The 71,884-nt window shown below is 46.1% G+C and overlaps 3 protein-coding genes across 3 annotated transcripts; 2 read left to right on the plus strand and 1 right to left on the minus strand.

Moving 5' to 3' along the window:
- Positions 1 to 1,382: 1,382 nt before the first annotated feature.
- Positions 1,383 to 27,751, plus strand: LOC131281007 (protein bowel). The gene is made up of 2 exons (XM_058310260.1): positions 1,383 to 2,209; positions 26,224 to 27,751. Exons 1-2 carry the CDS (start codon positions 1,383 to 1,385, stop codon positions 27,749 to 27,751), a joined length of 2,355 nt encoding a protein of 784 aa, XP_058166243.1.
- A 26,312-nt stretch (positions 27,752 to 54,063) lies between these two features.
- On the plus strand, positions 54,064 to 56,496 carry LOC131293453 (armadillo repeat-containing protein gudu). The gene is made up of 5 exons (XM_058321531.1): positions 54,064 to 54,812; positions 54,878 to 55,226; positions 55,310 to 55,816; positions 55,893 to 56,288; positions 56,362 to 56,496. The coding sequence occupies exons 1-5, from the start codon at positions 54,064 to 54,066 to the stop codon at positions 56,494 to 56,496; spliced, it is 2,136 nt and encodes a 711-aa protein (XP_058177514.1).
- Positions 56,497 to 57,116: 620 nt separating this feature from the next.
- On the minus strand, positions 57,117 to 67,045 carry LOC131281661 (ras-related and estrogen-regulated growth inhibitor). Its single transcript, XM_058311008.1, has 5 exons — positions 66,940 to 67,045; positions 60,947 to 61,083; positions 60,723 to 60,881; positions 59,242 to 59,584; positions 57,117 to 57,352 (listed from the first exon to the last, which is right to left on the minus strand). Exons 1-5 carry the CDS (start codon positions 67,043 to 67,045, stop codon positions 57,117 to 57,119), a joined length of 981 nt encoding a protein of 326 aa, XP_058166991.1.
- Positions 67,046 to 71,884: the final 4,839 nt, after the last annotated feature.

Below are 71,884 nucleotides of genomic sequence, written 5' to 3' on the forward strand. Positions count from 1 at the left end.
AAAGTCCAACGCTGCTTGGTTCAGCCCGTTCGGGGGTTTTGTTTACTTTCCTCCTTCGCTCCGGCTGGTGGTTGGAAATACTGGAAGGCTTATCAGACGGGTGATGCTAACAGGGGAAGAAGGAGGATGAAGGGGTGGAGAAGAAAAATGTTTATGTTTGGAGAAAAAATATTCAACCACTTTTCGGCCGAACAGTGCGCACCCCCAGGGAGGAATCCGAACCATGAGGATGTCGAAAACGCAACAATCTTGCGTGTCCCAGCACATACGTAGGCACAAACACTAACACACACACTCTATGTGGGGCGAGGGTATCAAAAAACAAATGCCAATATTTGTTTCCCTACATCCCCGATGGTGCGGAGGTGCGCGCCTATGTTGGACGAACGGAATGGTGCTGACGAAAAATGCAAACGGGGAAAAAAACATCGTCCAGAGCCGACGTTGAGACCAGAACTCCAGCCAGACTTGACCTGTTCGAGAGTCTGGGAGGGTGGGAAGAAGCGAAAGGAGAAACCAGTGGGTTCCATAAATCATGGACGCAGCATATACCACGCCCAGGGGGTTCTAGCTGTGATATCTCTCTCAGATCTGGTGAAGTTCATTGAGGGAGTAGTTTTTCGGACTTGTCCAGGATGATCAACTCCAGATATGATCTTTGCGTGATAGTTATGAGATTTTTCATGAACAGACATTTCGAAGTTGTAAATCAGCAGTCCTACCAAATTTAACATGTACGACAAATGCTCATCAAGCAGTATAAAGCTCAACAACACTTTTGTTAAATGGCTTAAGTTATAGATTAAGTGCTCCCATAGTGATTCTAGTAGTAATAGTGGTTGTAGTGGAATAACATCCAAACTCTACGATTAAATAAATCCAATAGCGGTATTTGTCCTAGAATGAACTGTTCTTTGATCTTCTCTGGAGTGTACAAAAGATTAACGTTGCCACTCCTTAATAATATATCAGGTGTGCCATGATTTCCTTAAGGCTATAAATCCCTGCAAAATGCATTGGTCTGAGAGTCCACTCCATTGGTTTATAGCCAAGATAATGCATTGGCCTATGAGTAATTTTGGTGTTGTTCTTGAAATATGTGTCAAAAATAAATTACAGTCGAATTATATTTAGTCTTTTCCAAGTTGTCTACACTACCGCCACTAAAGGTACACGATAACACAACTATAGGAACTATACCACCATTATAGGATGTAAGTGTAAAATATTGTGTTCTTGACACTTATAAATTACATCATATTGTTAGTTACATGACTAAATGCCCCACTATTGGTACCTTTACCCTACTGATATTTATTAAAAATGTAATGAACCTTAGATAATGATTTAACTAATTCACTTTTCTTTCATTTCTCCAGAAAATGCCTACTGAAGGTCCAACGTTGGAAGACCGAGGTCTTGCGACCCTCTCTCGGTCGTCCCGTATCGATCAGTTTCTCGCCGGCAACGGAGGTCCTCCAACATCTCCCACAATCCGCGGTTCCTCCGGAGGCAGTGGTGGTGGAAGCGGTGGAAGTACCCGAACGCCTTCCTCCTCCAGCAGTGGCTACGAAAGCCAGCTCGCCTTCCAACATCACCTGATGGCGTCGGGAGGCGGTCCCCCTCAACATCATGGTCGCGAGAGTTCCGCCTTCGTGCCGGTGCTTCCCTCCAGGGCTCTTCGGCCAGGACTGTACCCTCCGGGTGTGCTGGATGGTCCACCAGATGGGCTATCGAAGGAGGGAGTTTCAAAGCGGGGCTCCAGCTACGAACTAATGGCCATGATGGCCGACAAACGGAAAGAGCTGGCTCTCCGAGAGGCTGCGGCTGCAGCGATGCTACTACCCCGACCTGGAGGTCCACCGGTTCAGTCCCCGTCGGGGATCTACCCACCACCCGGTGCGTACCTCGGTGGACCGGGTCCTTCACCTACTTCCGCCGGCACCTTCACGTTCCCACCAGCCGGCGTAGGTCTCTACCCACCGGGAGTACCTCCGGGGATGCACGCCGGACTGGACCGACGACTGCTGCGGGCACCAGGACGAGCATCCCGGCCGAAGAAGCAGTTCATCTGCAAGTTCTGCAACCGACAGTTCACCAAATCCTACAACCTGCTCATCCACGAGCGGACGCACACCGACGAGCGACCGTACTCCTGCGACATCTGCCTCAAAGCCTTCCGGAGACAGGATCATCTGCGCGACCACAGGTAAGAAGAGGGACAACATTATTATCCATCTTCCTCCAAATATGCTGATACCAGTAATTTAAATGCTTTTAACGATCGAATGGTTTTGCTGCCTAAAAATAGAACCCCCTTGACGAAGCGAATCTAATCCATGGGAACTCCTCAAGGCTCGCCAATTTTGCTGAACGATCTTTCATAAAACGAATCGTCACAAATTATAGCTTATCAATGCTGCCCCAAACCGGAGTACTCCCCTCAACCTTGACAAAACAGATTCGCCTTTGATCGATCTGACGGTTTGGGGGATGGCAATTATCGTCGTTCAAACTTTTCTCCCCATTCGGCCCCTTGCGGCAAATTCAGGCTCCGGCCGAACCGGCCGACGTTGGACTAATGGAAGCGATTTTACGACGATGATTTACATTTGCCTTCGCGGAATTTGAATTCCCCGCGAGGCAACGGCCTGAAGTTTGCTAGCGGTTTTGCGTTCGGCAACAATCTGCCAAGCTTGCCCGTCGAGGTCGGGCGGAAAACTTTCTCACGGAATCCGAATCCGATCGCGTGCTAGACCGAATTGATTTTAATTGCACACCGAGCCGAGAACTTGCTGCAAAACTCGCCGGGGGAGGTTTGCTCTGTAAAGCTGTCGGTGATTGCATGTTTTCCGTCGGGACGCGCGTGTTGCGTGCTCTTGTAAATGTCACTGTGATTCGCGTTTCGAGATGGCAACGTCTCCTCGTCCTCGGCTGGTTTAGCCGGATCGCGGTTAGTCGATGCGACCAACCACTTCCACTTCCGTAAGACAAATGCGATCAATTTAGCGAACGCAACCTCACCCCTTTTGTGGGGCAAACAAGGGTTGCGATGTTCTTTTGTGGTCGTAGTAGTAGTAGTAGTAGTAGCAACAGCTAGAAATTGGTGGATTTAATTGTGCAGCCGATTGCGTGCAGCTTTTGCGGTTATGCCGATGAACACGGAAACATCGTGTTTGGGCTTGAAGGTAGCTTTGACGTATTCCAACGGTCACGAAACCAAGACACACGAGATTTATTTCGAGCTATTAACTCGCTCGATGAGCAGCCACCTAGCTGTAGGATGATTTAAGAAGTTCGTTGTGAACTTGGAAGCTTGTAATAAAAACGCAAGGAACATAAATCATGCCCATTAGTATCCAGTGTGATTAATTGGTGGTTAATGAAGTTATGTTCCAGAAGTATAAAATTCGTACAAGATTAATAAAATTCTTGCCATAAAATATCAGACTTGCATATACAAATGAAAAAAATCGTTTTGATCGTTAGTTTTATTGGTTGATGATAAAAAAAGATAGAGAAAGCAAAAAACAAAAAGAAGTTTAAAGTAGAATAAACAACTGGTTGTTCTCTCTCGAAAAATTTGAGTAAAACGTAAAGAACCGAACCGTCCAACGGGTACAATTGCGAAAATGTGCTCTTGTAATTAGCGAAGCGATTATGCAAAACCATGCAATTGAAATGCAGCTTCCACAATTGCTGCAAATGGTCGTTTTTGCGAACGTGTAAAAGAATAGAAGCAAATGAAAATAAAACAAAAAAATCAATAGAATTGCATTGGTGGGAAGCGCGAATGGAAGAAATCGAACCCTCTTCAACCGAGACTCCATCGAGTGCCGTTTCGATCAGCACGACTGGTCGCTTCGGGGCAAACATCCTCGTTGGTTTTTTTCTTCAAATTTTTCTTCATCAGAACTGTCAGCCTCAAGGAAGCAAACGCACGCACACACACATAGGTAGATTGAAAGGAGAGGAAAAATTGGTGTCGCAACAGGTGGTTACGGTTGGCGTTCGCCATTTTCTTCCAGTTTCCGTTTGCGTTCCGGTTAGAACCGCGCCGAGTAATGGATGCATCGATCGGAAGCAGAGGGTGTGATTGCACCATCGAGTGTAAAACTCCAAGCCTTTAGCAATGGCGTTCTCCCACTTTTCCTTGTTACTCACGGTTGGTAACGGTGGTGCATAAGGTGTGACGATCGAACTGCAAAATTTTGCCCATTTCCTGTTCACAGAGGGAGAGTTCCTTTCTAGAATTGAAAGTAAAGAACAAAGAGAACAAAAATGTAGTTCATCGTGCGCCCTATGAAGTGTGAAAATGAAAAGAAATATTCAAAAAAACACCAATCGAGGAAATGCTGAGAGATGCTTATTAAGTTTTCCGTTTTTCAAATTTATTATAGCCATCTTTTTCTTCCTTTTTGTATGTCCAACTGCTGGAGGACGACTGTCCAAATTGGCAAGATGTTTTTAACAATTTAATAAGCTAGCCTAATAAGCAACTGTACCACGCTGAGGCTGCGTCTTTTTTTACACCAAAAATCATGTTGCATTAAGTCCAAAAGAAGCCATCCAACGGCACAGTGGGACACCTCATTTTATTGCACCGACAAAAAATTAAAACTGTCACATCTGATACGCAGTTCGTTCTTTTTCACTTTTGTTTTCGATACTCGTTTTCCACAACAAACCGTATTTTAGATGGCTGCAATTCATTAAAAGTTGCCAATTAATACCCACCGTTAAGAGTGTGTGTGTTTTTTTTTGTTTTCGATCCGTTACTTCCACAAGCTTCCGCGGGCCACTGAAATAAAAATTAAAATACAAAAATTCCCGTCCCCGTTTGAAAACCCTCGGAAGGCACTCGATGCAATCCTGTTGAGCTTCGCGTGCTGGCGGACGGTTTTTCGACTTTAACAATTTCCCTCGCTTTCGAAGCCACTTTCATCCGCGCGGGCACTTTAATTGAGTTTTGCATCGGAGTTTTGTTTTTACATCCGGCGCTCATTAATATGCAAATGTAGCGCGCGGCAGAACTGCAGAACTCCCTCTCCCTATTGCTTGTGAGACCATCGGAAGGCTGAAGTGTTGCAAAGTGCACGGTATACTCGTGTTGCAAAAATACAAAAAGAAAAAAAAGCAACTTCCAATCGATCGAGTAACTCTTATTTAGCGAAGTAGCCTCGTTCGTGTTCAATTCGAACGAGGTAAGGATGCAACGTAACTGAACGGGGCTCTCGTCGGGAGTTCTTATCGGACTTAATTTATCAATATTTAACCGCCTGGAGGAAGTGAAAGGAAGCAACGGAAATAAGAATAAAGGGAGCTTTTCCTTATCCTTTTTTGCGTTGTTAAAGCGAATAAAAGCCACTTTAAAGTAACAAAAGATACTTTTTTCTGCACAACGTATGGTTTCGGGCGGCAATTTTTGTATCTTTTGTTTGGAACAACAGTAACAAATGGTTGCGATGCTATCGTGCAGACGATCCGCACGATTAATCACAAAGACACACATTCGCGTGTTCGCTATAATTAGGCAGGTCCTTTAAATGTGATGGCTTCGAGAATTAATTTCTAGTTTCTTTTAAAGTTTGATATATTTCAAGCAAAAAAAAGAAAAAATGTAATGGTTTCAACAAATGTTTGTTTCATAAACTTGTGTTATTGGGTTGTGGGAACTGTTAGCAAGCCAATTTTCCACCCATTTTCCATGCAATATCGTCTGGCCTTATTACATACCACCCAATTCAAACACAAAACAGCGTAAACGGCTTTGAACCCGGTACCGAACGATGCCAAAAGATGCATGTGCAAGTTGTGAAGCTGGGCGTTGAAGCGGTGCAGTAGTTTTGTGTCTGTGGAGGTGAACGAAAAGTTTTGCTACTTGTTCGACAAGAAACGGGCGAAAAGTTTATCCTGCCCCATTTACAAAGTGCAACATCTTTCACCAACATCTTCCTGCGCCGCCGACGCTGGGCGAATTTGAGTAACATCGTCCGAAAATGTAAAACATACCCGGCGAAACGTTAATTTGAGTATGTAAACTATAGCAAACTCTTTCTTCTACCACCACTTTTGCACAACATGAAAGGAAGTGTTGTGGTTATGGACCTTACGGAAGGCGCTGACGATGCGGCGGGACAACTTTCAACGTATTCATGGTGTGTATTTTACCACTCGCCGACAACAAGGTGGAATATATTCTTGTCCTTTTTTCGCTGTCGATTTCAAAGAAACCTTAGTTTGGTGAGTGCAACCTAACGAAAGGTCAAAGGAAAAGATCAACTTTTGGGAAGCCTTATGTCCGATTGGAACTATAAATATTAATTCCGCTTTACGGTCGGGGGGGTGTTTTGTTCTCGGTCACAAAAACCAAAAATCAATTTCGGAGCAAAGTTTGAGATAGACTTTCCGTACATGAAAGGAAATATTTTACGGTTGATTAGCCCACCATCCATTCTCTCCGTTGAAAAGCATCTGAGGGAGTTGTTTTTAAAGTTTGTAGAATTTAATCGAACTTCAACAAATTGGCTCCCTGGTAAGCTGTTGATTCGTAAAGCAACATAAATGCTCGCTATCGAGCTGAAACCTGTTCGGATGGTTAGGGAAAAGTTTTACCTTCCGTCCCCGCTGGTCCCCTGCACTCACGCTAAACCTGCGTCCGTTTTTCCGGTTGGGTAAAAAAACTTTTGCAATTTGATTCGGGCCATCGTGCACACTGCTGCACTTTGTTGATTGTTGGTTGCAGTTTGTTTTGAGTTTTCCAGTTCCTCCCAATTTCCTGATCACTCTGGTGATGGTTCTTATATATAATTCAACCCGTTTCCTTTACCTTACCATTGTTACGAGCCGGCGACGGGGGAGCAACAAACATTAGAATTGGAAACTTTCCGGCCGCTGTCCCTTACAGCGACCGAAGAAACGGCACGGCAACCACAGCCCGAGCTTGCAGATCCGGTGAAATGGTGGAAAAAGTTTAACCCCGCCATGTAGAATCGATTCTTCTGCCGCATTTTGCGCCGAACAAAGCTGGAGCTGCCCGGACACGCAGGACACCCAACCTGAAACCCGACCCTCGGGGTCGTTTTCGTCGTGCAAAGGAAGCGAGCATGGGGAGTAAAAAGAATCTACACCACGGGGTGAAACTCTCCACCCTTCTTTTGCTGGCGTTTTTTTTTGTCTCCCATTTTCGTTCACGTTCCAAAGCCCCAGTCAGGTTTCCCTGTTTTATTTTTTTTTGTGCAAACCACTCACGTACGTGGCCATGAGTTCATGTGCCGAAGCGATACAAGTCCGGGGCAGGGTTTCAATCGCGAGGGACGTGGTTTTCTTATGTAGCGAAATAATTACATTGAATTCTTTTATAATTATACTGTACTGCTTCCTCCAAGGTCTTGCACTGGCAGCGAAAGGGTTTCACTGTGCGAGCGGGAAGGGCGGGCTGCTGGGTGACTGCCGTAAGAAACGCCACATTCTCCTCAAGGTGGAACGCACCGGGTTGGAAGAGGTTTAAATAAAAAGCAAGAAGATCTACCCCGAAGATGAAATCAACGGCGAGCAATCGATATGGACGTGATTTTTCTTGGCTTGATGACTCTGTGTGTGTGCGCGGGGGAAGGGAGTCCCACACTTTTTTTTTCGAGCCCTTTGGGGACGAACGGTCTCAAAATCGGGCCATCTTCCGGGGCCTTTTCCCGAAACGGTTCGAACGATTATTGATTCGGTGCGATAACGCCGATCGATATGAAGGAAGGTTGTTGGGAAGATGTTCGATAGAAAAGAACCTTCCATTTTCTTACCGATCCACTCTTTTTTACTCCCTCTACTCTACACCCACCTGTGGTGGAAGAAGCCGAATTGGGGGAAAAAACATCCCGAACCATCAATCCGCCGCGCTGGAAAAAGGCCGAATCACCGCAAGCTTTCGCGGTTTCCAAGTTTTGCTTCGACCGAAAAATTATAACCCACAGCATTCCTGGCGTTGTTCGCGCCAAACTCGAGCCTGCTGTTACCGGCCTTAAAGTCAACCCTCCTCCCCCCACTATCCGCCCGAAAAGTGACGGATGGAGGAATTCTTCCTTCGCACGTACATCACCAACCAACCAACACCATCTCCACTACCACCAGCGTGTTTTACCTCTCTCTTGAGCCGCTAATGGAATTCTGGCTGATTGTCATCTTTCTTTGGCAGCATCCACGAGAAACCGCGGGCCGGGCTGGGCTTTTCAGATGATGGTGTGAATTTATTCTACACTTTTGTGAGATATCAGATTCCTACCCGCTTTGCGGGATTGACGCCGTTTCATTACCGAGTTTTTGGGGCCGCTCCGAGGGTCATCTTTTACCGCAATTAATTATGCCAAAAGAAAAAAAACGTTCCTTATTCGTGCATGAAGGGGTGGAAGCGACGATAAAGGATTGTGTTGGATGTACGATAAACTTCATTGGTTGAAAATGTCTTCGTTCCTTTCTAAAATTGGCCTTCTTTTTTCTCATTGCAGGTAAGACAAGTTAAAGGAATCGTCTTTGCGGAAACAAACCTACCATTTGAGATCGCGTTTGCATCTAACGGAGCTACTAAGTGCAGGTTTTTACTTTTTCATTCCATGTGGGACGTGTTTTGCGCTTCAGGAAGTTGCTTTCAAGATGTTTTTTTTTTTCAAAAAGGAAGCTCATAGTGGAAATTGTAAGCCGGGACCGAAGGGAAATTCAAGTGCTTGAGTGGAACAAAACAATTCACCATCGTTGAAACGCATTCTGGGTTTCTTTTCCTTTCCCTTTAAAAAGCACTTGTGGATGCAAATGTTGTGCCCATTTGCTAAACGTTCTCTCCCAACGCTTCCCAGAGAAAGGATACGACGCCGGAGTTGTTCTTAAAAATCTGCTGCCAAGTGTTTGGCCCTTCAGAAAACTTATGCCTGTTGTGGGACCACTTGATGCAAAGTTTTGTTTTTCTCCATCACGCCACGGTTCGAGAACTGTTCCGAATGGAAATGGTTATGGTTGTTCGTACGTTGGCTGGAGTTGCCCTTTTTGAATGTCGTACGGCTTGTTTTGCATTAGCGGACGATTATTTCAAGTTGCAGTTTTTATTTAACGCGATCTGCCAAATAGAAATTACCCTGAACGCAAACCCGAGACACCCTTTACCGGAGTGCCCAAATTTGGACCAAACTCCGTTCCCCCACTGACTTCGTTGTGCTACATTTTCTTTTCGCACAAATACGCCGTGTATTTTTTTCTCCTCCCAAGTTTTGTTTTTCTGTTTTCACAAACGCGTCACTTTCGACACTTGGCACGGTGCTTGGGCGTTGGGAAGAAAAGGAAGCAAAAACTCCAAAAGTGCGCCAAGCGACGAGAGAGAAGTTTTGCCCATTAAAATTCAATAGATCATTAGAAAACAATAACATAAACGTTCCGCTTTGGGCCGCGCTCGATAAGCGGGTTCCCTTTGCCCCCTCCTCTTCGCCCCGTAGTGGCCACGATGCGCTAAACGTTGCGGGTTGGTGAGGGTCGATGGTGATGACAAACTTACGAGCGCTACCACCGTAACGTTTTCGAACGTCTTCGAGATCGATCTCGGCCTGAAGACTTCACCTTTTTTTCCTCTCCTTCGTTTGCTTCGAGGCTAGTTGTGTCCGTCAAGAGCTCTCCTGCCGATGGCGCTCGGGACCACGGTTGGGTCGACGGTCGGTGGGTTTTGGGCTGCGGTCGCTTTCCAGCTCATTTGATTTGCATAGGATCGGCCACGTGAAGTGTGAGCGGGGGAAACGAGCTGGCTGGTAGGAAACGAATTTTTAATAGCTTCTCATTCCGAGCGAGCTGGAGTTTTTTTTCCCCTCTCGAGTGGATCTGAAGACGAAAAGGAGCCGTTTTCTCTCGGTGTCTTGGCCACAGGTTACATCGGCAAGCAACCTTCTCGTGGCGAGACCACAGGACAAGGCTCGGCGTAGCGGTTACCATCCGCTGAAGAGCAGATGAATCGTTCGCGTTCGATTTGAATAATTTATTCATCGCTTCACTTCACCGGGAGCGCTGGAATGTCCACGCGGACGGAATGGCATGCCTGAGGAAATGTTGTGTGAAAAATACAAAATCTGACTCCGTACTTAACGCACTTCAGAGCCTCGAAGGATGCTGCCAGGGACCGCTGAACGAGGGTTTCAAAATGGCGATAAAATAATCACAAACTTCACTAACGTCGTTCCTTCCGTGAGCCAACTCGTTCCAAGAACGGCGAGTGCTAAAGTCCGACATAAACGTCATCATGGTCAACGATCAACGCTAACTTGCACCAACTTTTGACAGCTCGACTGAAGCGACCGCTCGATCCGCGATCCGTTGACTGAAACAAAAAAGAAAATGGAACGACTCCATACTTGGAGCGATCGGTTGATCAAGCTCTTCCATTTTGTTTAAAGATTTTTTTTCACCTGCAGCCTCCCTACGCAGCCTCCGAGCCGCGCGGTATGGGGCAACATTAAAGAGAAATAACATTAATTAGTGTTATGTTGCTATATTTAACACTTTCCGCCACACACACTCCACCGCCGCCACACATTCCACATGTCGGTCGACGGCTCTCTGCCCCGGCCCGAAACAGGAAACGCAAAGTGGATGGACCGATGGATGGATGGGCTTCCTGTTTCCCCCCCCCCCCCCCCCCCCACCCAACACTACCGCACAACCAGTTTCATCACACCAATCATGCGGAGTCGGCACGTTTTTAGTGACATTCTTGAATGAATTCTACAACCGGTATCTTTCCGAGCCTGAGGGATTGTTACTTAAGAAGGCTCTTATTTGGTACCCTGTGTGTGTGTGTGTTTTTTTTTCCATCTTCTATTTCATTAGACACCTCAACGTTGGATATGGAGCTGTATCGTATATGGAATTTTTTCCGTTGGTTTAACACTGTTGACGACCCATCGACGTTGGCCCGAAAAGGGAACCATTTACCTTCCTTCCGTGGACATCGTTTTTCACCGACATCACTTTTGTGTTTTGTGAACCCTTTTGTTTTCGTGAGCGGGACCATTTTAAAATACCCGAAAGTTGTATTCCGTTGACGACAAAAAATGTGTTTTTTTTCCGAGCGCTAACACAAAGCACAAGGAAGAGCACTTTATTTCCTTAGAACTTTATGACGAGCTCCGGGTGGAAGCTGCTGCAATAACGCCCCGCGATAAAGCAGCACACGAACGACCCGGAATCGGGTTTAAACGAAATGGACACGAAATCCTTCGCCCAGCCGCCTCCGGGGTGGATGCACATAAAATTCGCACTATAAAAATTGCACCGTAAAAGACGGACGAAAGGGAGAAAATAAATGAAATTGCAATACAAAAGTCTCCATTCGAATCGAGGCGTTGGTGCGATTTCGCTGGTAAAAGAATCGTACCGTTCGCAGGATGTGCGCAGTTGGAAGGAAGTTGAAACTTAATAAAAAAGTTTACAACCATCGGTGGCGGCGGACTCGAAGTCACACAAGCCACAAGAAGAACCACCTGCATTTTTGATTTACGACACCGAATCACTTGCGGCCAAGTGTAATGATAATTATTTTGTCCGTTTCTTCCTATTTTGCAGTTTGGATCTCAGTTTTTGCTTCTCTTTGAATCTTTGGGTGCAATTTTCGTTGTGTTCTTTCCATTTTTTCTCCACTACAATGTGTCACAATTAGTTGCACCATGCACTTTTTGAATCTTTCCAGGCCAACGTATCGAGGTGCCGCTAGTTTCCTTTCCTTTATCATGGCGCTCTAGATTTAAAAAAGCCCTTTTCTTTCCGTATTCTCATACTGTCATTCGGAGAACAAAAAGCCAAGGCCCATCGTTGTGCAAGATAATGATCCTGTGGTCCCTTTTGACGTTCGCCATTATCGCAACCAAAGTGTAGCTAATGATTTATTTTATTTAATAGACACCGTCTCAACCCGGTCCGAAGCTGACCCGGTTAAGAAAAGCAGACGCGAAAGCGGAAAAAAGGCCCGTAATTATCGGGAAGGACCATTTGCTGAGGGTACTTTGCGTAATGAATATTCTTCCGATCGATCGCACGGCTGATCGGCAATCAATTTCCAACGGGTCGGTGGGTTCCGATGGAGGTTTTCGATGGCCAATGCTGGGAAATGCAAAACCTGAAGCATTAAGCAGACATCCGCGCGCTGCACACGGTTACGGTTCGCTGAGCGAATGGACCCCGTTCACGAGCGTCCATTAGCGGCTGATGTCTCCGATGAAAGTTTTCTGATCATGTCATTGATTAATGCATTCGGTCCAGTGTCGGTCATTCTCATCGTCGTTGTAGGCAGTGACGCGATAAAAACGGACCATCAGAACTCGTAGCAATCTCTTACATCAAACCGGGGTTCCTCACGGTTGTAAGGCCCGCCTTCCCGACGACGCGGACTACTGTATTGCTGTACAAACGCCTGTGTTCTTTTTCTTCACAACATTGTTGCCAGGCCGCGACCTGCCCAGTTCATCAGGCTACCGTATGATTTATTCCACACGATTACCGTCCCCCCAACCAACCTCGGATTCGCAAAGGCGCGAAGCAATCACCTGCACCTGCACGAGAAAAAAAAGCACGAGCGGCGATGGACCACACCACCAAAAAGGACGCCATCGCAATGGTCACGCCAAAGGTGGCACACTCATTCCCACGCTTTTATCGTTCGACAGTGTTGACCCATTGTGGGACACAATCGCGAGGGCAGGACATGGGCAATCGCATTGATCGAAAGGTGGAAATCCAAAGGAGCAGGATCGGGGTGACGGATGCTGGGAAATGGAATCATTTATCAAACTTGCACACTGGACACACGGCGCTGGAGAAAAAGACCCGGTGACAATGACAGATGGGCGGATGACTGCGAGTGGTGGGATGGTTCATTATATCAGTTCGTTCTTTCGCCCCCTGAGAATGATTCCAAGAGCTGGCCGCCTAATAAATGACTCGTTCGGCAGCAAAAACGTCTCGGAATGTTCATTGCAACCGATGCGCTAATTGATATGCGAACAATTTCCTTTTTCTCCGAGCACGTCCAAAGATTGGATGATGATGAAATTTGCGGTACTTTTTGGTATCCTTTCGCGGGAAAGTTTCCGTCATCATTTTTTTTTTTGTCTGCTATCTGCTCTCTTGTGTTCATGCAAAAGAGTACTTTGCCCATGTTCTATCATTAGGGGTCATTAAAGCGAACAAGTTCAATATTCACTAATCGTGTAAAAACAGCGTAGAATTAAATAAACCGCTATCACCAAGTGGATGTTTACCAGCTTCCATACATGCAAGCTCTAAACCACTTCAATGGCACTTGCCTCGATGAGTGCACGTTCTGTCAGAATGATGTCCCATCGAGTCACAATCGACCCTGCTGTCGTCTCGGCCGAGTACCGTTTTTTTTTTCTTCTGTGCCTGCAAGCGAAAATCACAAACAGATGAAAAAAGGGTTAACAGATTCGCCCTGCGGTTTGATGAATGTCGGCCCATTGCATCGGCGAACGATGGAGGTGGCCGATAAAAATGGAGGGAGCAAGAAAGGGAAAAAAAAACGCCATCACGGACTTCCTCCGATGCTGAGATACGATCCGTCCACGGATGGCGATTGAACACAAGCGTACGGTAAAAAAAGAGGTCGTATTCCGAACCGAACATGCAACAATCGAACGTGTCCCCGGACGTCGGATGAATGCCTGCGATTATAGTTTTCTTCCTCTCGGAGGAGTCGACGGCAACGACGGCGAAACGTTGCAGCAACATTCAAAATTGCATAATGCCTGCGGGCGGACAGCGGTGTGTGTGTGTGTGTGTGTGTGTGTGTGTATGTACGTCATCTTCTCATCTCGCGACGCTCACGTCCATCATCGCGCTTCGCAATCGCTATCGTATCTCTCGACGGGCCCATTTGCAGGGACACGTAGACGTGTGGTTTCGGCTTGGTTTGGCCGCGATCATCAATCGTCGCTGCAACCGCACGCATCCCTGCGGATAGGGATAATTATGCGCGCCTCCCCGTGCCTTCCACTGGACACCGGTTATTATTTACGGCTGACACTGACTCGTTCGGATCGACGAAACTGGATTGAACGGGGAAATTGGTTAGTTAGACCGGGCGGCAAGAAAAAAAAAAATGGCATGCAGTTCTGGGTTTGATTTGGAAAGACGCGCGCAATAATTACACCCCCCCCCCTCCCTCCCTCTCATGACCCCTTTTGCTTATGACCCGAACGAAAGGCGCGCGCAACCCCTCAGAATAGAATTTGCGGAATGCGTCACCGGCGTCACGAAGAATAATGAATAATTTCATGCACCTAATGATTAAATGTTGCCGAAGATGGAATTCTCCTTCGAAGGCACTTTGCGCGGCAGAAGAAAAGCATAACCAAGCTTTGCTTCACGCATATTCTTCTCGCTTGAATCGGAGTTAAATCGCGTCCAGTACAAGCCTCGCCAAGCCACGCCAACTTATTAAGGGTGCGTCTGGGAGGATGATGATGCTGAGATTTTTCTCTGCCCCTTGCTTGTGGTTACCTTTGAGAGTCTTTGCTGTCGAATGGACCACCGATTGGGCGGCGGTTGGTGGTGATTAATTTGAAGATCCTCTTCCCGCGGGAGGTTGAAAACAACAACAATGGCGCTGGCTGGCCAGAGAGCCACGCAAACCTTTGCAATGCATCGGCCGAGCCACGAAGAGGGAGAAAATTAGACCACGTCAGAGTGTTGCTCTCGTGGTGCTATTCTCGAGTAGAGGAGATGAAAAAACCCACCTTCCACGTCTTCATGGCGCGTCAGACCGTAATTACAGCTCTTCTTGACCGAACCCGTACCGGCTAACCACTGGGGAGTACTTGAGAAACTCATTGTTCCACCCGGACGCCAGCGTGTTCATTTGTCTTCGTGGGGCCGGATCGATCGAGGTCAGAAAATCGACCGCAGAATCAGGTCTCAAGCATGACCACCTTCAGGCGGGCACACATGAGGCCCCGTCTTTTTTAGGAAGTCAAGGTAAAAAAAAGGCATAATATCTATCGTAGGTAGCACATCTAGTCCGCAGCCATTTTTTCGTGTGGGTTCGCCCGTTTAGAGGGCGCTTGGAACACACCTTCGCTCATTAGAAATCAATTACCGATTCTCAACAGTTCACACTTTAACCGAATCTCCTGATTGGAAGTAATTGTGATCTCGATCGCGTGGAGAATTGTTTTGCCGGACTTCAGGGCGCAAAGCAAGTGTTTCTAGGGTTGAAAGAACCTCCCAAATATCTTACCAAAAAAAGAGATGATATTAAATTTGTTGATAATGCTTCTCAATACTTTAAGCAACACATGGTTCACACTAGATCAGTAATGGTTGGTAGTTCATTTTCAGGCCAATCAAAGCGTAAACCATTTCCGATGAGTTACGGTCGCGGATCGATTTTAGGTAACTCAAAGTCATATTCTCATAAATTCCGAAGGGAACGAAAAAGAAGACCCCTTAAATCAACCTTCGATGCGCGATCGATGGACCTAAAAACCTGCACCTTTTGCTTGGTTTTGCTCGTAAACCTGCAGTAACCGTCCCTGGCTTTAGGGATTTTAACATAACTTCTCCTACCGAGGGAGCGTTTGTTTTACCAACAGCAAACGTTCATCTTGACCAATTCTTGGAGCTAACCGAACTGGGACAGACAAACCGACAAAAAAATGGCGACATAAAATCAAGCTTCGGGCGTCTCTTCGAATGGAAACGATTTCTAGTGAAGCCACTAAAACGCAATCAGGCTGGACTTTGGTTCGTCTTTGGCCCGCAAATCCCTCGATGGCTGGAAGGGTGCCACAGCGCAGCCTCCCAAACGGCTACAGGCGTTTGGGGCTTGTCATGGGGCGCATGTGTGTTTTTCTCGTTTTATGGATAGTCCCGTCGAGAACGGTCCATAATGTTTATCCTCACGTGTGCGTCCGTTCCGACCAACCACGGACGGTTTCGCAAACTGCAGTTCTGTTTGTTGCTGGGATGCATTCGACGAGGTAGAACCAAAACGAAATATAAAAACATCCTACGAGACGTCTAGGGATTTGAAGCGTAGACATAATTTCCGACCGGATCCGACCATTAAAAAGCGCTTTAATACTACCCTCGAACGCTGTCCTTCTCTCACTCGCCTGGGGGAGAACCGAGCGCGGGGTCAGGTTATTTTTCCACACCGTTAATTTGTGTCTGTGGTTTCTGTTGTGGTAAGGTATTTTGGTTCTTTTTTTTTGTGCACCTCTTAACCGGCAGTGTCCTGTTCGGTCCTTGGGCAGTTCAAACAGGATTGATCCTCTCGGGAAATAAAAAAAAAACCAACCCCGTGATCGGCTCGGACCACATCATAAACCGCATCAAGGTTCCGTCTCGGTTTCGAACTCCCATCATCGAAGCGATCCGTCAGAACACGCGGGGGAACGCGGAAAAAAAAGAGCGAACGCAAAATCCAATCATCCGCGGGATCAATCCAATCGAACTCGGTCGGCGAAATGGTTTACGATTTCGCACGAAATCTGGCACCACCACGATAATTACTGGCGAGTGAACCGAGACAAGCCTTCTTGGAATGCTTAAATCCTTTGCATAAGGCTTATGCGTACGAAAGGGTTGATTCAATCCCGGTATGTTGTTTGTACTATTGCGATGCTAAATGGGTTAACAAAAATGCAATTTTATGAGCAAATGCATCTCAAACCAAAGATTTATTTAAAGTTTATGCAGCTTTTCTCTAACGATACATTAATCTTATGATAATATTGACGATCGTTCGAGTCCAAACGATGGCCAATCAGCTGCACTTAGATTGCAAAATTCGTTCTTTGCGTATTTTACTTTGTTTGCTGCTTTTTTCCAAATTGCTCTAACTCGTCTCCAGTTCGATTTCGCATAATGGAGCAAAACGTATTTGAAAGATGAAAGAAACAAAAAAATGAAGAAACTTCAATCTCACTCCGCGAGCGAGTATCCCAAACGTTGATATAAAATATTGCCTGCCAGCGGCTCGTATCGCTTAATTATGCTAATTACCAGCCGCGAAAGATGTCGGCAGATATTGCCGGTTTTGCCGGTATCGAATGGTGTGCAAATGAGTCTCGGTGGTTCTCGTTTTCGCCTCCTTTTGGTGCGTTTTTTTATTTTATTTCAAGTTTTACCATCTAAGCTCCTATGCTGGAGCATCGGAGTGGTGGAATGGACGGGTGGGCCACCGTAGCATACATTTTTGCCAGCAGTTTTCGGCCGAAACCTCACGGGACGACCGGGACAAATTAAACTGACCGATTATTTATTTATTTTTGTCCTGACGGTGTTCCTCTTTCCCCGTCGCGCCCCATGGCATCCTCCCCCCACCCGAAGTTTTAGATTGGCAGATTAATGGGCCTTCCAGTATGGCATGATTTTTTTTTCTGCATCGCTCAGTCTCCCTTTCGCTCTCGTCTTCTTAGGAAGACGTTCGACCCATTCCTAGATTGATGCAAACAGGTACGATTTAGGTTTTATATTTTTATTCTCAAACGGACTCACATGTGACCCTTTTTAAATGAGTTATCCTTAATGGAGTGGTTTTTTGGGGAGGAAACTTTATTGCATCCAACAAAGCGAAGAATCTAATCATCTTTAATGTCGATGATTTATTAAGAAGATGATTGGGGAGTTTTCGCTCAAATTCGTGGACGTTTTTGTGTGCGAAATCTTAACCCCCTCATAAGTGTCTCGTAAAATGTTTTGAAAGCTATTTTTGAGGAGAATTACGATGTCGGACACTCGTCCTTCGCATGTTCGCGAAATCTTTCTCACTGCACAGTACGAGCTAGCGAGGCTTGAACCTTGTTTTGCATAACCGATCGCCAATGGCGAGGATGAGAAATTCCCCCCAAAGCTACAACATCACCGTTACGTACTGTTTGCCCGCTCTTCAACCGAAAGCTGACGCACTTCCCACCGGGTTTTCCGGGAAGTGCGTCTTCGAACCGCCACCTGAACGGCCGCCCAGATCTTTCCCACCTCCGGGCGGAATGTGTTTGCGTTCGGTCGGCCCGGGTGCTTTAATCTTCCACGGCAGTTGTCATCGCTAGAGCAAACACTGGACGCGTTTCTCAAGTACGTGCGCATTCAAAGTGCCACGGAGCAGGGGTCGAGAAGCATCCCCTATGAAGCCGGGGGCCTTAGGGTTGAATAGGCTTCAAGACGAACCACCAGCAGGACTAAAATATTCATGTAAGGGTTTTTGGGGTGTAAAACAATAGAGGGGTATCGGTGGAACTAAATCGTTACAAACATCTCCCTGACCGGTCAAGAACATGGCCCACACAAGAGGCCTCTTCGCGTGCATTGATGTGCATTCGGTACGAGTACGGCCTATGGTTGAAGTGTTTGGCCCGAGCCAATATTGACCACTTCGCCGAAGATCAATGCAGATGATTGTTCTTTTCGATTTGTTGAGCTTTGTTCCTCTTTAGGACCCTTATTTTCCTTCGGATCTTCCCGCGAAGAAAAAAGGGCTTGAAGAAGAAAGATCACAAAAGTCAATTAATATTCAATTCCGTGAGCATTATTTAACTCTACAGTGCTTTGCAAATGAAAATGTCACCAACTGCCTTTCCTTCAGCTACCTCCACCGCGCGGCCAATCAACAGCTATGGGGCGGGCGGTTTTTCGTTTGTGTTGCTGACCTGTTTGCAGATGATTTCAATTGCAAACATACTTGCTGGCCACACACCGCTGGCCGATGTAACGGGAGGCGGGAGTTTCTCCTGGGATGCGTTGCGAGGTAAATGACGTACGCCCATGGTCGCCGTGGGACCGTAGACAAAACTCGTTGGACGTGGGTTTATTTTGCCTCTCTTGTTTGAAAACACCGAATAGCTTCTCCACCGCTTCGCCGTTTGTTGGTGGTCTTTTCTGGTTCTCGGTAAGGCACATTGTGACATTAAGCTAACGCGGGGAAAAAAACCTCCAGATGCGAGGATGCTTCAAGGTTGATTCCATAAAATCTGTGTGTTTGTGCGGAAAAAATCGGTTTCATTCGCTTCATGTCAGTCAAGTGGTAGCATCTTCTTTTTTACGACTCTCTCGCCGTGCTTTGAAGCAACAAAGTATTGCCGACCCCGATGTGCGCATTTAAAACTGCCGTTGGAAGTAGTTCACGGAACGAGAAGGATTTGGAAATTCGATTAAGTCCGGCGTGAAATATGATCCTACCGTAAAGCAGGTAAAAGTGTGCAATTTGATCATTAGTAAAACGAATTCCTTCGTCCACACTCTTCAACTCTTTTAATATTGGTGTCAATGACCGCAATTCTGCAAAACTAGTTTAATAATTTCGATGTTTCAGAATGCGATAGAGGATGTTATAAATTTTTATAATCGGCTTATAGTTTCGGTGAGCGTAATCTTTTTGATTGAGTTGCGATTATGGAGTCAATTATTTTTTCTTCCATAAAGTAAAGGATTTCTTTTTAAATTAAACATCTGACTCAAAAATCTCATGAATCAATAGCACATCGGTAAAGCTTTAAGGATTTTACAGGGAGGAAGTCCCAGTTCTTTCATTCTTCCTAAACACATCGTCTGCAAACCGTTCGCCCTCCCATTCAGAGGGTTTCCCGACGCTTAAAACCCTCTCTTGAGTTGAATTTGAATATCAATCCAGCACATCCGGTCCCCGACAGTCGTGACCGGTTGGTTCCAAAGCCTGGCCGAAGAGGAGCTCTGCAAAACCCTCCGGGGCCGGTGCGTGGCGTTGTGTCGCGGACGACGGGGGACGACGTGATGGTCGATAAAGATAACATCAATGAAACCAGTTTCAACCGAACGTTATGTTCGCTTTTCGCCCGTTGAAAAGCCCGAAAACCTCGGCCGAAACCGAACAGGTTTTCCATTCAAAACGCTAAAGCCCTCCCGCCCCGAAAAGCCTTGGCAGATGCGATGGTAACGAGCTCCGTGGCCAAAGTGGTTGATCTTTTCTGGTGCTTCTTCCTTCAGCATTCTCATAGCGTATCGGACGAAATATGTGTTTTTTTTCCTGGTTTGCAAAAACATACCTAACTAAAGACTCATTTGCTAATTAGAAAGATAGTAGCCGTGTGCTAAAAGTCCTCCACACGAAACATATTTCATTGCTTTAATCATCCTGTTGCATTAAAAATGAGAAGTGCAAACGCTGGCCTCCGGGGTCGGATGCATTGCTGTCTATCGTCCGCGAACGGATTGGATTAGCATTTTCCACCCTGTTGCGCACATCGACAGTCGAAACGGAAGCCAACGGAGGTTCTACAAAGTAGCCGCTTCGAGTGGTTGCAAAATTATGTATAATTTCCCCCACCCCGTTCAACAAACGGCTTATGGAATGATTATTCCTACTTGTGGGATGTTGCTTTCCACCCGAGAAACCGCCCGTTGGTATTTTCATCCGAAGAAGTTACTTTGTAGCAATCAGCTCCATCGACAATTAATATAAGCCTGATGATCCTGGCCTGGCTTGACAAATCAATGAATCCAGCCTCGTGATCACACCGGTGGCCATGTAGAGGTTTAATTACAGACAAAAAGAGGGCCTCACGGCTTCCATGGCACCTTGCTGCGTTTTTGCCAACTGCAGCTGTGCAATCCGTCGCCGTAAATGATAATCTTGTCCCCGGGACGTGTGCGCTTTTCTCTCCATTGCGGATTATTTTTTCCTTACCGCATAAAATAAAACCAACCCTTACAGATATGGCCTCATGCGAATTATAAAATTCATTAATTATGATGGCTTTAATCATTTTTCAACCTCACCTCCCGGGCTGCACACTTCGGCTTTGTCGCCGGGGAGGCATTTTATCCGTCGGATGCGCCAAACGCCGCTAGACCGTTGCGACCGATGTTTTGAAACCGGTCCACCGCAGCGGTCCCGACCGGACGTCGTGGAAAGTTAGCGGGATTTTCACGAGGACACCGATTTATAATTCCCCCCCTTCCCACCTCGACGGTGGGCAGATTATGAGTGTGTCCCGAGTGGCAACTTGTGGTGCCATCGGTGCTTTCCACCATTTTTTTTTCTCTCTTCAACTTTTGCGGAAAATGCCAACCCGCCGGAAAAGCAGCCACAACCGGAGAGCCGTTGCAAACTTTTGGCCTCCTCCAGTGCTGCACCAGCTAGGCTGGGTAATTTCTGCAACCAGCCCCGTTACGGGACACTGCACACAAACACACTGGCGCACACCTGCACCGGGGACCGCCCAGACCGTGCGGCAATAAAACATGACGCAAAGCAGGTAGCTCCTTGCCTGCCACACAGCAGAGGTCCGCTTGCATAAGGTAAGGATGAATAATATTGTACATGAAACATCCACGAGTTGGAGATAAAATCAGAGCGCGTTCGTGCTATCGCAGAATGCAATCTCGAGTCTTGCTGATTGTCTGGGACTCGTACATCCACAAGCCATCTTGCTACCGGTAGGAAGAGATCCTAGAACAAACAAATGGGGTTGTACACATGACTTCGTTATGACTGCGTGCACGACTGATTTCTTCTCCATCGTCGTACATTGCACATCAGCGTTAATTGAAAACTGGTTACAAATTGTGGTGGTCTTAAAATCCCCCATTAATTACGATCGTGGAGATAAGTACGGCTCGACGAGGGAACGTTTCATCACATAAGTTATCAAAAGCCGATAATCTCCTATCGACACCGTGCTGCGTGAAGGATTGTTGCAAAAATTCCTTTCTGGTTGTTGTGGGGATGTAGGTTTAGTTTGGTGGTATTTAATTAGTGAAGGCCATGGGTATGCCGTCTGATTGGAATGCTTGTTTGCACTCCAACCCAAGTCATATGTATAATTAAAACACAATTGTATTGCGTTTGGGATGCTCTCAATGAGAAAACACCAGTGTACAGCGTGTGCAAAATTTATTTCCAATTTAAACCCAAATACAATTTAATTCACGATTCCAAAGCTGATGCGTAGTTGAAAGATTTATTTTTATTAACACATTTTCAAGCCGAACGGTGCTATAATGATATTTTTATTCATGCAAAAGGATTACAACGCAATTTAAATTAACCACCTTTGGCTCACGGATTGCCGGTACGGTTTTCCAGACTGCTTTATTTAAGCCTCACATACTGGTTTTGCATAAAATTTTGCGCTCCGTTGACCGACGCTTGATAAAACAACTGTGTTTGCTACCACATTCGAAGGCACATAGGAGCCGTCGATGTTGCGAACTAATTACATAACGAAACGAAGATTATGATATTCACACTACATTATATGCCGTGTTGCATTGCTTCGTAAATATTTCCACGACTGAAGGTACAATGTCGAAACTGGAAAGGAAACATTTTGTTGGGCGACGGTAAGGTAATACTGACGTAAACCACAACGCTTTTCGAGGTTCCTCGAAGGGAATGTACCACGAAACCGTCAGCAGATTTGCCATAAAGCTGTCCAAAAACACGTCCCTATAAGTCCTCGTGTGTGTAACCCTACCCTAACCTTCCCGAAAAGTGCAGTCCGGTGTGCAGTGATGCATTTCTCACGCCACCGAATTTTCCAGTCTCCGCTTTCAGCCATGGTGTGTGGTCTCGCCAACCCTATCGGGGGTCGTTTTGCTCGAAGTTGGTGGTTGGTACGCGTACGATAATAAACATACGCGAATTTGTTGCCGCTTTGCTTCGGGTTGATGAATACCCGTCGGCTGGTGCGAGAACGACAACACCCCGAAATGGCACTCATCGGACGCGGCTGGGAGTCGTGTTGTTTGTTGGACTATTTTCGGAAAAATAATCGTCATGTTCGGACCATTCCGCGAAACGGCTTTGCAGACCTCGCCGTTTCCAATGTGTCTTGCAAGACCGGGCTCGGTAAACCCTGCTCGGGTGGTCCAGGCGAGATGGCTTCTTCATCTTCTGGCTTCAGGTGTTTAGGGAGTGACTATTGGACCTTGTGGTCTGCCCCGAACCGGGTATGCTACTGGCTAATTAAACCAAGGTACTATAGTTTCAGCCTCGGCAGAATCAGAGTTCCCACAATCTATCCTTGCCAACGCGTACTAACGTCGTTCGCTACCGTACGCCTGTCGGACGCCTGGAAGTGGATTATTTGACGCAGGGTTGCAGTTTGCGGATGATGTTTATTTTATTTTATGACCATCGCTCTAGTAGGGAGCTCCCAGGTCCAGTTCCCAGCGCCAGTAGTGTGCCGAAAATTGCACCACTCTCTCTCTCTCTCTCTCTCTCTCGCTCGGAATGTGTCTGCCCCTGACACTGATGACGCCGATAATGGTGGGTTATTATCATAATTTCAAAATCATCTCCTGGCCATCGTCCGGAAGTCGCCCGGGAGCTTGGAATAAAATACGTAAGCTCTGGTGTGACGGGCGAACCCCGGACACAACGCAAACCGATCCGTCATCCTTCCATGGGAAGGAAGTGGGTAGGAGTTTTGGGAGACTGTGAGCCTCTTCACTCCGGGACCTACGGTGGGCCACTCTGTTTTAAGGGTGAAACTCCCGTGCGGCCGTTCTTGGCGTTGCGCTTCTGTCGTAAATTACCCAATAAATTACAACGCGCTGGCCGAGTGATATTTTGTCCGCAACGGAAAAGCCAACGTTGGACGGTTTTATTTTTCAACCGAAAAGCACCACCAAAATGTCGGGTATCTAAATCACTTCACTTTTGGGAAGCCACTCAGGAGTGTCCTAGGAGATAGTGATATTATGGATAGACTATGATAAAGAGAAGTCAGTAAATATATTTTGATGATTTTCCACAGGATAAAATAGTAGCTGTAGCTGTGAAATACATTTGAGATTTCCTTTTGAACTACTTCAACGGTATCAAACATACAATGTGCCTATATTTTTCGCTAGTAAAGGATATTTTCCCAAGTCGCCGCATTTTACATCTGATAACATGCAACAATGTGGTTCACAGAAACGCTTGCACCGGGATTGCAAGCTCCGAGTCAATACGCAGCGATCAATATTTGCAATTCATTAATTCAATATCGATGCGTTCCGTTCGGAGAACGCTCCCGAGATGCTGCTCGTGCCGTCGAGGTAACCATTACCATTACCCAAAACACCTCTCTCTCTCTCTCCGCCTCACCATGGTTACCACTCTGCCTCGATACGGTTCCTTCGATACGTTCGTTTCTTTGCTGTTGATTTTGTATTTTCCTCAACCTCAAGCCCAACTGAAAAGTCTGTATGCACTTCAAACAGATGATACAATTTCCCCGCCCCGCCCGGGAACCCGTTCCACCTTCGATCCGTGGGGTGGCAAGATGCCGGTGAAGGCAAATGGCGATTGGCCCTGGAGGTGGCTTTTCGAGACCGTTTCGATACACTTCGGCCACAAGTCACATGCCAGTCAGCCGTATCACGCAATCTTCCTCGCCATCTTTTCCCTTCCGAAGCCGGAATCATTCGTTTCGAATTGGATACACCGGGGGAAAACGAAGACGACGACGGTGATGGCGAAGATTTGGCAAGGAAAAGGAAAACAAGTTGAAAGAGGGACGATAACAAAAACAGGAATAGGGAATGGGCGGAAAAAAGGAATAGGGAATGGGTGAAATTTCTGGGCGGAAAAATCTTCTAAGATCGTGATTGTTTCTTCCCTATCAGTGCAACGGTCGATTCCCGATAGGGAGGGTGGCCCGATTCCTTCCCCACCACACGCGCCCTCTTGCCTATGAGTTCAGGTTACATCTGGAGGAAAGAAAGGAAAAAAAACCCAACCACACCACGGGATACACTTTTCTACGGAGTTCGTTTTCTTGGTTCGATTTTTCTCCGTCGAACAGCAAAACAGCCTCTTCCACTTTTGCAGTTGACTGCAGTCAATATGCTGCGGAGTTTTCGTGCCTTTCTGGTGGGCCGCTTCGGCATCCGCTTTGGCGCGGTGTGGTTTCGTGTTTCGATATCGTTTAGTGGAAGCGCAACAACCCGCAAAACAAGCAACCATCTTGACTGCGCATGAAGCTTGAGGTTTCTTCTCCGTTTTGCGAAAGCCTCCCGGGGAAGGCGTGGGTGGGAAACGGCGGGTAAGAACGCAAAGTACGACGTTCTGGCCGGCGGCTTTTCCTAGACATCGGAACCACGCCGAGGCATCCCCGCCTGAAACGAGACGATCGATTGCAGAAGGCAGCTACTTTCGAAGCTCGTTATTCATGTGCATGACTTCCTGCAGCGGTAATTTTCCAACCATCGACAGAACGGTCCCGAACTTCCCGAAAAGCCAGGATCAAAGAGGAAGCGAAAAGTTGCCTCTTCTTCGCAGGAAAGGCTGCTCCAACATGGGGACGTGGTTTTCTTCGTGGTTATTTTCCGGCACAAATTCTCAGCACAGAACAATCGCATCGATTCCTGCTGGAAGCCTGCTGCATTTGATTATAGTTCGTTTCTGTTAAGCTTTGTGGGTCGTTGAAGCATGCGCCTTCGTCTGATTAAGACTGTCACGGACTCACGGCTCCTTATGCTCTTGTGCAATGTTTGTGCTACATTTGCACGGCGCGTTTGTCGATGCCGATGGATGATAAATAATCGATGACACACACAGATAGTTTGCTCTAACAACCCATTGTTCCTGACCTTCGCTGGGGAAGCAAAGAATGGGGAGGGATATGCCCTTGCGAACCGCCACCGGATGCGATTGGATTGGCAGCCTGACTGAGTGACGGGTCGGAAAAACTACAGTTTCCTTCTTGGTACGCGGGAGAAAATCACAGATAAACGAAGGCATTCCCGGAAGCTTGTGGTGAAACGTTGGGATAATTGAAAACCAAAATATAGTGCATCCTCAATAGTGTGACAGCTTGTCGAAAACGACAGGGCATGACAATCCAAGCGGGATCCAAGGTCTGTGAGGGATGAATGTGTTTCCAATCAATAACTTTTCATTCTTGTATTACTTGTTTAATATCCCTTAAGGTTGAATTTGACAATGTGACAATATTTTTGTATTCGACAACTTATTGTCAGACGTTGGAATTGATATTCTTGATGTGGAAACCTGGTCGAAGCCAGCTCAAGAAAAAACATTCTTTTAACACCGAACCGTGCGTAACCAAAGTAAAAGACAGTAACCAGTTTTTAGGGTATCGGGTGTGTTGACCGTGATTAAACCATACTCAAAAGTGTCGCTCGAACGCTCCCTGTAATACGATCCCCTGTTTAACCGAAATGTTTTTTTTTTTGTTTTCCCGTTCCGTCTCTTTGCAGATACATTCACTCGAAGGAAAAGCCATTCAAATGCACCGAGTGTGGCAAGGGTTTCTGCCAGTCGCGAACGCTGGCCGTGCACAAGATCCTGCACATGGAGGAGTCGCCGCACAAGTGCCCGGTGTGCAACCGCAGCTTTAACCAGCGCTCGAACCTCAAGACGCACCTGCTGACGCACACCGACCACAAGCCGTACGAGTGCAACTCGTGCGGCAAGGTCTTCCGGCGGAACTGCGACTTACGGCGTCACGCGCTCACGCACACCGTCGGCGACGTACCGTCGGAGGCGCTGGACGTCGGGGTGGACGACGACGGTCACCAGCTGAGTGGGGACGAGGACGAGACGGTGCTGGAGGTGGACTCGCCGGTGCACTCCCCGGCCGGAAGGAACCGATCGCCCTCGCCACCGATGGACATGCCCGTGTCGGCCGAGCTGGACGACGAAGAGCGGGAAGAGGACGAACGCCCGGAGCTGGAGGACGAGGATGAGGAGGAGGAGGAGGACGATCTGATCAGTGTGGCCGGGCACCCGGAGCCCGATCCGACCCCGGTCGTCCAGTGCCATCACGAGCGGCCGATGGGCTCCAAGAGTCCGTACACGATGCGTCCTCAGTACGATCACGGCAGTCGCTCCTCGACTTCGTCCCAATCTTCCCAACATTCCGGCCCGGCGACGCATCCAGCGGGACTGGTTGGTGAAGATCTTCGGGGCGAAAGAGAACTTCTGCAGCAGCAACCCGCGTCGGCACATCCGCCAGATGTGTTCGTACCGATGCTCCACGTGCGGCGTGATCTTCACCACAAAATGGGTCTCATAGGACGGGCGACGGCGACGATTACCAGCGGAGGACTGATGGATTCACCCGGTGGTGGCTTCCTTAGCCACATTCCGCTGCGAAAGCGCGCCATGGGACCCGACGGGGAACCGCATCCCATCATGTCACGCGGACTACTCGCCTCTTCCGGCTCCTCGTCGCAATCGCTCCATCTGCAACAAAATGGCCGCGGCCATCATCAACTCCATCACCACCACAAGAGCGTACACCTTCCAGAAGATCCTCACAAAGGCCCACCGGACTCGCCGCACCGAGAGTCAATCCCTCTGATGTCGCCCTCGCTCCCATCATCGTCACCCGTCCTGCTCTCACCGCATTTGCCACCGGGACTAGCACTGCCTCCTCCGCCACCTCCACCGCCGGTCGTTCAACTCGGCACACCAAGCCCGTTGGCCGTTCCGATCAACCTGGCCAGCCTATCGAACCTTCCAGCGGTGCTTCCATCAACCGCGTCGGTGACAGTGCCACCCATGACCTCTTCAGCGACATCGACCGGAAGCACCCCGGTGCCTTCACCGGTCAGTTCCGGGGCCTCCTCCAGTGGAGGTTCATCAAAGTCTACACCTTCAGCCGGTGCAGCTGCGAGCACGACGACACAACACGTTCCTCCAACGCAGGCCGCTGCACCACAGCCTCAACCTCCACCGCAGAGGAAAACTGGATTCAGCATAGCGGACATCATGCGTCGCTAGCGTCGAGAAGAACTGATACAGCAGGGTTCTCATGCGTGCGTGAAGAAGTAACAGTACAAACAGGATGTATTCGACAACGATAACGAACCGTTTGTTCGAGTTTTAAAGTAAGAAAAAACAACGTTATGATAACGCCTCTTTCAAGCGTGCTTCCCTAAGAGATAGAGTGACTGTGTGAATGTGTGAATCCCCGTATAGATTAAGGCCACCAATCGGCACAAAGTGTTGAGTGGAAGGGTGTCTCTTCCCGTGCTACTTCCAGGACATATCGTCCTCCAAGGGTTATATAGTTAGGACTATAAATAATTAAGATAGGTAACAGAGCCTGGACTTGATTTTTTGTGACTTTTTTTTCGTATAGCTCAGTTGTTAGGCAGGAGCACTTCCTTGGGGAAGTTCCTATTTGGGACTCATCGGCTTCTAGGAATTGCCGAATTCGACTTTCGTACGATGGAAGTTCGGCTTTCCGTCGACTAAAGTAATTCGACACCATTCGGATTAGCCCCAAGAGACCAGGCCGTTCCGGGAAAGACAATTGGTAGCACACGGGGACCGGGTGTTGCGGATTATGTGTTTCTCTTCCCGATTATTTGTAGTAGATGCTAAGGCGAACGTATAGGAGTGTAGGTGAGAACGGAAACGGTAGTGATTCTCAGACTTCCTGCACCGTGAACTTCCGTTGGTTCGAGCGGGACATAGCGGTTCTCCCGGTTGCTTCCCGGAGGAAGTTATCCGACCGTTAAACGACAGTGTTAGTGATATATTATGATAAGCTGTGTTACACAATCCTGTAGGATAGGGATTAGCTACTTCTTCTGTCTGATTTTTTCAGTTAGCAGATAGGATCATAATCCAACCCATTCTCGGTAACGTTTGCGCTCGTGCGCGTTTTAGGTCGTTAAGGTGCTCTTGTCCCCTCGAGAGTTGTGTAGATTTCAAGCGCAGGATAAAACGGGAGGAAACATAAGTATGTAAAAAGCTAGTGTTGTAAGCCCAAGCAAAGGCTCGGGTCGATACGATCGTTTTTAGAGTTGCATTTAACTGACCCCAACAAGCCGGATGGTTTCCGAACCATGTCCCTCGGTTGCTGTACATTACACGTCCATCGTTCTCGGCTGTTTGGGGGCGTATTGGATAAGGATATCCTGTAGCGATAGGTTAGACCACCACGGGAAGTTAATACGTTCCAGGATGTAAGTTATTTTTGTGTGATTCGCTCGAACATCAATTCCATTCGGTTATCGTGCACTCATTTGTGAGGTTTCTTTTATTAATCTCTTTTTTACATCTGTATATGGCGCCCACCGCGCTTTAGGGCAATCTTAGTTGGATAAGACTTAAACATGTAACTCCTGTGTACTTGCTCTTGACGTTGTCCTCAGGAGCAGCAGCAATCGTACAATGATTGTCATTAATGGTATTGTTTTCTACGAAAGTGAACGAAATAAAGTAAACCGTTTTACAGAAAATAATGCTCTTTGGTTCTTTGGTTTTAGATAATGCCGCATGGTGGAAAGAAATCATCGTTGGATTTTTTAGAAAGAAAATGTTGTATTGCTTGTGAGAGGTTTCTGCAATTTATACACATTCACACAAATAAATATCTAATTGGTTCTGGAAAGTATTACCAAATGCAACCATATCATTAGCTCGATAAGCTAAGGACACCGCAGTGCTCGAATTAAATAATTTTTTATCCTCCAGACACTCTTCCGAAAAAAAAACCAGACATTTGATGCGAAAGAAACGCAAAAATAACCTCGACGTCCGAGCCTGTTGAAGATTGCAGACTGCTATCAGTGGAATAACAACCATCGCAGATCGAGCCTTGAAAGAGGAAAAATCGAACACAACACAAGAAAAGGGGGCAAAATCGTTCGGGAGAAAAAGAAAACAACACGCAAACAAGGAAAGGATAAGACCCACTGAAGTTCGTAGAGTGCGGAAGAAAACGAAAGAAGATAGATGAGGTAAATATAATTTCTAATGAGAAAAACCGATCCGAAAATTTGGATAGTAGGGACGGGAAAGAAAACAGCACACAGGTAGAACAGCGACAAGAAGATCGTGCGAAGCAAAGGAGACGAAACTTGTAAAGAAAACAAACAAAAAATACTCCTTAGCGAACGGTCGGTATCGAAAGGTGCACGCGAAGGAACGACCAAGGAAGTAACGCATAAGCTCCAAACAGATAATCCGATTATGGCAATAAAGTTTAAATGGAGAAAGAGAGATGGAGGAGTGAGAGAAAAAATAGAAAAAAGTGAATCAGAGGCTCAACCTAAAAAGAAAAAGGTGAAAAAATCTCCGCTAAGGAAGTCTGACTGAAGGATTTTAAACCTTGGAGAAAGAAAAAAATAACTTCCACTACTAAATCCTAACAAACCCGCCGGATCAACGGTGAGCGAGCAAAGAAGTTTCCCGATGGCGTCGCCGACGGGACGATGTCCCCAACTTTGTCGCCTAAACGTGACATCGAGGTCATTTTTCTTGTCATCTCGTGTTTCACTGGCGAGGACGCGAGGGACCCTTTTGTTTTTATTTTTTTGGGTTTCGTTTGTTTCTTGTTCAGAATATGGTTATTCCTATAGCGACGGAAAAAGAACAGAGTGCGCCCAAGCCCAAGATATTGTGTTGTTTTTGTTGCGAAGAGAGTTGAGGATTATATAAAATGAGTTCATGGATTTTTTCGGTGGTAGGGAATGTCACCCCTGACCACATACCATAACGGATTTGAACGAGGCGAAAACAATGGAATCATAATTTAAATGCCCATTCTTATGACGGTGCTTTCAATATTTTCAATGTGGCTAGAAACATTCAGACGAATTCTCCCACTCTAAACGGCTTGACGGTTTTTTATTCGACAGTTGCCGTTTACCGATTTAACAAAAGCTTTGCTCCAAAATGGCTGCTATAAAACGATCGATTTGGATACACCAAAAATTATTAACAAACAGCATATGACTTGATTGTTTTTTCGTCATGAGGCCTGGTAGGTACCGGTTATTCGTTATCCCTGCTATCAGAAACCATGGAACTGAACCTGCACTAAAGACAAACTAGCATCTGAGATGAAAAATTCATCAAACAAACAAAATAACTCCAGTTTAAAGTGCTTGATTCTTGTTACTCAAAAGGGCCCAACCAATTGAAATAAAAGCTGTAGCCAAATGGAAGACAATCATAATTTGGTTACTGTGAAGTGAATAAAAGAATTATGGTTCATGAAGACCATTAAGACTCCATAAGATATTACATATACAATGCAATTGAACGGTTGAACATAACAGTCAAAATAAAATTCGACCTAGCTTTTTAAAAAATATATTTGGTTTGAACTAGAACACACATGCATGATTGCAATAGTTAATTGCCAATGTAATTCAATCCCTATCTACCAAGAAACGTGCCATCTCTTTCATAAAGTCAACCGCCAAGTTGTCAAGTCAACGTTTTACCATCTTCTTCAAAAAGTCAACCCACCTTTCAACCATAGCAACAGGCACAAATCCAGCAGGAAAAAATAAAATGCCCTTCAATTAAGAGAGAAAAATAGCACTTGAAGCAGCAACACCGTCAACTGGGCTGGGAGGACATAATCAAAATTTACTACAATCACTACTATACAGGGACGAAACGGCCCTCCGTTTGGGTCGTAAACGTTTTTCAACATTTTCATTAAATTTTATGCATTTGCTTGTAGTTTTATTTTTTGTTCTTCATTTTATGGCGTGATTGTTTCTCGGGCAGCTTTTGTAAGTGCTTCCATGGCTGTATGCGTATAAATAGCATTCAATGGACGCAGCAGGAAGTTGGTGCATTTAAAAACGTCTTGATTCGTGTTTTCTACCCTCTTCTTCTCGTTGCGGCATTTGATATCTTGATTTTCGTCGAGTCCATCAAGAGACTCGTCTCTATACCAACGACCAACTGCCTCAATCTGACGTGTCCCCCCGTTGAGTCCACTCCGACCGAAAGCTAGCTGCCTCCATTTATGTACACGACTCCATGTTGGTGTGTTGGCGTTTAATGGCTAATTAGTGCCAGCTTTTAATGCAGAGAGTCGTTGCGGCCCGCTACCTCTAGCGAAGACCCTCCGAGCGACGTAAACTCGGAAGCTTAACTGTCTACTGATTTATGGAAATTGATGGTTCAACCATATTGCCATTGACACATCGTAGCGTCCACTGTCGAGCGGCGTTGGGGGTTTGGGTGTGAATGTTCCGAAAATCGATCTAAACTTAATGGGTGAATTTCAAAGGATGCATGTAAAAAGCCAATACGGTTTTCCAATTTCATCCATTCACGTGCAAATACGGTTGCATAATCACGGAGCAGAGCTGCCGGATGTTATTCGAACCAACATCCGATGCCACAAAGAGCCACTTTCATTAGCTCGAAAATACGCTTAACGCTTCGTTGCAGTGCAATTATCGTGCAATAGTTCGGCTCTTTGGTTTGGAACAATCGGACTGCAAAGGACTCTCCGATGCACACCCTAATGGTCCAGCGGAGGGTCGTTTAACGTCACAACATAACCATAACGCGTACAATTTATTCTCATCGGTGATAGTGGAACCGAACCGCGCTTGGTTTCTATTCGATTTTATTCTTTGTTTTATATTTAACTCCCTATTTTGCGCGAAAAAAGAGCACCATTTTTCGATAAACTGACTTGAGAACAAAGGGTTGAGCATTGAAACAACCTTTATAAACTCCCTTTAGACAACAGCCTTTTCCAGCAATTCTCCAGGCGTTAAGAGAAAAGACAAATTTATCAACCGGGAGCACTAGCTTCGAAATAGAATTTTCTTCCCGGTGTAAAAGTTATTGTTGAGCACGAGCGCTCCCTAATATCACCCGGGAAACAACTTAACCATTGTCGTCGGGAGAAACGCTTCGGGAAACTTCACATTTGTTTCTGGTGCAACCGTTCGACCTCTTTCGAAACCATCTCACAGCAACCGTTGTTTGCTTGCTCCACGAGCGCATCGCCTGCTGCTTCGATGGAGTTTTGTAATTCGATCTATCAGCTCCCGGGGAAGCGCTCCCGGTGAAAAGTGCTCCAAATAGAGTGCATCTTGCCGCAAGAGGGACGAAGGATGGAAAAATGCTCGGAAAGGATGCCGTGCACGATGCGCGTTACTGAATGCACCGACGGAAGGATGTGTTGGCGAAGTTGCTTGGGCCAAGGACACGATAGTTTGTGGTTCACGCTCGCTGCTGGAGCCATCGAGTTGAATTTCGTCGAAGGAAAAAGAATTTAGACGAAGCGTTTCGAAGCAGTTGTTTGCACAAACTGACTCCAGAGCGTTTTGAACGAAACAAAGATTGCTCTCCGAACATGGTTCCGTACGAAATAAGCGGATTGATGTCGGTAATTTATACGTAAGGAGGATTTTAGTGGTTTGGTGGAAAATAAACATGTCATCCGGAAGGAACTTTGCAAGTGGAAGCAAATGCTTCTCGAGTTTCGCATTCTATTCATCAACACAATATTCATGGAAAGAAAATGCCGTTGGTCCTTGAAAACCTGTTTCCAAGCATTTTTAGTTCTCTACTTTCCAATTACTTTCTGCAAGATTGCTTTTTAATGAATTTTTTAGATCCTTTTTAGATCTTCTTGTATCCGGAGTGATAGTGGGACATGTCAAGAATATGCCCACCGTTTGACACGGCACAGAAAAAGGGATAAAGAAAGACAAAATATTTCCAAGATAAAAGAAAGCTTTTCCGATTCGTGATGCATCCGATCCGTCCGATATACGGAGATCAAAAGACGTACAAGAAACAAGAAAAAGTCAGAACTTCGAGATGCTTACGCCTCCGGCATTCGAATAGTTGATTTTAAAATCTTTCAAAGCCCGTAGGTGAGGTAAAAAAGTGGATCGTCTTGCCGGTACGGCAACACGTCGTCGTCCTATTTAAATTCACATCAGCTTAAGACCCCCATCGGCGAAGACATGCAAAGAGCTTTACCGAAACCGTCTCTCGCTGCATTGAATGCTAGTCCGTAGCTGGATCCATCGGAGACACCGGAGCACACACATATCCCTCGTAAATCCACGGCTTACGATCGGATTAGGTGCCTCTCCGCGAGGCACGAGAGCACCAAATCAACCATCACCACCAAGAAGTGCTCCCCCGATCGATCGATCGCGACTTTATCCCGCCGAACTCTACGCGTTTGCCTTCGTTCGTCTTCACCCGGGACTGCACCGGGCGACTGGACGGTGGAGTTACGGGCGCATTTTCTAATCGCTAAATTTATGTCACTCCACGAGCAGAAACCATTGAATTTAATCGTTATCGAATCGAATCTAATTATCAATAAATTTGGCTTACCTTTAACCGGACGCCAAATTCACCGGACGTAGCGCGCAACGCGACAATGGTGCGGGACTCGTTCGCACTCGTCTTGCTAGTCCTGGTTACAAATGACATGGGTTAAAGGGGAACATGGCTACCGGAATGGTGGATGAGAATAAAAATAAATTAAATACACACCGAACCGGACGGGCAAAAGCGCAAGCCGCACCGGAGGAAGTCTACCTCGCGAGATTAAGATTATTAACGATCACAAGCTCCTGGCGTGACAGGCCGGCACTCCGGAAACCTATCCGGGCCTATCCTTCCGAGCCTTCAGGCCGCGGGTCGGGCACCGACGGATGGTAGTGTAATTTAATCGGAAAATATGATAAAAAATATCGCCATAATTAAGATTTGTCGACGTTGGTTGGAAGGTATACGTCCCGGGTACGTATGACAGTAGTAGACGGACGGATTAACTCCAGCGTCGCAACACAAAACAAAATCAAGGGAAAGATTTCAAAAAAGAACAGTATGATATGATGGAACGAGATAGCAAAGGATGAAATCGATTTTTTAACATAAAAACACTCAAAACGAAAACCAAACACAACACAAACCGTAAACCTTTCAGGGGTTCCCGTCTTCGTGCGCAACGGCACGCTGGAAATCGTTCGGGAGCTTACAGCCGGAACGAGATTGATAGGCATTCAAGATTGTCGAAGCTGTCGTCTGGCTGCAGCCCGGTATAACCCTGCCCATTTTCCCGTGCGAAGTAAAACCCGTTCGCAGGATAAGCTTCGAATATGATTTGAATAATCGTCATCACCGGTTCTCGTAATCAACAATGGAAATATCATAAAACAGGTCGCTTATCCCTTCGCATCTTTCACGCAACGAGCGGGAGGAGTGAGCGGTTGAAAGTAACGATGCTAATGGTATTAGAAGCAAGTAAACCAGACTGTCGCTTAGGAACCTTTGCCGTCGCACGTAGGATTCTTGCGATTGGCTTCGGGATGGAGAGTTGTATATTTCCAACGGTAATTTTGGGATCGGGTAAATGACATCCCATAAACTACGGATTACCATCGTTGCTAGATTGCGTCGCAACAAGACCAGACAGTCATTACCGTTCGGTAAATCCTCAAAACCAACACAGCTTATCTGATTGCTATCCTCTATGATAACTGATTGCATTAATTCTATCATCCGCTTGCAATAGATTATGGCATTAACATGCTATTTTTGTGAAGGGAGGATACCGATTGAAAAATAAATTATTAATACTCGCCCCTCGTTGCCTAGGAAAAGTTGTTTTTCTAAACTCTTCACTTCATGAAGTATTAGAATTTTACAGCACGTTTATTTTCAACTTCATTTTGATTTTCTACGAACATAAATGAAATGATACCAAAAAGATTTTGAATCATTACTTCTCCAAGCAGTACCTCACCACTGACTCACTCGCCCGATGTGACACTGCTTCAAAATTTACGACTTCTGGCCACAGCAGCGAACAGCCTCCTCGTTCGCGATGGTCCCGAACCCGTCACTTTTATCGTACAATTCGTGGCGCAACTGGTATTCCCCGTTAAGCACCACGCACCGCTTACGAATTAATCAAAAAACCCGGTTCCGCGGGTTGGAGCCGGGCGAAAGACATACATCATTTTAATCCTCCACCCGGTTTTGGCACTTGACGGCATTACGAGTTAAAATGAGGTGAATGATTAAAGAAGCGGAGGGAAGGTAAAATATAAAAAAATATGTATCTCCGATACGTGCAAATAAATGATCATCCAAACCGAAACCAGAAGGCTTATAAGCCCCGCGAGGTTCCGTTTCACCCCCGGGCGGTGAATTCTGTCACCCCGTATCGATCGAATCAGGGGTGGGTGAAGAAATCTATCGAAATATCCACCGCACGAGTTTGCAGAAAACAAAAAGAAAACAGGCTTAAAAAGGCGTCACCCGCGGATTTCTTGAGAAATCTTTCTTTGAGAGAAAAAGGTACACAACTCCGGAGATCCAGCACAGACGGAAGGAAAAGGGGAGGGAAAAATCCAGTAGTTGATTAATTTGAATATTCACCGAAAATCCCACCACCGATGTGCATGATACGACACCCCCGGTACGCTCGGTACTCGGGCGGGCTTGCCTTTGCGGTGACATTTGAGCTCTCCACCAGCGATGGTGTATCTCCACCGATCGACGGTTTGACACAAAACGACCATAATCCGCTTGCGTTAGCCGGTGAGGAGTCGCGCTAGCCTCGGAAAGAAATTCGCACCGGAATGACGCAAGACAACATCCAACGAACGGTCGGCCGAGGTTGTGTTTTTGGCGAGTAAATATCTGCGATCGTCAACACTTCGGATAGCTGGCGAACGGGTAGGTCGTTGCGGCCGATCGATTGGATGTTGAGAAATGGGCAAGATTCATCCATCGCATCGCAATCTGCAAAGGATTAGAGAAGTTTCACTTTTAAGGCCAACTTGGAGCAGGTTAATCCAAGGCGAACACATCGTGTTATTTATACTGCAAAATTAATCATCATCAGAAAAATGACTAGCTCGAATAGCCTCGACAGCCGAAGCTTGTTTTAAAACCGACACTTCGCTACTGCAAAGCCCAACCCACGAACACAAACACCGGAACGGCCGGAACTGTAGCCCGCAGCGACATCTACCCAACTACCGGTAGCACAATAGCCATCTTGTGCGCCATTTGCATGGCCTGCATTATCCGCGCCTGCCCACCCTCGGGGCATGTAGCGCGCGGCGAGACGCGCATTTTAATAAGCTTTTATGGGGTTGGGAATTTTATTGTCCTCACGTCCTACCACCCTCGTTTCACCCAAGGCTGCTCGCAAAAGCCAACCGAGCGATGGAGATCCATTAAGATAACCGGTGGATGGCTTTTTTAAACGTTAAGCAGATACTATACATACAGTCTGCTTCATCCGTCCTTGCCGGGTAGTACGCTGTGGTATCCCCGGATCCCGCCATGGGTCTTCCAGCTGAGCCTCGGCTGCCGGAGAGGTAATCGCGTGCTCCAAATAGTAGTTCCATTGAAAGACACCTTCCCGCGGTGCGTCTAGACTTCGGTGCGCGCCAGATATTAAAGACAGGATTCTGATCCAGTTTCGGTTGGTTTTATAACTCATTTTATATCTCCACCATTGCCTTGGCTACCCTGAGGCTTTCCTCCCGGGGTCTCCAAAGCGATAAGGTAATGGTGGGCAATGGCGTGGTACGCAATACGGTTTTGCGATTTTCGTACTTTTGCGTGAGTGCGTGAGTGGTTCGTAGATCCACGGCCTTCTAAAAGTCGAACCGCAATGGCCAGTCCGCTCGAGGGCTAGCTCGGCTCGGAAGGCAGATTTTGTCCGGCCAAGCCCGAAAAACCAGTTGCAGTTAAGTAGTAACCAATTAATTATCGTTTTATTGCGATACCTCCCGTGCGCCCGGTGGCTTGCAGTGCTCCGGTACTGCCATAAAATGGTAGCGGTCGTGACACATAAAGATAAGGCAAGCCAGTTGCAGCCAGCGGAGGCTGCCTTTCCACTGCGACTCGGGACCACTCGGTCTCGAACGGAATCGCAACTGGCGCTGTTGCCTGGCAACCTCGCCTTATGTCCGGCACTGGAGCTTAATTAACCATTAATGAGTGTCTCCGAACGACCGATCGTCCCATTGACGAACAGCTCCCGACTTTGTGTTATCCTCTTATCTCAAGTGCATTGGATTATACCAGGGGCTGTGTTTGATTTTTGATATCCTAGTTTTGATAGCCTTTTATGGGCGGCCGGGGACTTAATACCACGACACACACTGGATCACTTTGGGGCCCGATATTTTGCACCGTCCCAACCTGGTAGCTGTCCTGTTCCTGAAACGCAAAGCTACTTTCACATCCGGTGCCAGGGCAGGGCACTCGGAACGGCACGCAAAGCCCAACGGTGGGATTGTTTTCTGCCGCGATGACCTGATTTATCGGACAGGAGCACCATAAATCAGCGCTTTCCCAGCGTATCTTGGACGGAAAATCGGCTTACCACACTTGCCATAAAAAAAGTCCTGCATCTGTGCTTCGCCGAAGTTGAGAATAGAAACCGGCAAGAAAAAGCAAAATACCCTAATAAAACCCTCACACGTTCGCTGGAGACTGTTTACGGCAGCCTCTGACAGGCGTTCAAAATCGGTACCGTTCCCGCGCGATTCGAAAAGGTAGGCTAAAAAGGTTTCCATAAATGTACTTGCCTTCTCCCCGGAATGTGGGAGAGGGGGGGGGGGGGGGAGGGTAGGGCAAAACGGAGGCGCAAACGAAGCATCAACTACCAAGCGGACGTCGCAGCATCGGAGGCTCGGGAGCGCGCGAAAAAACTTTCCATAATTGTGCCGTAAAGAGGCAAATTTACAACAACAGGAAGTTGTCAGCGTAAAACCGTCCCCAACACTGCTGTCGAAATCGACGGGGCAACGGAGGACGAAGGCAAAATAAACGAACATCTCCACACCAACCACGGGGCAGGGAAAAAGTTTTTTGAGCCGCTTTTCACACCACACACAACCGCGCGAGAAATCGCAGCGAATCTCGCCCCTCTCGGGTGCTGCTGAAGTATTTATCGCATGTCGATACGACATAACGAATCGACACGACAACGGTTAATTAAATTTAATTTGATCGACTTACGCTCACCTAATTGGGTAATAAAAAACGATGACAAATGGCGTAGACGTCACCCTTCGCGTCCGCGAGGGAAGTGTTTGTTTTCGGGATACGTTTTAAAACATTAATTTTAACGGGCATGATGTTGGTGGTGTCGTTGGATTGATCGGGAGGCTTTTTTATGAGATTTTCTATGTTAAGTTGAGAAGGGATGGAGAGCAAGGGAAAAATGGTCTGAAAGGAGTGAAAGTCCTGCCGACTGTGTTGCCAGAAGCACCGGCAGCGATTGTTCAGAACGAACGGTTCGAACATTTGTTTACTCGATCGAGAGACAACTGTCATCGTAATGTGACAAGCGAGTTGTGTCGATCGAGTTCCCGTTCTCCCGCACCGTTGATGGGCTCGTTCTCGGCACCTTTCCCGGCGTGGAGCAGCTACTCTAGCCGAGTTACTTTATGGAACCACGCTGCAGCAACATTGTAGCCTGCGTTCGTTAGTTGGTTCGATCGAGTTTTTGATGGGTTTTCCAATCGAATTTGCATAATTTCATTCTCGGACGTGAACGTGACAAACGGAACACGGGCCTTTACAACGTTCTGTCGGATGTGCATTCCAGTGGACTACCTCGTACTTTGAGCCCCTTTCAATCTGACATTCCTGGAGTTCGTTTGTTCCTACGGTTGGGGAATGTGTATCTCCCTCTCACCGTGTATCCACACACACGAAACCGTTTTGGTCCACACACAAAAAAAAATGCTGACGAACGCCATATAAAAGCTTCGTCTTGGCTTCTTAAGCAGGGCCGGGCATACGAAGCTACGGAGACGGAGGCTGAGTGCGAGCGTTTCTTCCCGGATTGAAACAGGTTCCGGGGCGAACGAATCATCCGCGCACACGCACATCCCAAATCTCGCCCCGCTCCCCACGTCTCCCGGCAACCGGTCTGCGGGACTGTCCCGGAGGAGACGAACCATCGGGAGACGAAGATGAAGTATCGAACGATTATTTATGGACTCTTAAGTTTGATTTATAGCATAACTGAGGTATGAAATGTATAACAAAGTGAAAGGAGAGCTCGCGCCCCTGATCGTCTTGGACGTACGGCCGGTGGTTACGAAAGGGCAAGCGGGGTTTAGTGTCTCATTCCTTTGCGTCGACCATCTTCGTCGATGTTTTCCACCAGCGTCGGATGGGGCGGCCAACCGAGTGCGGTGATTTTTTATTAGATTCATTTTCTTCCATCCACAGGGATGACGATTGGGCTCCAAAATCTAAGCCCCGAACGGCTCGCGGACACTAAATGGTGCCCGTTTTTCTGTCGGTCGAAGAAAAGTGGTGGATCAGAAGGGTTTACGATGTGTTTTTTTTTATCATGATCTTTTTTCCTTTTACCAACCATTAATGGTTTTGTTTACGTCTAGCAATTTATCGCAGGACGACGAGGGAGCAATGGGAGGACCAAAAAAAAAAACAGGCAAAAAACGCTTCGCCTAATCGGGATGTGACCTGACATAAAATTAATCAAGCCAAACGAGCCGGGCCGGGACGGGTGACACCATTTATCTTTGATATCGGAAAATTCCCGCCGCTAAAATGAGGAATTTTACTTTCCTGGAGGTATTTACGATAACATTTCGATGATGATATACCGACTTAACGAAACGAGGGTGCATAATAAATATTTCTTCGACGGTTTCAGGATGTTGAAAATGTTGCAATCACCAATATTTTGATTAATATTTTATTAAATGGTTTTACAGAAAAACCTATGTTTATAATACTAAATAATCTATTCGAAGTGGAATATTGCTGATGAATTATTGACTTTATTTATTACATAATTTACTATTCTCGTCAAATTTCTTTGGAAAAACTAATGGAATGTGAGAACCCTAATTGGAGTTTATCATAGCGATCGTTTAGTTTGCGTTATTTGACGAAACAATTTAACTTGCGTATTTATTGCTACTAACTACGTCACGTCTGTACCGACATTCCATTCCTATTCTCACCGTCTCATTGTTCAAAACATCCACCGCTTCCTTACCCGCCTGGGCCGATTAACGAGCCATCGTCTTAATTAGTGTGATGTTCTCTCCCGGGCTTCGGATGGGATCGACATGCGCCTCTTCAAGCACCCCTCAACTGCTGTCATTTGCGTTTAACGATCTCGTACGGCATCCCACGGGGATGCGTTGGTTTACGTACACGCAGCACGAATATGTAAAAAGAATTAAAATCTGATCACCCGAAAACGCAAACGTCGTTGCCTTCCTGGGCCGGTTGTCGCACGCACGCAGACGTCCTTAAGCCCACTGGAAATTCCTCCCAGGTAAAGGCTGAGGCGACGGTTTTTTGGAGGCCAATTTGGAGGCGTTTGAGTCAACCAACTGAAAAGAAAACAAGGCGACCAGTCCTGCTTTAACTTAAATTAACGTGAAGATCGTTGGAAAAAAGGAAAAGAAAGAATTGATCGAAAAAATTAGCCTTAACAAACGGTGTAGTCCCGAAAAAACGCCCGTACACCATTACTTATCATTAGTGTAGGATTAAATTATACAGCGAATATTTTATCTCATTATTTATTTACTTTTCATTCGTTCCCTTTCCGAGCGTACACACAATTTCTTTCTCCAAGTGTTGTTTTTTTTTCTTCCACCCATCGCAAATTAATCGTTTGCATCGGCTCGATCACCGATTCTTCGGAGTTTGCGTTGACGATCCCACGATCCCGGTGGTTTTTGTTCGACATCGCCATCGAGCAGTCGGCTCGATCCTCTTCGCGAACGGAAGTGTGAGAACTCCAGGGAACATTCAGCATCCAACCGCACAGAAGTGACATCACGTCAGGCTGAGCCGTCGACGACCTACCGAAGATTACTCACAACAAACGTGTGGGTTGAGTGCGAGGCAGGCAAAGTGGGGTACCGAATTGTCTTGTCTTCGTGCAAATTGCACCTGCTTCTGAAGGTTCCGAGTTTGGCTGAAGCGAAATGATCGGGTTTGTAAATGGAAGGGCAATTGCAATCCTTGAGGGGCTAAATTGAAGTTGAATTGGATGTTTGAATGACGTGTAAGACGAGTTTGGAGTACATTCGTCTTGTGTTCTAGACTATTGGGTATAAGATATTCTTTCAGTCGAAGCTAATATTACCACTCCAGCAGCACAAGATCTTGTTCCTGATGTTTCTCAGTTATTTACCTAGACAGTAGAGGTTGGATTGTGATTAATAAATTTGATTTACAAACGAATGATTTAACAATACCGTGATATTTTTACTTTCAACAAATCTCATTCGTATTTTACATGTTACCAAAGCTAATAGAATGTGCGTATAATGATTGAATATTTTAAATGAGTCAATCTTTAGATCCTTTAAACGATCAACATGGACGAAAAAGCCTCCTCTTTGAATGACTCGTTGTAAGCTATATAAGGGCACACCCAAATAGTACTAATTCGATGCTGCGTGTTCATTTAATGGAGCGGCCCTGTACCTCGGAACAAGGAGAACAAACTCCCCTCGGAACGAAACGTAACATTAGAAACGTGTTATCATCCCTCTTTAACTCCTTCACCGCGTCGGTAGATCATACTCACACCTTAACCATGGCGTGCCAGCCGAAAAGCTGGCCAGCGAACACTTCAACCACGGTGATACAAAAAGGAGAAAAACAAATCAAATTTAAAAGCCTTTACCTTTCGACTCCGTTTCGACTCCGGTCCCAGCATCCAACCCAGCTTTAGGCCAGCGTCTTCTCGCGAGTAAATTTAATTCATTTATCTTCCTCCCCGAATCGCAACAGATAAAACGACCGCGAAGCTGGCCGACTTCGAACGTACGGGGCGAGTGCTTTGGCGGCCGGCAAAGGTCAAAGGGGCGGGTGTAGTGAAGGGGGTTGATTTAAATATAGAAACGCACTGGTTCGTTTTCTTCAACCTGCTCGGAAATGGTTTGAATTGCGTTAACATCCGCGTTGGTGTTGGCAAAAATTATATTTTACGAAAAGGTACTCGAACTTGTACATGGTTGAAAGTTGAACTAAACGAATATTTAAGTCTTCGGGTACAAAAATTATTCAAATAAAAAATTTGAATAACTGGAATCAGCCATTTTTTTGTTATACCACATATTTTTTTAAAAACGTCTATAGTTCCTCGGAGAGTTCCACCAACACTTGCCGAAGAGCAGGAACTTTACCTACCGAATGTCAGAAGAAGTCCGGTGGACCATTTAGTTTTCCTCTTCGGTTGTAATTCCCACCCCCCCTCCGTCCCCCGTTGGACGGTGGTAAATTCGGAGCAAAGGCTTTCAATCAACGTCACTCCAGCCGTATGACATCATCTATCAGCAGGGGCATCGGTTTGGAGTTTGATTTTTTATTACATATATATTCCCTTCATCCATTTTCTTATCACCACCGGTTGCGTTTCGATCCTCCCGAGTGTGGAGGAATGAGCTCGTCCTGTACGAACGATTTCATCGTATTCAGTTTTTTTGTGCATCTCCAGGGAACTCATGGGATTTTCTCCCAGTTTGCCCTCTGTTTGGGTACCACTACTTAGTGTTCAAATAACGCCACCGACTCGTCGACACGATCGCTCGCCCTACGTGGCAGGGCGGAGGGTAGATTGATGATCGAAATGCCACCGAACGATACCCAATGCCAACGTTCCCATGCCGGTGTTGGGAGTAAACTTTATAAGACTTCACTTTAGATAACGTGGAGTGCACCCGAAAAGGATGCAATCTAAAGTAGAAAGTGTCAACCGAAGCGCGCGCTCGGAGAGTGTTAAATGCATCACGTTGTAAAACCGTATCATCCTGCTTCCAGTTTTTGTTTGATGTTTGTAGGACCTTCAACAAGGGACAACATTTGTCACTGTTCGTTCGCGTCGTTCGGTTGTATCTCGCATATCATGCCGCCGATGGTTATCAATGGGAAGTAGTAGTGATAGCATCGTTTGGTGAATTTGTGCGAAAGAAGAACCCGTGTGACAAAGTGACGGCACGTTTATTGTAACGTCTCTATGCATCACCCCCCCAGGCATACACTCTGTTACAATAATCTAATATGACACCATTAACCCCAGTGTCGGGAAGGTCGTTTGGTGAGGTGAAGGTTTATCGTGTCAGATGCAAAAACGACAACTGGACCGGGTCCAAAATAGAGAACACACCCGCCGAAATGGTACGAGAGAGCTAGAATGTCACCGGACAACGGATAGGATCACGGGTTGGTTAGTAGGAGGACCCTTGGTAAAACATTATCTCAAACGGTCCAGACCACATTTCCCTTCCCATTAAACAACGAGGACGGGCCGGAATGGAAGGACGCATAATTACCGCATCCCCAAAACCGGCTCGTCCTTCATTCCCTGCAGGCTTTCCGAGGAGCGCTGCGTGTCAGCTTCTGCTTACACAAAATAGAGCAAACGAGGATCGCAGTGACAACGAAATGGGTTGTAATGAAAATACGGACCGGAAAATTACACATCCCGAAAAAGCATCCCGGGCCCCTCTCGGTCGCGCCGGGCGATGATTATTTCTTCCCCGCTTTTGCAGTGCCTCTGGACTGATAAGCTCCGGGAAGGATGGTCCGCGGACCCGGGGGGGTTCGAAGGAGAAATTGTTTCAATTTCAGTGATTACCCTGCTATAGCATTACACTCACCCTTGCGTTGAGATGAGAAGCCAAATGTTGGGAATGTTTTCGGTACCAACATCGCAAAACGGTGATAGGGAAAAAATACCCTCTTTTTGGAAACCCGATCCTTGTGCTGGAACAGAGTTAATGTGGGGTCATTTCATTAGTATTTCGCTGCCTAAAGGAAAGGCGGGTGAAAAAAGAAGTTAAGAGGTTGCGTGAGAAGCTTCGTCGTTGTGGATGGATCTCTTCGATGGGAACAATTCGGAATCGAAGTTAGGGATACAACGTTTTGTAAATCGCACTTTAACATACCCGAGGTCTTACTCGAGCTCAAGAGATTCTGCTTTGCCTGGTTAGGAATTGCCACCGATGAGGAACCGTTTATCCCAACTTATTCTTCGCTTCAGAAAAGAAACAGTAATACAAGCGGCATTCAGTGAAGAAGTGTCCCTTTTACTCCACGCCATCGGTTCCGAACGTTTATGCAATTCTGCATTATATATTTCTCAAACGGACGGTTGACCAAACGGTGCCCTTCTTCCTACCCCGGTTTTACCTCCTTCTTAGCCTTGTTTGTTTCATGTCCCCATGACCAGCTTCTGGGGAAAACAAAACGTCGAAGAGTAACAAACCGTCACATGGAGCACGGGACAACCGCATGGTTGCATGGACCGCTGCGGTAGATTTATGTTCCCGCTTAGTATGTTCCCCCTTTTCCCCCACCCCTTCCGCACCCGCCATCATCCCTCCCGAACTGCGACGACCTGTTCTCGGTTGTGTCAACGATGTTATGTGTCCGAATTTCTCCATCCGATCGTTCTCGGCGAAAGGGCCGTGGACCCGGGGTGTACTTCATCCCCATTACCAAAACCCTCCCCTACGGTTATGCTTTCTACCTTCCCGCTCCACCAGTACCTCATGTTTTTGGTCTATTGTTTGCCAATCTTTTCGCGTCCCTGACCGGTGGACAATGTCGGACGCGGTGGAAAGTGGCGTAGATGGTGCTCTTGAAATTTTAAATTACTCCATTGTGCCCGAAAGTACGTGTAATTTAAAACTTTGCCTTTTCGCTGTCCGCGCATCCGGAGAACCATCAGAACGCGCGTTGGAGTTCCAACGAATAACAACGACACCAAAACAGAAAAGAAGGGAAAACACATTTTCCTCGTATGTCGGTGGAGAATGTAATGCTTTTCTTTTTCGTTTCTCCTTTTCCCATTACCTTTTCTGCGTTCGTTACACTCAAACACATTCCTTCCCTTGTTTTTTATTTTGCATGTTGACCATTCCTTCCGCTCCGTTTTCAACTGGGGTTGGACAAAATGGGATCGTTTTGGACGCCAATTGGACGGTTGGCCGGCCCGCTGTTAGATTCGCTACATTCGGACGAGCCGGTGAGCGGGCAGTGCAAAATGCAAAACTTCACCCCTTTCGCCGAACCCTCCCCTACTACTCCCTTCGAGGGGAATTGTTCGTCGGTGGGAAACCTTTAACTAAATGCAGAATTGGGAAGGCAAGAATAATTGACGTAGTTGTGGTATGGTGATTTTTAAAGCCCGCACTTCCATGCTTTCGTGTGACAGCTTTTCCTCACTGTCCACTTGCCCTATCATTTGCGCCTTCTGGTCTTGTTTGTAGGTTGTCTTTTATTTTCACTGGGACGAGACTGCACTTGGATGAAGATGGACGATAAAATTGATGAGCCCTGATGGTGGACGCGATCGAGCGCTGGAACTGCCTGGACGGCCAGATCGGGTCAGAAACATCAGAAGGTTTTCCTGCGCGGGGCGAAACGTTTGGAAGGCTGGAGCGATGGAAGGCGATAAATGTTAACATTACCTACCAAACCGATTTCATTTGCATACATTACTCCCCGTCTCCATCCCGTGGGAAGGGGGGGGATTTTGACCGAACCGCAGATTCTGCGACCACCAGCAGCACTCAGCCTTTGGCACCAACGGAAAAACGCCCGAGCGCTGGCAAGATGCATTCGTTGTGCCTTTTTCCCATGTTACATCGACCAAACCAAAGCCGGGGTTGCCTAAAGTGGAAGCTTACAAGCTGAATAGAGGGTCGAGGGGTGGACTGAGGGGGGGGGGGGGGGAGGGAAACACATTATGTCACAAAATAAAAAAAGAACAGGGGAAAGAGGCACAAAACGCACATTCGTTGAACATTTTCGATGCTCGTAAATCGATCCACTTACCTTCCCTGGAGGGTTTTCCAAACACCTCCCGGAGAGGGGGGCGGGACACGGGAAAAGGAAAGAGGTCGGAAGGTGGTGCGTTAAATGGTCAGGAGCTGAAATTTGCAACATGTCCACATGTGCACACTCTTCACCATTCAGAGTCCTCCACTTCCATCTCATTACGGGTTGGAGAGGAAATTAACATCAGCCAACGTCATTCGTTGGAATTTCATCTGCCAACTTTAACGGAGAGTTGGCACCACGAGACATAGAGAGATGGGGATTCGGGGAATTTTAAATAGTTTACATGACAGGAAAGATGCTTATTCTTATGCTACATCAATTAATGTTAATTACGTCACTCAAATAAAAATAAAGAATAGTTTTAAAAACATTAAATCGATTGCATCAAAATTTGTTAAGTAGACATTACATTACCAAAGAAACTTTTCTGGTAGAAGGTCAATAAACCGTTGGTTGGCAGCCCAAGACAGAGCCTTCGCAGACATTTCTCATTGCGTCGAATGGCGATCCATCATTTGCATGACTCCCTTCGGACTCCAGCTGGTGGAATTAAGGTTGGAATCCAAATTTCACCAAGAATAGCTGGAAGCACTCGGTATTAAAAATATGGCAACGAAAAAGTACAAAAGTAAAAGAACTATGCCGGGGCAACTCCATTCCAACCCGCTGTGGCCGAGAAACGAAAAAAAAAAGTATAGGAAGGGACGGAAAAGTGCCAAATCAAATTTAAGCTACTATCACCCGCTGGCTTTTATGATCTGCCACAAATGTGAATTAGTTTTCTCACATCCATCCAATCCGTTGGAGCGTTTTCACCATCCAATCCATTTCATCCATCTGGTCTCTCTCTGCCTCTCTCTCTCGCTCGGGTTCCATCTTGATAGGCGTCTTTCTAACCGCACAAATCATTCTCTTCGGCTTGGGGCTGGTCGCACCCTTCTTCCCTTCTTTGTCCTGAGGTGTTTCGGGGTGGATTCGCTTCGAGCTACGCGCCTTCGCACTTCGAATCCGAGATGAGCCCAGAGGACGCCCGTGTGACCACCGGGTTCCTCTCGCCGGAGAGTTCCCCAGCACCGTGTCCCGAAGAGGCCCGAAACTCACTGCGGTCATGGCTCAACGGGAGTTCTAGTAATGAACGTGTGCTCTACAAACCAACCACAACCGAGCCGAGAAATCCTGTTCTTCTGTCCCGGTGGACGCAGACCCGGGCTCGTGGATCATATTTTCCATCGATATATCCTCCATCACCCTCACCGTCCCACGGTCCGTTTTGCTTCAACACAAACACCGGCACCACTTTACGACCGGCGGCCGATGTTTATGACCATAATTTAATTAAAGGCCCGGGCGTCTGGACGAACATTTCTCAATTTCTCCTGAGCTCAACTCTCGGAGGCCCCCGATGGAAAGAGGATTTAGAAAAAAACGTTTCAATTTAACGTGGAAAGGAGTGAAGGATAAAGTGACACTCACATCAAAGACTTTCGATATTTAGCAGACCTTCTATGACCCCACGTGCCCATTGGTGCACGCATACTCCGAGCCGTTATTGTGTGTAAAATTATCGCAAACTGTTTGTTTTACTCACGCCGTAGTCGGTGTAGTAAAATTAAAATGGCCACGAGACGCCTGCCAACCCCACTCCTCCGCCTTAGCATCTCCATCGTGGTCCATTTGCATATTGAAACAAGTTTTATAGAGTGCCGGAATGGGGTTTCCTTGGCACATGTCATCGATGGTAAAACGTTTTACAACCGTGCTTGAGAGCACCGATGTTGAGAAGTCGAACGGTTTGGATGGACAGTGTTTTAATTTATAATCCCTCAACGATGCAGTGCGTCCATAGAGCGTCGTCAGCTTCCGCATAACCCGGCTCTAAATCAATCGTTATTCTACTCCGGAAATTCGCAGTGGACAAGTTGAATTAACTTTTAGCAACTACGGCTTGACTAACTGAAGTTTTTTTCCACTACCTTTACAATTATATTTTGTTGCTGTATAACTGTTTATAAACATTAAAGCTATTTTGTTATGGGTTGGTTTGTCTAGTCATATTCTTGCACACACTATTTTGGGGTAATTACAGCTTTTCTTTGACGAAGATTTAGATTGAAAATAATTTTATAAAATACTAACCGTGTATGCGATTACAGTGATTAGTGGGCTATTGCAGCAATAGCAAAGTGCATGAAAAACCAACACTGGCAAAAATAAAAAGAACTGTATACACAACTAGTCTACAAATGAACTAAACAGTCATTGAAAGATTAGATAAAAGCTTTAAAATATTTTGTTTTTAATGTAGTTTTATAATCTTAGCAAGACCTTGATTTCTTCCTTAAATATTCCACCTCACTGTAGATATGTTATAAAAATCTTGTATTTTTTGGATTTTTGTGTTGTTTTGTGTAAATTGTTACTTAGATTCAAATGCACCAAGTTCACTGGATCTAAAAACAGATAATTACACTGTTCATTGCAAAGCTAACCGTTTTCGCTTGATTTAGAAGCCACATGACACATTTTGTTGATGACGTTCATTTCCTTTGGATGACATCTTATCCATTATTTTTTCAAAATTTGCAGCTAATTTGAATAGGTCAAACGTAACCATCCAGTTGTCATCCGAATATCTCAGAAAATAAGAAACATATCCCACGACCCGACGAAAAGGTATGTTTAACCCTTCTCCGGCTAAGGGCTGGATCGGTGCTTGTCAATTTTCCCGTGACACCCAAGCATGCACCACACAAAAGATCGTTAGTCCAAGTTTTGATAGGTATTTTTTGATCCATTTTGATTGGAAAATGAGAGCAAAACGAGAGAGAGGAAAAAAAAGTGGACATGAAATTGTAAACCCTCCCAATGAGACCTTCCGAGGCTTACGCTTAGATCTTCCGCATCCGTCCATCTGTCACATCGTATTCGGAGAAAGACCGGAGGTTTAATACCGTACCGTACCGGTTCAATCATTCCAGTTCGATGCATATCGGAATGAAGGACACAAAAGAGGTACCCCACCAAAGGCTCGGGGCGCCGGTTTGATTCCTCTGAGGAGCGCCGTTCGGAAGGACGAACTTTTTTGACTCTTGTCGTGAGTTTGCGTTGGGTTCCGTAGCAGACCGTTGGGGGTTTGAAATGTTTTCCCAAATCCAGGAAATGGCTTACCGACCAGCTTACCACACCCAAGCTGCTGCTCCAAGGATCTCTTTTAGTTTGACTCGCCAACAAAGTAGTTTTCAGAGCACGGTAACCTCAGACTTCGGTTGAGGCGTTTGCCATGGAAGGTACCAGTTCCCCTAGTGGGATTTGAAGGTTGTGGAGTGGCCCTTGGGTCAGCTTAATTGTTGTTCCACTGGACAAACGACGGTCCAACCGCAACGCAAAAAGAACCACACACACACTTAGAGTTGGTGATGCGGACTAACCCACTCCCCGCCAACTTCATGCGCCAAGCACGGGGCGATTGTTCTGGATGGGAAGCAGGTCCCCAGCCTTTACGGTTCCAGCTCGTGTACGTAATGCAGCGATTATGCCCTGCAGGGGATGCACCGTCTGCCAATCCTCCGTTGCATCCCATGTATGTAGCGGACGATTTATTTTGGAGAGAGGAAGGAGGGCAAAGGGGACGGAGAAGTTCCGGCACATGGCCGAGAAAGTAGTAGGAGTGTGTAGATGAGATTGGGAGTACAACAAAAAACCTTAAGAAAATAAGAGAAGCTCAGCAAAGCGGTCCAGGGAGCGATGGTGGCTAAAAACGGAACAAGTTCCAGACCTCTCCAGAAGTTGCTTGTAAAAAGCAGCGAGCCACGCCACACGCTCACAAACAACAACAACAACAAAAAACGGGGTAGAAATAAAAAACGTTGACCCAACAAAACGCAAACGCCTCCTGGACGGAAGAAACGAACCTGCACAAACGCTCGAACCGAATGTGTGCGGTCGGGGGTTTTATTTTTCCTTCTTTCTGGAGTCTGGAAGCTGCCCAGCACGCCCAAAGGAACCCAAGAACGGGACCCAAAGTCGACACGGTCCACATGGAGCGGGCGTTGTTGTTTTTTTTTTATTTTTCTCTCTTTCGCCTCGCCTTCATCTTCATCCCGTGAAGAAACGTGACCTCCGGCGGAGAAAGAGAACGAACGAACGGCCGGGGCCGAAGGAAACGGGGTCTGGAAACGCCTCGTCGGGAAGGACGGGTCAGCATCGGCAGCCAGCATAAGCCTTAACGTTTCGAATTAAACGTTTCGATGTTGGGCCAGGCTGCGGTCGCCTTCCTGGGCTTCTGACGAGCAGCCTCCGTCGAGTCGAGGGTAAAGGGGAGTGCGGATAAAAACAGGTTTTCCGTACACCGAGATATCCCCCGGGACGGCCGCGTTCGAGATGGGCTCGACGCACAATCCAGCTGGGAAGGGTGTTGGGATGAGATACAGAGAGAGAGAGAGAGAGGCTGAATTTTGCTTCCATTTTTTTATCTAGGCTTTTCTCGTTTGCTCCTCTTTTTCTTTTCCTTTTCCAGAGGCCAGTTCGGTTCCTTGACCGGTGAGAAAGGTGTTAATGTCACGTATGCGCTCGGAAAGCGGTCCAGGGCCCGCAAGCTTCTGTTTGAGCGTTACCAATTAAGCTAATGAAGCGAGAGGCTGCTGGACCGAGTGGAGCCTTGCTTCTTGATACCGGCAAACGCTGTAAATTGTAACAGAGCCGAAAGGGTTTACCAGAGTGCGCACTGTCGTTAAACTGGTGTCGTTTTGATCTTCCTGAACCAATTAGAATACACAGGCGGACGATGTTTTAACTAGCATTTCGATCCAACCCCTGGACGCAATCATCCCGACAGCTAAATCAACCCAAAGCGAGTCCCCAAAGATCTTCCAATCTCTGCTCCAGTAACTAAGCTCTGGATGCACAGAGAGTTGCTGCTGAGGGTTCGGTGGTTAAGACAGAACCGGACAAACAACTCGCTGACCGTACGATGCTTTCTTGGTTGCCCTTCTCGAGCAGTTCGTCGACGTTGTCCGCTGCTCGTTCGGCTCGGAGCCGCCCCGTGGTACCTCGAGCCTCGAGTGGCTGCCTGTGGAGATAAACATCTTGCACCAGTGTACAATTACTCCCCTTTTCTCGCTTCTTGAAGCCCGCTCGCCGGGCGTTGCCTTGCATTCCGCGCGTCCTTCCAGCATTCCAAGACACACGAAACGGTTGCGTCCAAAGCTCTCAGGCTTTGGAGGATCAAGCAATGGTCCCCAGCATGATGTATGGTCTCAAGACGGTGCTCTCTCTCTCTCTCTTTCGTTCACTCGTTCTCTCTTCTCCGTGTCGATTCTTATCGCATCTTTTCGGCAGACTCAGCTACGCAACCATCGTAGCTCAAGATCTGGCCCACTACGGCACGACAGATGACATCAGATCCCGGCGATAGGGCGGCGGTGGCGGTCGGCTACTACCGATTGGCGATTGACCATTGTGGTCACGATTGTGGGGCGCGATGAGTTGGTCGATCCGGAATTTCCCAAAACACAGCGCAATGTTTCACCAACCGGAGGACGCTGTCGTTAACTGTCGGTCTGCACGGGACGTGATGTGCAGGATTATTACGATTTCGGGGGGGAGGCACTCAAACAATCGGTTAAGAAGCGGATGGTAAAATCTGACCACACCGATCGACCCATCTCAGACACTCCGGGCACGCACGCACGCCGGTAATACGCAGAAACCGGGTAACGACTCATTGTGACACTGTTTTTCGATGTTGTGAGTCATATTATCGTGTACGGAGATGAGTCGTTAGGGGAATACAAAGTGTTTCTTACTTGAAACAATCCAACGTTTCTTTTATCATTTTCGTAACATTTATTATTATTTTTTTAATTTCATAATTTAAAAGTTTTTTAGTTTTTGTATGCTGCTTTTTAGTATGCTGTCAGGAATGTCAGGAATGCTTTAAATTGCATTTAATTTTAGTTCAATATTTTAAAAATAATTTTCAAAATTCAATCTAATTTTGTATCGCGAGCGTCCTCTGGAGAGAAGTAGCAAAACAACATATTTTAGCTTTCTTAATTGTGAAAGCTCAAAGCAAAAGCTTAAATGTTTGAAAATCCGTTAGAACTGGAATCCTGGTGGGTTCTACAAAATAGATTACGATGCACGTTCATATTTTACTAAAACAAAATGAAAAACCTACTTTTTTCCTGTGTTCAATTTAAATATGACCTTTAAACGCTGAATGTATATTCAAATATTTTTTAAGGAGGAAGGTAAAGTAGTAAATGGGGATAGATTCTTAATGCCGATCAATGAACCTATAGGATTCTAAATTATTTTCCAGCACTCAAATATTAATGATAAACTATATTGACTTTTTTAAAGATGCATCGAGCAAGCAGCGTTAGCCAGAAACTTCTTTTACTGACAAAAACTATTGTCATTCGTTAACGAACGAAAAAGGTAGGTGCTTAGCAAAATATCTGATGAAGACCCAATTAGAACTAAGAATTTTGAACGTCTTAATTAAACAAATGTTGATGCTGGAATAATTGCATTCAAAATTTCAAAATTCTGTTTATCTTTACTATTAGTACTGTAAATTAAATATTTTTAATGGCCGCCACGCTTAAAGTAGAGGAAACTACTTTAGAAATTAGGATAACAAATTAAAAATAGATGTAAAGTTGTTGGAATGTTTGGCGTTTCTTGTGAGAACCAACAACATTATTTTGGGTAACAACAAATAAGAATAGAATCGTCTCAAATTATGTACTATAAGATAGCTTTCTTATTCTAGCAATAAGCAAACTATGCTCTTCGGATATCTTGTTTCTGTAGTTTGGTGTTGTAATTAATGTAACTTGTAATAATCCAGCCCCTAATGAAAATAAATATATTTATTAATAAATAATAATTATAGTTATAACTCTCTAGTATCGAAGCTTCCGCAGTTTTTTTGATGATTAATAAGTAGCCCTTTTATATTACATTGGCAATAGCCTCGACTTTTCCGCTTGGTACTTTGGAACTACAACTTACCTGTTGAGCTCATGGCAACAAACGGAGGGAGTTTATTTGCCCATCGCATTTCTCTACTCGTTGAGATCTTGCGCACTCGCGAGTTTTTGTGATTACATACGAGCTGCCACGTGTTTTCGGCAGACATAAACAACAACAGAATCCCGAATTGAGGCAATGCCAAACGCAAACAAATATCAACAGTTTTCAATCCCTCACATTTGTTGTCACCCTGACCCGGTCTGATCGTAGTCGGCACCGGCGGCAACGCAACAACGGTTGCGATGGGCAACCGTCGCAATCAGGTCGAGCGTGAGTGTGCTGTTTGATCGATACAAATTTGCACTTCACCGTAGGCGGAAATAAACGCGTAGCGGCATTCGCTCGACAAATTCCGGTACATCCTGACGTAAGTGTCGGCGCTCGCACTAATTGTGATTTAATTTACAGACCAGAGATTGCGGAGAATGCAGGCAACGGCGCGTCGAGCCAGCGGAGGTGGTCGTGGTGTCGGAGCGGGGAGCAGCATCGGCGGTGGAAAAGTAGTCCGTGGCGGAAAAGCGAAAGCCCGACATGGCGCGACGAATGGTACGAGCAACGGTAGCAACGGTGCGGCGGGTCTGGGCGGCGGGGCGGCGACCGCTGGGATGGCCGCCGTCACCGCCGCCGCGGCCAAGGAGAAGCCACCGCTCAAGACGCACGATAGCTACGAGTCGGACTCGTCCGAGCAGGTGTCCTCGTCGGACGAGGAGGAACGCTGGAAGGACTCGAAGCTATCCAACGACGTACCGTCCGAGTACTGGCACATCCAGAAGCTGGTGAAGTACATGAAGGCAGGCAACCAGACGGCCACCATCGTGGCGCTCTGCTGCCTGAAGGATCACGATCTGACGACGCAGATGAACCAGCGTGCCATCCAGGATTGCGGCGGGTTGGAGGTGCTCGTCAATCTGCTCGAAAGCAATGACATGAAGTGCAGACTGGGAGCGTTGTCCGTCCTGTCCGAGATCTCGTCCAACCTGGATATTCGGCGTGCCATTGTTGACCTAGGAGGTATTCCGCTGCTGGTGCAGATAGTGTCGGAACCGGGACGTGACCTGAAGATCATGGCGGCCGAGACGATCGGGAACGTGGCGAAGGTGCGGCTCGCCCGGAAGCTGGTGCGCAAGTGCGACGGCATTCCGCGGCTGGTCGATCTGCTGGACGTGAACATGAAGTAAGTACGCGATCCCTAAGATGAAGTAGGAGTGGACCCACTTATCGTCCCTTCATTGTTTCCAGCTGCCTTCGCTCGCAACGGGATCAGCTGTCCGAGGAGGAGCGGGAGATGCTCGATATGGCGCGTGCGGGAGCGCGCGCCCTCTGGTCACTGTCCGAGTCTCGCCACAACAAGGAGCTCATGTGCAAGAGCGGCATCGTGCCGCTGATGGGCAGACTCCTGAAGAGTGTCCACATTGACGTGGTCGTTCCGACTATGGGTACCATTCAGCAGTGCGCCTCGCAGGCCAACTACCAGCTGGCAATCACGACCGAGGGGATGATCTTTGACATCGTCTCCCATCTCACGTCCGACAACCTCGACCTCAAGCGCCAGTGCAGTTCGGCCATCTTTAAGTGTGCCAGCGATAAGGTAAGTACCCGTATAGCACCCCACAACCCTTGCATTCCAACCTGCCTCGGGACACACGTTTCCACTGCGCTACACGTTTAAAGACCGCCAGCGATATGGTGCGCGAATCGGGCGGCCTGGAACCGCTGGTAGGTATCGCCCGCGACAAGACGGTGCGGGACAACAAGCAGCTGCTGGCGGCGGCGACCGGCGCGATCTGGAAGTGTGCGGCCAGCGAGGCGAACGTGAAGAAGCTCGACCAGCTGAAGGCGGTCCAGGTGCTGGTGCAGCTGCTGAACGACGAGAACGAGGAGGTCCTCACGAACGTCGTCGGTGCCATCTCGGAGTGCGTCAAGTACCAGAACAACCGGGAGATCCTGCGGACCTGCGGCGGCATCCCGCTGCTCGTGAACCTGCTCAACATGACGCACGCGCCCCTGCTGGAGAACATTGCCCGCACGCTGAAGGAGTGTGCAACGGATCCTGAGAGCATGACGCTGATGGAGGAACTGGACGCCATCCGACTCATTTGGTCGCTGCTGAAGAACTCCAACCCGAAGGTGCAGGCGTACGCCGCCTGGGCTCTCTGTCCGTGCATCCAGAACGCAAAGGTGAACTCCGGAGATGCCAGCGGAACTCGCTTCCCTCGCTTAATGAAGTTTGCTTTGCCTTGTTTCGTCGTTCCAGGATTCAGGTGAGCTGGTGCGGAGCTTCGTCGGCGCGTTGGAGCTGGTGGTCGGTCTGCTCAAGTCCCGCGACAACTTCGTCCTCTCGGCGGTCTGTGCGGCGATCGCTACGATTGCCAAAGACCGCGAGAACCTCTCCGTGCTCTCCGATCACAAAGTCATCCGGATGTTGGCTGACCTGGTCTACACCACGGACGATCTGCTGCGGGAACATCTGGCCGCGGCCATCGCTAGCTGTGCGCCGTACTCTATGAACACACAGGAACTGGGCCGCCTGAAGACGGTCACCCCGATCGTCGGGTATATGGTCAGCAATAACCCGCGGGTTCACCGGACGACCGCGATGGCTTTACAAAAGCTCTCCGAAGATCCGCAGAACTGTATCACTATGCATCAGGTAAGAATATAAAAAAAACAGGCCCACGTTTTACAAACCTTTCATGTTTTCTTCAATTTGATTTTCTTTCCAGAGTGGTGTTGTGCCGTTCCTGCTCGAAACCGTCGGCTCCAAGGATCGAGAGCTTCAGGAAGCTTCGGCCGGGTGCTTGCAGAACATCCGAAAGCTCGCGCTTCGTGCGGAGGAGCTTGAGCTTTGTGGTGAATAAGTTTTTCTCTCTTCGAAAGCACAGGACCAACGCGCCCAACAGTGTTGGGAATGTTTCTAAATTTGCCAAATGAACTTTTTATCCCCGAATCCACACCTCACGTTTGAAATTAATTAAGGATATTTTCAATTCTTCTTGTGTATGACCACCAATAGCAATGGTTTATTTATATGAACATTCGTACATTCGTTGATATATGTATATATCCTTAACACGAGTTGGAGAGTTTGTTTTCCTTGGCTTGACGTTACAAAAAATCCTCTACCCGGACCGATACTGGACGCTGCCACCCTTAAAATACCTGTCTTTGGTGACGCTGCACGAAGGCATCGAACAGTCAGTGTAAACCTGCGTCAATAACGATAATACAAAAATAAACGGAATCACAATATTGGCCACACGCTCGGGCACCGGCTGCACTGCTCCCTGTAAGGAATCGTTGCTGTAGCGCGTATTTGAACGTATATTTGTTTTCCCTCCCCGCGCGCACTCGTACGAGGACACAACACTGGCGATAAAGCGATGGGTGAGGGGGTTAGAGAGCGCGGGAGGTGCTTTTGGTGTCCCCCACTTCGTCACAACACACATGAATCATGGTTGGCCCCGACGGCCCGTGCCCTCTAGTAGCTGGCGTTGCTGCCCCGCATCGAAATACTCATGCGACGCTCGACGCGACCAACGTGCGGCATGAGGGAGCCGGGCGGGGCGAAGCGCCATCGGCGCGGTCGGGAAAGCAGCGTTCCGTCGGTGGACGCCCGTCCACGGAATGGTTCCTCGATGTCGGACTTTTGCGACGAACAGCAGCTTGACTCCGACTCGTCCGTCTCGTCCGGTTCCTCCTCCGTCCACGGGCGTCCTGGGGCGAGGAAAATGGGAAATTAGCAATACAAAATGTGCTGTTTGTTCCGGCCGTTCCGTGTTTGCGTTCACACCCCGTCGACGGATGGATGATGTGTCACGGTGATTGAGCCGTCGAAGAAGATCGATTTTGTGCCGGCTGACGAGTTAAACCCGTTTGGGAAAATCCAACATTGTGTTTGTTTGAAATAAAAGATTGTGTTGCGAACGAATTTATTTATTTAAGATCAAAACGAAACATACAATTTAATCGATAAAATAAAAAGAAAGATCCATATATTATCTCATTAAAAATAAAGCCTAAAACATAAATTAAAGTAAGAAAATCAAACGGAACAGAATAGTGTATCGTTTTTTATGAAAGTTGCTCAAGCTGGTAAATATTTTCCGACATCTTCATGTGGAACATTTTTCTCAAAACTATTGCAATCGATAACATGTTGCATTTAATTGACGATTCATTACTCTTCAGTTTTATTTTAATACTAGAATCCAAACATTGGTCATTTTGACCCCAACGCAGTTTTCGATTTTAATATCTCAAAAACGGTTGAATATTTTTACAAAATAATAAGGCTTTTCTTAAAATCCAAAGTTACGTCTAAAGCAATCATTTAAGATTTTTCTGTTCGACCAGTTCCGAGAACCAATTTGACTATCCCTATAATGCTTTTTAGAGGTCATTTTGATCCCTATTTTTAAAACGCTATAACTTTGCTATTATTGAAGATTTTTCAAATCCACAAACTGTTATTTTAGTACATTTGTTGACTATCTTTTGACGTTTTTGGTTTTTCGATGCATTTCTTCATCATTCCGCTAGCTTGGTGTCCAGCAAAAAAGGACAAAATTGAGTTTTTTCAGCTATTATTTATTCAAAATATGCAATGTAAATCCAGAAAAAACTGTGCGCTACAAAGCTAGTATGTTAAGCCACATTTTAAAACCAAAATCATATTTTTGCAATTAAAAATGACGCCAAAAATTGGCCTCAAAGATCGAAAATAATGCCAATTCCCATTGTAACGTATCCCGCTTAACGCTTCGAAATAGTCGCGTATGAAATAACGGAGCAAAGCAAAGCACTCAAACAATGTATGTAAAATTCTGAAATCCACATCTTCAAGATAAATTTGCGGCGTCAATTGTTACCTTAAAAATCGAAATTATTTTTTTAAGGTGGCCTAATATAGAAGCATTCTAGCGCACACTTTTTGATTTTTTTGAATTTACATGATAAATTTTGAAAATATATAAGTTAAAAAAGAATTAAATTCGGTACAATTCGATTGTTTTTGTTTTACACCGGGTGAGCGGAATGATGGTACATCAAAAAATTAAAAACGATAAAAGATTACATTCGAGCAACGGGCATTCAAAAGCATTCGGGCAAGATTCCAAAGCAATGTATTCTGAATAGCGTTAAGCTTTCTTATAAATGTAAAATAACGTTTTTTGTGGCATATTTACAAACTTCAAATCAGTTTGGAAAATTTAATAATTCAATATATCAAAGACAATAATTCCCCAGAAAAGAGCGTAATATTTGACGAAACCAACGCCAAAAATCAACCGCCATATGTATTCGAAAGTGGGTCACGGTACGTCTTTTCCCATATATTGGTAGGAGTCAAGGGCACGATTTCGCACAAACCGGCGTCATGCTACGAGGACAAAGCATGTGGGGAGTAATGTTTACTTAACCTCCTCCTTAATATCGCCGAAATGCACGCTTGGGAAAGCGTTTCGTAGCATAGGTTTATCAATTATTCCATTCAATGTTCCACTTCGGGGCTCATGCGGGTGCTTTCGATTGCCAAAACGCAGGAGAAGGGAGTTTTTTCTATTACACGAAACTCACGAGGCCGTAGAAAGGCCCTCACTTACCGAGTATGACGATGGATTGGCGCTTCTCGTGGCTGAGATCACAGTTGCAGAACGGATGGACGCTGTCCGGGCTGAGGATGAGCTCGACCTCCGAGTGCAGGTCGTGGACGTCGCTGGTGGATCGCTTCAGCTTCGGGTAGCGGGACAGCACGCGCCAGAAGCGGCACGCGTCCCGGAACACGCCGTTCACCTGTTCGATGCTCTCGCGCACCGACACCTCGTGGAAGCAGGCGCACGCGATCTCCTTCGCCCGTCGCTGGCCCTCCTCGGTGCTGACCATCCGGTCGCCCGTCTGGTCGATCTTGTTGCCCACCAGTATGACCGGTACGTCCAGCAGCGGGTCCTGGGGAGATGGAATGGAATTGGGGATTGAGCCCTCGTTTCGTTCTGTTATTGTTTCTTTCGCTTCAGTGACTTCGTTCTGCTACTCCCTCGTGGAACCACTCGGCTGCCCACCGGGGAAGGGAAGAAATAAATTACATTCCTTTGCAGACAGTTTCCAGCTCCAGTTTCCCGGCGATACGATATTTCACCATCCGTGCAATAGGCATCCTCGACACAGCAAATTAGATCCACCCCCGGGGTAGGACATTCACACCGACGCCAGTCACCAGTACGGTCGGATAGAACGTTCGCCATAGATGCATCCCGGTATCAGGACTTTGTTGGAGCATGGTTTAATTGACGGCTGGAATGCCATAGAAACGGCTTCGTGGCGTGGAATCGCAGATCCGTGACCATGCGTGGTACTTGAACCTGCTTTCCTTTCTCACCGTCAAACACTTCGTGAGCGGAGAAGGTGGAGAAAAAGGAAAACAATTCCTACCCATCACGAGATCCCTCGAGAAATGCCCACGACGTCCCCATCCCGTGGGCTAGCGTAGTGCGTCCTAAAAATAGCAAATCATTTCCTTGCCGATCCGGTCGAGCGGTTCCGAAGTGGAAGTATTTTTGAACCGTCGAAAAGTTAACTCGACAATCCAAATCAAATAAACGAAACATGGCAAAGCTCGACAGTCGGATAAAAATTGAAGGAAGAGCAAAATCGATTGACCAACAGCAATGCGTTGGGTCCGAGGCAGACGTGCAGCTTGTGGGACAACAAGTTAATCGAAACCGTTCCAGTCCATTGCTAGGGCTATTTTCGAACCGGGAATGTGCGACTTCGGTCACCAATTCCAACCCGCACGAACCCCGACCCACATTGCAACGAAAAACCGACCGGCATTTAAAAGGTATGTTTCATTTGTCTAAAGGACCTAAAATACCAAAAAAAAAGGTCAGATAGCAAAGGTTGGAAAAAGGCAATCGCAGAAAGGTGCGCAGATAAAAAGTGAAAGTACGAAATAATTGAAGCTGAAAATTGCGCCAAAGTAAAGCGAACGTCAAACATCAAAGGCACCCTCGGATATGATTCTACTCGGGTGCGCTTTTTGGTCGTAGTGGTTCCAGATTGGTTCCCCGCAGCCCTGCCGCCTTACCTTGTTGTAGGACCCGAGCCGGCGGCGCCGTTTGTTGTAGTTGATGAGGAACTTCAGCCGGTTGCACTCGTCGAAGCTGCACTTGTCCGCCACCGAGTACATCAGGATGAACGCTTCGGCCCAGCGAATGTTTGCCTCGAGCGTCAGGCAGTCCGCTTCCTGGAAAAGGAGAAACGTTGCTACATGAAATCATTCCGCTTCGAAAACGGAGAGCAAACTCTTACGTTCGGTTGTCCGGCCGCGTCTAGTATTTCGAACAGGACGAACTCGTTGTCGATCAGGGTGTTGAATGTGTAGACCTTCTCCAGGTTTGGATCGTACTCGCCAATGAAGCGCTTGGTGATGAACCGCACAACCATCGCTGGGAGAAAACAAGAAAAGGAAAAACATATTAACTTTTACCAAACAACAGATATCGGAGCTTAAAAGGATAATCTGTCAACACGAGGTTTATTTATCTCTAATGGATTAAAACTCTTTGCTTCAGAGGCGAGACGGGGAAAAACGTTCAAATAGGTCTTACCCAAAACAACGACTGATTTAGGTGATGACCCTGTTTTCTTGGTTACGGTTTCGCTGACCCGTTGCAAGAATCGCCAAGGGTGATCTTAATTACGTCCAGCACTCAACCACGCGCTACTTTACCTTTCACCTGGTTGAACGTTTATCTTTGCCGTTTCCACACCACCTTTTTCCCTCCCTTTTCCATCCGACTAATCTTCATCTGCCGCATTTATTCCGATAAAAGCTACCGCAGGGAATGACATTTGCGAAAATTGGAACAACTCAGACGTAAACGTAGAGTATTACACTGGCGTCGTCATTTACATCGCGTCGGTAAAATCGGTCACTCATAAACATTATGCAAATTCATTAATTAGAACGTAATTACTCTTTCCCTCTTTCTCTCTATCTCTTTTTCTCTCTATTTGTTTCTTCTTACTTTGTGTATGTCGACGGATAGTGTTTAAACCCATTTATTCTGGCCAACTTTAACATTCAACAACAGCAACGATGATGTTTTGTTTAAAGGTAGATAACAGTCTAAGCATTGGACTGTACTATCGAAGAAATTAATATTGAATACTACACACAATCAACTCATGACCACAAACTTTTTCAAATAAAATTTATAATCGACGGAATTTGCTGCACTTCACAATCTCATAAAGTGAATGAACCAAGCAAAGACCGTCCGAATCTCGGAATCAACAGGTGGTGTTTCAACGAGTTTGAGTTTTCCCTTTTCCTGCGGCCTTTCCATCACACCCACCTTGCAAATACTTCACGGCGATGTTTCGCACTCGGTAAACAAGACCATTGTAGTGGGCAACAAGGAGGCGAGTTTTCCGATTCGGTTACATGAGTCTGCCGATGATGCTAATCATAGACGCAGAAGAGAACCGGTCTGGGTGCCCATCGTTCCAGTGGAAAATTTGTCTCGAGTGCACGATGCTCGGTAGCGATGCCTGGCAGCGATATTTCGAGTTCGAAAGATAACAATACCAGCCCAAGGTATGGTTTCCTTCCTCCAAGGAGAAGGCGGATAAATAGCGAAGGTGGTTTGTTTTCACGATCGAGAATGGGGAATTCTAAAATGATTCTGAAAAAAAAAACATGCAAATCTGAACTTGAATCCGAGACGGGATCGTTTGGGATCGAAGAAAACAAAAGCGAACGGTAAAATAAACATTACTGACATTCGCGTGCGCTTCTTTCTGGTTCGGATAGATGGGGGAATGTTTTGCGTTGGAGCACATGTTTGCTGGAAAAATAGAGAACGAGCATCGGGTTCTGGTATCCAGCAGCAACCGCTTTCTTAAACCTTCGCATTGAATGAAAGAAGGTAGGTTTCGAAGAAAGTAAACTTCTCATATAAATTTCACCATCCTTTGTCAGGCGTGATTTGATTGGGTATCATTATTCATAAAACATCCTTCGTAAACATGCCCTAAAGTTAAAATTTCGTGCTTCATCCAAACAAGGAAAAGCAAATACCGTGTTGACATTTTACTTGATCCGATTTCGTAAAAAAACGTTAAATCATTTGTCGTGGCAGAGGAAAGTTCATTCATTGACTTCTAGCCTGGGAAATAACAACCCACTTTAATGTTTTCAATACGAGTTTGTGAGACGCATGTGACAGTTAAAGGAAGTAAGCGGAAAATAAAAGATAAAGGGCGATAAAATGATGTCGTCATCTTTCATCTTCGCTGCATACCGAATAGGTTTTGCGTTCGTCCATCGAAACCAATTAGTAAACAGTTGATTGGAAATTGCGTCAAACAGCTAGAGAGGTCGAAGACGATCTTGTCGTGGTAGTAAATAATACTACTGGATATAAGTTTTGCGTACCATGATGATCGGTCCATATGGCAACGGACGGCTTCTTGGAAAATTAATTTAATAAATCAATCCATCTACGTCGACATTGGCAAACTTGCATTGAATCTGCTACGTATTTGTTTTAAGTAATCAAATGGAAAATCTTACAAACACAAGATATATTCGTAAAGGAAATATTTTGTATTTTCTATCGTACTCTACTTCCGGTGAATGTGCAGAAAATTTTACAAGAAAAAATATTTAATATCATAGAGTTATGTAATCTTTCTATTAATTTATTATTTAAAACTATTTATTACACAACAAGAGTAATTGGATAGCTGAAACATTTCATAACAACCACATAGACAAGTACGATATCCAATCCCTTTTTGTGGGTAAAGAATGCCACAATCACCAGTTCCCGGGCAGCATCTTCATTTCTACATGACAAGCACTAATCGTGGTTAATATTGCGGTTAAAAACACCTTTTTCTTTTCCGAGACTAACATTTGTTTCCACCGATGTTTAAACACAACACAAAACAATAACTTTTCGCAAAGTTTATCTTATGTGAAAACTTTGGCAAAGGGTAGAGGAATAAAGGGCACCCACAACGTGCCACCCCACGCTCGGTGAACCAGTTCCTCACGTTGACATTGATGGATTAAATTTCAATCCTCGCTGGGGAATCGGTTCACCTCTGGGAGTTGGAGGAGCAACGCGACGAGATCGATGTATCGATGAGCGGCCGGGGGAGATACGCTTGAATAATGACCCCGTGCGCGAACACGCGAGGCGGTTTAAGAAGCTGTCTTCGAAGGGGGGAAGGGAGTGACTGACTTCGGCGCATTCCGGAGGTTAGAACAACGCAGCCGGAAACATTGATTAGTCGCTGTGGGCTATGATTGCTCAATCAATGTCGGGGAAGGTTTTAGCGGCAAGTCGCTTCTCGGATGCGTCACCGGAGTGACATCTTCCGACGTGAAAACACATTAGCGTAGTCATTGGCAGCGTAATGCGTTATTTTGTCGGGCTGCCGATTCCTTCCGTGTCCATGTGGATTCCGTTTGCCAGATGGATCGGTGTACGGAGCGAAAACAAACCCTCGGCACTAGAGCCGTGTGTATCGATTATCCCATCTTTGGACGAAACTAACATCCATCGACATCGAAGGAAGTAGGTCAATGCTAGCCGTTCGATGGAAAACGGAAACTAATCAACTACCGGATTTGCGGAGTAATAAAGACGACCAATATCTCTCAGATTGGTTGGAAATGCTAATAAAAAAAAAAAAGATCACTCGGCGTAATCGTCCACGTTCCGGTGGAAATCGTAAACAAATTGATTAATGGGGTTTATAGCAGATGGTTTTTCTTATTCGCGAGCTAAAAGCCACGTCTATAGCGATCTGATCGTTGCGATCGGATTGCGATAACGAGCCGTATTTTCACGGCACGGGTTCTCCGTTTTCCTGCCTGTAAATTGGCCTCGACGGTGGCAAATCGGTGCGTTAATTGTGTCTGGTTTGAATCACGAGTAAGTGGGTGTCATGGAAACAGGAACAAACAGGAACCGCCTGCCGCACGTGCTGCAAGTTACGGTGGAGTTTATTTTTCCCCTCGCGAAGCGAAAGCGATCATAGCAGCCCTCTAATGAGTACAAGGAATCTCGCCGTTCGTGGAAACTCATTCTCGCATGTGTTAACTTGCTTTTCAAATTAATTTTCTCCTTTTCTGCTAAAAATAGATTCAAAGACTGATATTACACGATTTTCGCATTATTGTTTATGGCAGGTGTGACACACGGCGATGGAGGCGCCTTGTGCTTTGATCGAACCACTCGGGGGAAAGTCGATGCCGCACGATGATGGATTATAAATTTAACGGGAAAACACACCCCGCAATTTTCAACGCTTTGCACCGCTCGTAATTGTTTTTCTCGGGATTTTGTTTTTTCCCCCTCCTTCCAATAACTCCCAGTGTCGATTGATGTTTTCTACTTGGCGTGAATGCAGATTGGCAAACCCTCCGACACAAACACCCCATCGCCCTCGTTGATGGCAGTGTACCATTTATTTGTGATGCTCAATTTCCACACTCCATGAAGTTCGAAATTGTACCTTTTTTATATTGCATTTGCTTCTTGAAGGACCACGCCGCAGCAAACTCCAGCGCCACAACAAGGGGTCGCGATGGTTCGACATTCGATGAAAGTGCGCATTTTCCAGTCAAACAATCTCGACAAACAATCATACTCGCCCACGACGGTGGACTTGTAAACATCGCGCCAATCTCAGGTGCCGTTCCTTCGATGCCATTCTGGAAAGCGCACGGCAAAGGAAGCCTCCCGCCATCCAGCGATTCCCGGTTGCCCTAATTGAGTTCTTTCATCGTGCGCGCATTGTTGACTGATTTGAGCGAAGGGACAGAAACGGGCTCACCGTTATCGCTGAATCGTTGCCAACGCGAGAGGGAGACAAAAGGAGGACCACGGGGAATAAAAAGGTAAGTCCTTTAAGGCTAGATTTGTTTGTGCAAGACACCGTCGCGACGCCGAGCGGCAACGACACTTTCATAGTTTCCCATTTCACGGCGGCGTCGAGGGAGATGCAATGAAACTCTGTAGCCTGAAAAGGGATAACATAAAAAAGGACATTAAAAAAGCCGCCTGGTATGGGGCCCCGTTTCTGGAGGATATTGAACTCGGCGTCGGCCTGCGTCGTAGTAAGAAATTCCTGGAAGGATTTGTAGGCGATACAAAAGGGAAACGCCTTGTAACCAAGATATACTGGTTAACATTTTCGTACTCCACCGAACATGATCTCCATGGTGCGGTAATTGGACGAAAGGCCATCCGAAGAGTGCGATTTTAAACCGCTTTCAAATCCGCGCAATCTATCATGGGTCCCTGCGCGCCGTTAGGGATGCTGCCGACCTTAGATAGGAAGGTTCGATGTCACATCCGTCCGGCAGGAAGATCTACTTAAGTTGACCTAATTTCCGGCAGCATTTCAGCCTAGTAGGGATTACGTGTTACGCAGCCCTCATCAATCTTACTCCTGAAACGCCAAAACGTATGGAGAACTCTTGTAATCTGATACCGGTGAGGGGCGACTGTCGGGACGGTTGCGGTTTTCCGATACCTTTTTTTGCCCTTTTCCCCTGCCCTGGAAATATGCACGATGACAACATTTCTCCAACTCCAAACCGACTTCACTTTCCTCTTGGTGCGGGAAAAAAATGGTTTCACTTTCAACAACCCACTCAATGTCGCAAATCTATTTCGTCGTGACCACAAGTTAGGCACTTCTGTGAAAACTAGCTCCATGTGCAAGACTTCCAGGAAAAGATAAAGAGTTATAGTGAACTTCGCAGCGTGTCATATTAATAGCGCATATTGAAAGCCCTTCAATTTATGATCGATGGTATATGGGATTATTATGACCATTTTATATGCCTTCCGAAGTGACAGACGGTGTCCGAATGCGGGGTACACGCAAATCGGGAACATTTACGGCGTTTTATGAGCGGTCGATTCCCTCTTGCTCGTGTTTGTGTATTGAACAGTTCATTCAAGTTCAATCCAAATAAAAGCACAAACAAGGGTGAAAATGTGATTTCTTAACAATAACACAATCTGTTGTTTATTGAAAATTGAAAATGTTTATTACACTCGTTGATTTTCAATTTCTTTTAGCAGTTCATTTACATTTTCTTAGCAGTTTAGAGTAAAACTAAAATTCATCTGAATAAAATCGTTTAAAGATCTCCCAAAACACTCATCTTGAACAAAGTTATTGGTTAAAATAATTTATCTTCTAAAACCACTCAAAATCCTCTCCGCTTCCAACAAACATTTTTCAACTGTTTGATTTTTTACATAACTCACCTGTTTTCCCGACGCCACTCTGGCCAAGCACCATCACTCGGAATGGTTTCGCTTTCGGGTGAAGACCCAGCTTCGCTAGGGACGATTTCGGTGAGGTGGTATTCATGATCGTGCTACTTAGTGATCAATTGCATGAAATTTCTACTAATACCACTCGACTAGAAATGCTGATGTAAAGGAACCACTAACGACGAACGACAGCATCATCGAACATAATTGCCTGACGAATGTCTCGCGGTATATTTCATTAACATTTGCTCGCCAGGAATCAGTAGCATCCGGTACGGAAGCTATTAACGAAATTTGTGTGCGATCACTACTTCACTTTCGTATACATCGATTAATCGTTTTCTCTGCCTAATGAAAGTTATACGACCATTCTGCTTGAGGCAAACCACACCATACATTTGGTTTTCTTTATGGAAGATGATGGTTATAATACATTTCATCCACAGCTTACACTGTTCGATAGAGAATCAGATGAGGTAGTTCGACTTCTAGCTCACGTTTCCTTCAGATTTTACTCAAATAAAGCAATTAGGCCGATTATTTCTGAAGATCATATCAGTCTTCTCTGGATGTGTCTTGTGTTGCGGTTTGTTGTTTGAAGTTCACACTACCACTTCGATTGACCACTAAACAATTTTTATCCAATCAAGTAAGCACTCTGCAAACTGTGGCTCTGGATTTATTTTTAAAACACGAACGCTTCCAGCTGGACAAGATTCTGTTTATTTTTCGTTCCTCCCAATCTGCCATTTGTTTGTATCCGGAACAATTTTCTACGTGCCACTCGGGTGAGTAACGTCCACGTATCGTTGGTTATTCCAGAATGATTCAATTTATTTCGCACATTCACATGTTCAAACAGTAGAAAACTCTATTACGCTCACTTTATCTCTGTCCGATTACCGTGCTTCGGATTGAGTAATGTTTGTTTTGGGACGTCGAATGAATCCCATGGTCCTTGGACGCTCACAATCTAAAGCTCTAGACACAACACAAGGATTAATGTCTCTACAATGGGTATGGTTGGAGCTAATGGAACATCCTCCTTAAAGTTCTGCTTTATTGTAATCTTGCAGCGACTTCATGCACACGTATACAATCACGATCTACACAGCAGCACATAGTTAAATCGACGACAAGGTCCACAGCCCATGATGAGACACAGTACACAGCGATAAAATCTGCTTTCGACAGTAGTTACGCTTTCCAAAGGAGTACTACGGTTGTTCAGGCTTAATTATTATAACAACTATGGCCACCAACTACGAATGAAAGACGACGAGTTCTACAACGATGAGGTGATACAGAGCAACACGGAGGCACAACACTTGATAACGTTAAGGGCTTATTAACACTCCAATCAGGTTGGTCCTAGTCATATCGAAAGCTAGACACCAATATGTTTATTCTATCCTTTCCCATCAATTGAAGATCTGTTTTCAACAGCTCTTTTGTAAAGTCTCCAGTCACTTTAAAACAAAATTAAAAGTTCCGAACCAAAAGGAAAACTCTCACAACTAAACTGGAAAGAACATCGGAATGATACAAAACGATTTTTGTGAGAATTGCGCCAAAACTAAGAAAGGATAGATACGAAGGTGTTGCCGATACGATGCGTTTGAGTCGCGTGTGCGAACTGATCTGAACGGTAGCCAAGAACTGCCCGTCGTATTTATAACGCAAGGCGCTCACCCTTAAACCATGTTCACTACCGTGAGTAGAAAGAGAACTAGTATATGTGTTTTGATCGAGAGCGAAAGTGAGAGAGTAAAATAAACCGGTTGGAGAAACATGATGGAGGCGCCCATTCATTTTCAGCATTTTCCACCTTCAACGCCGAAGGGAAATAGAGGAAGAAGGGATACATTGGAGGCTGTTGATGTCTACTACTACGGGAGTGTATAGCGTACGATTCTCTCGCAACAATCCAGACCAGACCAGATGGAGGGTTTGTTTGGGTGCGTTTCTCTCTCTGTTTTGATCAGGAAGTTTTCCTCCCAACTCCCATTTCACCAATCCGCGGCCTTCGGTCCCTCATTGAACAAACGTGATCTCCCGTTGAATCGAGAGTATTTTTACCTTTTTTTGTTGTCACTTCCAGTCTAACGCCTGTTGATGGCGCAATGTTTAACCTAACCTATCTCACGCTCCACCGAACACATATCTTATCGGACGCGTGGCTTCTCTGGGTGGTAAAGGTGGCCACAGGTGAAAATGATTATTATTCAACACTTCACCACCTAACCTCCAACGACTCACCCGCTCCTCTTCTCGAACACTAGAAAAATGGAAGAATGAAACGTATTTACAGCGTGCCAATTATACAAAACACACAATATCGGATGGTTTGTTGATTTTTATAATGCTTCACCTTATTCGATTACCTGCGACGATGGGACACAGGGAACCAATCATGTTGTTTGCATAAACTATTCCAATCATTTGAGTTATTTGCCAACCTTATTTCACGTTTTAAAAAGATCCCGGATAAGTTAGAGTGGTATGGTATTTGAGAGTTAAAATATTTACTTGCCGATTACCGCAAGCTATTTAACCAAGTAATTTAGTCTATATAAAAAATACTTAAATGCCTGTTCAAATAAAATTTCCATGAGAGAGAGGGAATAATATGCTCTTTGGAAATACTAATACCTTGGCTAGAAAAGGATTTATCGTAAAATCACTGATATGGTCGAACAACATAACATTTAACAAAAATTTCAGATCAGTTTAAACCAGTTTGAATCAGTCTCATTGCAACTATTTTAACATGGTTCGTTAAATTGTACATGGTACAACTGAGCTATATAGCTTGAAACAATAAGCATAAAACTGAGAATTCATTGTTATTGATGTAATTTTCTTTAAGAAATTATATTTTGGAGAAGTTTGTTTGCAAAACACCATCTTAACCCTAGGATGAGTTGACACTTTTATCTATAAAGATAAATCACAAAAATCGAGCGTCACGTCCGCCACGTGCCTGCCAGTCATCAACGTTTCGGCTAGGGCCAAATATGTATAGCAGTCGTACAAACACGGGAAGCTATCAACTTTCTAATTAATCGGTTGCATGCCATTGGAGCCATCGAGCTGTTTCGTTCTTGTTTGGTGGGCAAGTGTTAGAGGAAAACGGGGCCGCAAAGTGGTTGACGGAAGAAAAACCCAGCATCTCTGTTGTGAGCTGATTCGCGTTTCCCCAGCAATCAGCTTTACTCTGGCCATATTTTAACGCTCGATAAGAGTGTTCATAGACGTCAATAACTGGGAAAACGCTTAGCTCAAGACGCCATCGATGTCCTGCGCTTGGTTTGGGGATGAGTTATCACTTTTTGCATTCGCCAAGCCAAACGTGCTTTATGTCAGTCGTGGAAGCTGTCGGTGCGGGTTATGTGAACCGGTGGCTAACGTGTAATAGACAGTTTCCCCGGACATGGCAACGTCACATTCCCCCATTCGCCAGCCATTCATTGGCAAAGACAATTGTCGTCATCGAACTATCGTCTCAATTTGTCGGCTTTGTTGTCGGCTTCGATTAATAGAATAGTGTGGTTTCAGTGCGCCAGAAAACCGGTAACATCTTCTGTGTGGGAAGGTGGTGATGCTGGAAACCAGGGCCACCAGTAACCGACGTGTGAGCATTATGTAAATTGATATCAAAACGGCCCACTATGGCAATGCAACGTGCTTCTGGCGTCATCCACGCGAAACCACGTTTTGCGCGCGAAATCAAGTGGAAGCAATCTCGTTTACCCTTTCCGTTCCGACACTAACGATTAACTGCAACCGATGGTTGGTGCTCCGTTGGCCTGTCAAACTCGGTTATCTTTCTGAGGTGAGTGTCCAATTTTCCCACCTTGCACAGGATGATGCTTAAAACGCTTCATTTATGTGTTGCCTACCTCTTTCACTCACCAGCTAACCTAAAACGACGATAAGCGCGTTAAAATAAACTCCCGGTTGTTCGAGCCTGGAGCATGGCCTGATTTATGGATGCAATGCGCCCCAAAGTCTGCGATATTCCCACCCGCAATCACCTGGGGGGATGTTATCACTATAATTAATGGCGGGGTGTTCCCAAAATATGACAACTCAAGGGCAATGTCCTGATGCTCAACTTCATGTATGTTGTTGCCAGGGCATCCTGGAGCGATCGGTTTCTAAGGCCACAAAAATCACAATCCAATATTTCGTTATCTAAATTAAAGATTGATGAAACGGGCGGAATAATTCAGTCCCCTTTTGGAGCTCCCACACTAATGAGGTTATTTGGGGACTTATCGAGCATAACGTTTTGTTGAAACTCGTGTAGCACGCAAAGCGTCTAAAACATACATACTCAATCGAATCGGCAAGGAATAGCATATTCCACCATTGGAACAAATATTAGATGTTTTAAATGAAACAACCTTGACGTAGAATTAAATAACAATCTTTAATTAATCAGGTAGAACAGAGATGTCAAACATGCGACCCGTTACCCCTTTGAAACAATACATGAAAAGTTTTGAACCTTGAACATTGGCTTTCGTTTGAATGTGGTTGAGAACGTTGTTCCACGAATTGTGAATTTCATACGAGCAAAAGGACTGAACCATCGAACCATTCACATTACACAGATTTTCGAGACAACCGAACGTATCAAAAGTACTACAAGAGCATACTCAATTAAATTACAGATGTGTATCAGTGTAAAGTATTATAAACGAAACAGCGGCGTGAACTGAGACAATCAGAAACGTTTCAAAAAGCTGAAATGCTGAGGTCAAGAGAATTCTTTTTGAATTGCCCAAACCTGATAATTGTGTGAAATGGATTGCAGAAAGACGAACAGAACATATATATTTGATTAATTGTTGTGTTTTAGCGTGCAGAGGAAAATGTTTCTTTTTCGCCACTATTGTAACGGAGAATAAAGACCGCATTTTATACGATT

The sequence above is a fragment of the Anopheles ziemanni genome, chromosome 2 (assembly GCF_943734765.1).
Source record: "Anopheles ziemanni chromosome 2, idAnoZiCoDA_A2_x.2, whole genome shotgun sequence".
In the NCBI taxonomy this organism is placed as follows: domain Eukaryota; kingdom Metazoa; phylum Arthropoda; class Insecta; order Diptera; family Culicidae; genus Anopheles; species Anopheles ziemanni.

Excerpts from the sequence above, each read along its gene's own strand:
- LOC131281661 (XM_058311008.1), bottom strand. The coding sequence starts at position 67,045 with ATGAATACCACCTCACCGAAATCGTCCCTAGCGAAGCTGGGTCTTCAC. Across the intron at positions 60,882-60,946 it reads ACGCGGCCGGACAACCGAAC|GAAGCGGACTGCCTGACGCT; the intron begins GTAAGAGTTTGC and ends CTCCTTTTCCAG. Across the intron at positions 57,353-59,241 it reads CCAATCCATCGTCATACTCG|GACGCCCGTGGACGGAGGAG; the intron begins GTAAGTGAGGGC and ends TCCTCGCCCCAG.
- LOC131293453 (XM_058321531.1), top strand. The coding sequence starts at position 54,064 with ATGCAGGCAACGGCGCGTCGAGCCAGCGGAGGTGGTCGTGGTGTCGGA. Across the intron at positions 55,227-55,309 it reads TTAAGTGTGCCAGCGATAAG|ACCGCCAGCGATATGGTGCG; the intron begins GTAAGTACCCGT and ends ACACGTTTAAAG. Across the intron at positions 56,289-56,361 it reads ACTGTATCACTATGCATCAG|AGTGGTGTTGTGCCGTTCCT; the intron begins GTAAGAATATAA and ends TTTTCTTTCCAG.
- LOC131281007 (XM_058310260.1), top strand. The coding sequence starts at position 1,383 with ATGCCTACTGAAGGTCCAACGTTGGAAGACCGAGGTCTTGCGACCCTC. Across the intron at positions 2,210-26,223 it reads GATCATCTGCGCGACCACAG|ATACATTCACTCGAAGGAAA; the intron begins GTAAGAAGAGGG and ends GTCTCTTTGCAG.